Source organism: Pinus tabuliformis, chromosome 1_2 (genome assembly GCF_031772625.1).
Source record: "Pinus tabuliformis cultivar Carrire ecotype Pingquan chromosome 1_2, CPIR1, whole genome shotgun sequence".
NCBI classification, from domain to species: domain Eukaryota; kingdom Viridiplantae; phylum Streptophyta; class Pinopsida; order Pinales; family Pinaceae; genus Pinus; species Pinus tabuliformis.
In genome coordinates, this window is record NC_142298.1 from 848,007,148 (window position 1) to 848,079,236 (window position 72,089).

A 72,089-nucleotide genomic window follows, 5' to 3' on the forward strand; every position below is an offset into this window, starting at 1 on the left:
CAGGATCATCACCAAGCGGATTAGTGTTCTAAGAGGTATGCCCTCTTAATTGATTCTAGCTTAAGGGGATTTTCCATAGATTTTTTTTTTGTGACTAGACCCGCTCTCTCGTGCTAGAGGAATTGTTTGTGTCTGCACTGAGAATTTACTTGCACCACAGGCCTGCTTCCTAGCAACTACAGTCTCTTTCAGGCAGTTTTGTGCTAACGACCACAAGATCTAAGCCACTTTTTCAGGGCTAGGATCTAGACCTCTTCCCAGAACTTAATGAAGCACTTTTAAAAGAAAAATATCATAATGACAAATATTTTAACTCAAAACTTATTTAGGGACTTGCCCTAGCCCATCCTAACCATGATAGTCATTCCTTCAAACACATGATGAACATGCAACCTACATGTCATGAATGCATATCCGAACATAGAGATCTGAAACTTATCTGATTTTTATCGAGAAGGACTAAGTCTCTATCGCAATAGTTGCAATAACATCTATTAGGTCATGCATTCAATAGCCATTCCTTTATCAATAAAACATGATAAGAGCCATAACTTGGATTTGCCATAAAACCATGCTTATAACCAGCATAGAACCAGATGAATAATAATGATAGAAAAACCATTAAAACTACATAATGACAAGTACATTTACTCATAAAATACAATGAGGAACTTATCTCTTATTGACATATGCAAAAGCCAACCAAGTTAAGGACTTCTACATACCACCTAAACATAGATTGGGCAAACCAAATCTTTCTTTCTGCCAATCACCCCCATGCCATATTCCAAGCATGAATGTGGGATATCATGGGATGAAGCAATACATAAAAAATCAATGGGATCTAGAGGTTAAATCACCTCCACCCTCACACTACCATGATCTCACCTAAACTGGTCCCGAGATCACAAAACCAAACTGAGCTTGGATGCCTCAGAATTCCCTCACCATTCCTTGAGTGATTTTCCTGTCTCCACCCATTTGTTGAGGGATTCTCAAATAAAACCATCTCCACCCCTAACCCTTGGGATTTTCCTGATACCACCTCACCCGGATCCAAAACCTTCTAGCAATCCAATGCTCAAATAAGAATAAATCCCATCACACCTTGCTATCCAGAAATGGGAAGGCAAGGTTGAAACCAATGTTGAAACCTAGAAAAACCCATTCCAATGATAGCAATGAACCAAATACACACATGCATAAACCATGCATGCCAAAACCAGTTAGGAAATCATACATGCAACCTGTCACCTACAAGTATTCCCGTTGAAACTACTTGATCAAACCTTTCCTTGATTGATACTTTCTCTCCTTTCTTTCCTTGTCCTTCCTTTGCTTGCTTGCTTGCCTTCTCCTCTTGGTGATATTCTCCTCTCTGAAACCAATTCTAAAACTCAACTAAAAAAAAGGCCCCAAATTGATGCTTTGATGTCTTTTTATTATTGATGTCTCAAATTTCTTCATTTTTCCTCTATTTTCATTCAATTTCCTCCTCACATGAAACCTGTGACCTTTCACCTTCCTTTTCTCCTAATTTCCTTTATTTTCATAAAATACAATGCCAATAATGCATTTTTGCCTTTTCAAATCCTTTACCATTGCCTTTGCCAATTTACCCTTAGCCTTAATAAACAACAAGTGATTCCCATTGGGATGATTTTCCCAACATTCAGCTTGGAATACATGTCCCGTGACCTTGGTCTTATTTTTCCTTTATTAACTTTATTACATGTACTTTTAACCTGGGGTTGTATTGTAGCCAGCAACAACCCCCCTTCTCATTTAGTGTTATTCATAATACTAAATGTGTGGGGACCCTTAGTTATAAAATCTAGGAAAATCAAAGTAGTGCTTAAATTTCCTTTCTGCAAATAAAGTTACCATCATAAGCTTAGGAAGCTCCTTGGAAACTCTTAAAATCTAAGTTTATGATAAGGTAAAAATCTTTAATTAGGAAAATCACATCGCAAAAAGATAGCGGGATGCCACCTTACAAGCACAGTTCCAACATTTGCGAGATCGCGATAATGAACAAATATTGTGTCGCATTCAGCATAAATTACATGAAACACTTCAAAATATGCCACTATGTGATGACACCTATCGCAAGATCGCATCTCGCAATAAACAGGTTAACGAAATTTGTCATACATAACACTTCTACGATCTGCGATATTGCGATATCACGATTTCACGATAAAGCGATGTTGCGACGTCATGCCAGATCAATGTTGCGATGTTGTGTTTTTGCGATTCTACGATTTTGCGATGTTGCGAAGCAAATCGCAAAATCACTCCATCGCAGATCTTTCGGGCACGTTATTCAAGAAAAGTATTTTCCATAAGCTGACACATGGTTATGCGCTTTAAATGCTAATAAAGGAGTTAGTTGTTAGTTATTAATGGAATATGAGTGCATGCTTTTCAAAGAATCATTTCACGTAAGGTGGTGTATTTGGTATGTCTATGGCATTTAAAACTCTCCCATCACCCTTCCTTGTCATTCATTTCTACTTCACATGTGAATTGCAGGAATGGAGAACAGAGGAAGATACAAAGCAATACACAGGTTGAAATGGGAAAGAAAAGCAAAGCCCCGAGCTCCGAAGAAAAGGAAATGGTGCCTTTGTATACAAACACGGCTTGTAATAGAGACGCGGGAATAGCTACGTGGGAAGGCATGCAGAATCTGCTCGAAGAGGAGAATCTAAGAGTAATGGAAGTTACTGCTATTGCAGGCTCACAGAGTCCTTCTGAAGCATCCCTAACAGAGCTAGCTTGCTCATTCTTACATCGGATAACAGCAAGGCCAAAAATCCTCCCATACACGGAAGTGGTCAAGTGGATACTAGATAATGCAGAAATAAAAAATAGATAGTTCAAAATTCATGGTCAAGGACTCATCAATCATTCGCTGCGCGGGATTTAAAGCTCATGTATCATCTACCAGAGCCACAGGCAACTTATAACAAGCAATTTATCGAGAAATTTGTAAAGGAAAATCAGGACCTGGCAGAAACCACCAAAGACTGGTCCAGGAGAGACGAACCGGTGAAGAAAGATAAACATGGTATGTACAGTATTGGTTCTCTTACCTCCCCATATTGCTTTGCTGCTGCCATGCTCTGTAGAATATTTGGAATGCCAGATATCAACAAATTTTCATCCGAATGGCTACCATTATTGGATGCTGCCACAAATGCCACTATTGTAGATTGGGCCAAAATTTTATCTGATAACCTAGTCATGGCCATTATCAGTTACTGGTCCAAAAGAGCTGTGGCTTAGAGAATTTATCCTCCTTTTTACCTATCTGCATATATAATGGATTCAATATGTTATGTTTCTAAGTTTCCTGTTATGGGTTGGAAGTGGACAACTCAAGACCCCTTACCCATCCATGTCTATCATAAAGAGTTGTGGGACTCTCAGTTCACTCCATACTTCTACCAGATTTGTCATGGAATTATGCTGCCCTTGTATAGAATGTTGTATGATAAAGACCCCCCGAGGTGCTCGCCTGAAGCAGAGGTAGACATCCTCCCTGTCTCAAGATGGTTCAGGGAGGAATTGTTTACTTATGTCAGGGTATTTGGAAGTTCTGCACCCCCTCATGTCCTACCTTTGTATATCCCTGATAAACTCTTAGCTCAAGAGATTTCCTATCAAACCTGTGGGGAAGGTGGTCTAACTAAAGATTTAAAGGAAAAAAAGAAGGCTATATGGCCACAGTTTCATGTAGCCTGTGGGGCCTTTTCACTATTTGATGTAGGCCACGCATTCACAAAAGTAAAGAATATGACGTGTTTATAGCTATTCAAATTTTCAGGAAGACCATTTGACCCTAATGAGGTTGCCTAGAATTTCACAACTGCAGTCAAGATAAAGGTGTTCTCTGGAGAAAAGTATTTATTTGATGATATATTCCAACAGAAAAGCACACTTGAAGAAATTATGCACGCAGCCCAATTGCAATTATCTCCAAAAGAATTCCAAAAGTTCAAAATATACAGAGAAAGAAGGTTAGCCAATATTCCTCTAGAGAAACTACGCCTACCTTCAAGAGAACTAACTCCAAGTGTTAGTATTAGTGGGAGTTCAAGCACTAATGGATCTAAATCCAAGTCTGAAAAAGAAATGTCTGAACACTCTAAAAGATCCGGAAATGAACAGGATAAGAGCGAAGGGTCAGTAAAGGATACTGCCCAGTCAATGGAACTTCTACATCAGCAGGTTATTGCCTCCCCGCAAAGAGATCCTCCCCCTCTCATCATTCAAGCACCGCCAGTCATAACCGAATTAGACAAAGAATGGGAAACCTTCAACGACTTGATCAATCTTGAAGGACAAGCCATAAAAACACCTGTGAGCAATGCACAGGTAGCAAAAGAAGTAGTCACAAGAACAGTCAGCGATGTCTCAGATATGGAGCATATTCCTGTTGCCCCATCCTCTGAGCTTATACTCAAAATAGAAGAAATCCCCCCTCTGGATATATTTTATAGCCCACAGCACAAAGCAGTGGTAAGAAGACAGAGGAAGAAAAGGAAATTGGAAAACACGCTCTCTCAAGACGCAGAACAATTAGACGTCTTGTGGAAAGATCCCACTAGCAATCCTACTGAAAATCTCACCAAACTATCTCAGATCGCAGGAGCATACGCCTCTGTGACTATTGATAAAGCATCTGAGGTACAACAGTTGTTAAAAGAAAGGGAAGACCAGATACAAGTACTGCAACAATAGTTTCAACAAGCTAACACCAATAATGAAGCACAGAAACAACTTGAGAGGTTGCAGCAAGACTTCCAGCAAATGCAGATAGGATATCAGAAAAGTTTGGATGAGAAAGGAAAGCAGTTACAGGATTTATAGGAGATGCACAAAGACAACCCTAAGCTTACAGAATTTATTACGGAGTCCATTTCCTTGAATGAACAATTACTACAGCAGCAAGAAGCGTTGGGCCAAAAGATATCACAGTGGAGTTATTATTGTGAAATTAGTGATAAAACCACTAATCAAGTGGTAGATTTACGAAGTGACTATGATCTAATTGATAAACAGGTGACTGAATATTTGGCTTGGCAAGAAAAAGACGAGGGAAAAAGAGCAGGTGCACCAAGGATAAATGAAAACCATAAAGAAATTCTCTTTAACAAATGGGACGAGCAAATCAGGGAGGCAGAACAAGCGGCAGAAGGAGCAGCCACGGCAGCAAGCAGTCTTATTGATTGTGTAAATGAAAATTTGCACAGGGCAAATTTGATTGCAGAGACCACTCCAGGATATTTACCAAACGCACAGCGACAAGAGGCAGATTGGAAACAGAGAGCGCAAGAAAAGGCAAAAGCAATTCAAGGGCTAAGCAAGTTAAACTCGGATTATTACTGGGCATACTTGGTGAAGCCACATAGCCAGTGGATGACTATTAAGTGTATCATAAATGCGGCCGAAAAATTGGCACCAGCTCTTGTCGGTTCTGTTTTCTCAACTCAGCTAAAAGCGGAAGTCAGGCAGCCGACTCTCCTTAAACAGATGGTGCATTCGTGCGATTTCAAAGACCAAATACAGAAGTAGTTTAATTTTAAGTTCAATTTTAGCTTTAATTTTGTTTTATTTTCCTAAAAAGAGGACGGTCATTTAAAACGCATCCTGAATTTTTGTAAATAAGTTATTTTTAGATTTAGTTAGTAGTATTTAAACCCTTCTCATGCATTTAGAGAAGGGTCCAGAAATTTGTCAAAAACTTGTCCTCAGAACATGCACTTTTGCACCCTCCGAGGAGGTTTTGATGAATGAATGGAACAGGATTTGTTGATGTTTGCATTTAATATATGCTATTGATGTTGCACTTCTCTACTCTTAGTGGATGTTAGATCAAGGAGAGATAAATCATTGTCACTTGAAGCTCATGAGTAGGACTAGTTATAAATGGTACTTTTGTCTCTTAACCATTTCTGCTTATGTGTTAAAGCGATATGCAGTTTTAGTTGTTTATATATTATTGCATGAATGCCTGAGTTATCATTTCGCACTTTTGTACGGTGATAGCTATTTATTTATGCTTAATGTATGAATAGCTCATTATGCGATATTTTTTTCACAACTGTTTCGTCTAACTTTTTATACGAAGTGTTTCATCCTTATTGATTTCTTTTCTCATAATAGCTGAATGATCTTTATTACCAGTTGTTATTTGAAATCTATTTAGATCGCATAATGGAAGAATTACACCCAGGGTTATTATAGACTTAGATGTTGTTGCTTATTAGAATACAATAGCATAGCATTAGATTAAAGTTAGAATTAGAATATCTTAATTAGGAACTGTTAGATCAGGAACATCAAATTCTACACACACACACTCATAAATTAGGAAACTAGTCCCATATCCCCAATCGGACCCGCTATACCAAATGGATAAGGAGCTGCCAACCAAGGTCCGTACCGGGTGGGTAGCCCCCTTGTTGTAGACCCGATTTTCGGGGCTTCAACATAATTGGCGCTAGAAGGAGGGCCTGAAACATGTTGTCTGTTGGGGTTTGTTTTCAATTTTAACATTTGAATTACGATGGCCTCTCTTAAACTTCCAATTTGGAGTTGCATCCATGTACGTGCATCTTCCAACACTCCACCCGAAGTGGTAAGACTCTTGTCTCAGGTAAAATTCAATGGTAAGAGAAATTCTTCTGCTTTTAATCATGCCCTTCAATTTATTCAAAATGTTTCAAATTCTAATTTTCAAGGAATTGATGAAGGCATTTTATGCAGAATTTTTACTCTCACATTTGTAGCAGAAGCTAGAAACTGGTGTAGAACCCTTCCGGTTGCCTCAATTCACAGCTGGGATCAATTTGTCACGGTTTTCGTTTGTAAATTTGACTGCTATGATTATGATCAGGTATATGATGAAATTGAGTATCTACGAAAAGAAGATGAGTCTGTTAGAGATTTTAATATTCGATTTCATCTGAATTGTTTGAAATTTGATGTTGAAAATGAACCCATAAGTGAAGAATCACTAGATTGTGTTGATCATAATTATTCTCTACCTCCTATTCCCGATCCATATGAAATTAGTCCAAGCTTTGTTCAATTCCCTTCTAACATAAATGAGAAATCCAATTTGGATGTGCAAATAAATTGTGATGAAGAGGTTTCCCAAAGCTTAGAGGATATTTCTGATCAAATACAAGAAGACAAAAGCAACAATTTTGGAAGAAAGGTCGCCTTGGAATCTGAAAGCAACTTTGAGGCAAATTCAGAAAATATGATCGCAACTCAACAAATGCAAATGCCAAGGTTAGAACAGCAAAGTAATCTTCTTCCAAAAAACATGAGCACACAAAGGTATGATCTAAAACCTGAAATCTATGATGAACATAATGCACAAGAATTCTCAAAAAGAGATATTTTTAAATGCATTATTTCAGAGTCACATTTTTCTCTTTATCCTGATATTTTTAATGATGGTAATTTTTCCCCTCTCAGTATTAATGATATTTTAGAAAATACAGAGGCTGATCTAAATGAATCACCATTAAGTTTTTTTCAAGATAGAGAAGCAATTATAGAACATTCTTTTGCCATTAATGAACATGAAAGGCTTGTCCCTCCTTGTTTGAATATACTGGATGAAACTGAAGGGAAATATAGAGAATCTTGTGAAGTCATTTATGATAATTACTTTGAAATTGAAGATGTTGATTTATCTCGAGAGAATCATCAGAAACTTCAAATAACATCTGAGAATGAGAGGTATTTTAATTCAGAAATCATTTCAACCGATCCTCATTCTAAAGCAGCAAATCATCTGCATGATTTCACTATCCAAGAAAGTATTCTAGTCTATGATTCATATCATGATCAAGCTTTCACGCCTGTTCATAATCATAATTTTCTTTCTAATTCACAAGATGGAATTTGAAATTACTCGAATTCCATAATTCTGGCCAATCCTTGTGAAAGAGAAAATATTTCAAAACGATCCCAATTGTGCTATAACACTAGTTGTACAGATAGTCATTTCATTCTATTCCGTTTGCACCCATTTTGTATAAAATCAGATTTAGTTTTAGATTTTAATTTTCAGACTTTTGATATATTACGCTGGCATACTGAGCACCTTACTATCAGACATTCAAGTGATGTATTACCCTGTTGGAAAGTTGAAGTTTTTCAAAAGAATGTAGAGCTGTTTCAATTTCAATTTCAATCAATGTCAATGTTTTATCAAAAGCTTCTATCCTATCCAAGACAATATCAACAAAAGGATGTATTTTTAGAAATCTGCCAGCAATTCAATTTAATTGATAATTTTCCTTTGAAAGATTTCCATCCATTCTTCATTGATCCATTCAAAGAAATATATTTGGAAACTTTTCTTTCACCAAAAATTGTCAAAAGCTTAACTTTCACACATAACATTAATAATATGTTACAGGCTGTTAAATCCAAAAATTCATATCTTCAATCTGGCCTGTCATCTCTTTCCTTGAACGTTTATCAATCCGTAATAGAAATCCATCCAGATTTCTATGATCCAATAGGTATTCAATTGGAAAGAAAATTTCATAAGAAGGAGATTTCAAGTAAAATTCTAACAATAGTTGTACATTCTAATTCCACATTTAATGTTCTCAGTTCAGCAAGAACTTTATTTCTAATACTAATATTTGAAATGTATATATGTGCAGGAATAAAAATGAGAGAATGGTTACACTGGAAATATGACTATACCTAGTCAATTTCATGTATATAGTTAAAATAGGAGTAGAATTAATTTAGTTAGTTTGTTATGTTGATAGTTTATTTTTAACAGTCTGCAGGTAAAAATAAAGGAAGTAATTAGCCCTCTTCATATCATATAAATATCCAAGGGAATAGTTACCTCTCATCTTCTTTAAATATATCTTCCATAATAAAATCTGCTGTCGTTAGTTACATTAGGCATTTACAAATGAGATACCAATTCTCTTTCAGATTTTGATTTTTCGCTTGTATAAATAGCAAATCTTTTGGAAAATTGATCTTTATTATTGAAAGATATAGTTAAAAACTCTAGCCTAGATATGATACTAGTTTCAACTTCATAAAGTTTGATGAAAACAACCTTTAGTGAAGAAATTGTTTTATGTCAGTACAATGAAAGGTATCAATAAAAAAATAAAGATTCTTTGTAGAACAGCTATTTCCAAAAACTCTACTATTGTTGTCCAGAGCCATCTTAAGGAAACAATGACTTCCTCCCTGCTAAGGAAATCACAACTTTCAGAGGAACAACCCAAGGATACACTTCATCTTGAAGAATAAGAGGTCTCATCACGAGCTGGCTTATCATAATCACAGATATTATAACTTGCTGACTTTGCCAAATACTACACACCACAACAGGGCAATGACTCAAGATTGTTGCAATCAAAAGGAAAGGGGTCTCATCACGAGCCAGCTTGTTCAGCAAAGTTATAAATCAAGTGAATGACTGTGTCATAAATTGGCTATCAAACCAAGACATTGTTGTTTAAGAGTAAAAAGAAAATCAAAGCAATAAGTGTGGATGTGGATTCTTCTGTGAGAGTTGTAGGTTACTTTAAGTAGGATACAGGATCATTGCTGGGTAACAGGTAACCCTGTCGAGGCTATAAACGCCTGCTGGCAGCAGAGGCTCTACCTACGACAAATGAGCATATTTAAAACTGGTTTATAGAGAAGACTTTGTTTTATCTTTACAGACCAAGTAATGACTAATGTAAATACAAGGACTAGCTTGAGGGAGAAAATAATCAAAGTTGAAAATAGTTGAAACAAAATGTCATTGACAGGTTAGAGCATAATGTACTTTATCTTTCCATAATAAAGTTTAACTTTCTGGAAAATTTTCTGTTTTGGAAGTTTAGAAAATTCAATAGAAAAACAGAGATAACTGGTTCTTCCAAGTGAATCGCCAATTGTTGTAGCCAGCAACAACCCCCCTTCTCATTTAGTGTTATTCGTAATACTAAATGTGTGGGGACCCTTAGTTATAAAATCCAGGAAAATCAAAGTAGTGCTTAAATTTCCTTTCCGCAAATAAAGTTACCATCATAAGCTTAGGAAGCTCCTTGGAAACTCTTAAAATCTAAGTTTATGATAAGGTAAAAATCTTTAATTAGGAAAATCGCATCGCAAAAAGATAGCGGGATGCCACCTTACAAGCACAATTCCAACATTTGCGAGATCGCGATAATGAACAAATATCGCGTCGCATTCAGCATAACTTACATGAAACACTTCAAAATCTGCCGATATGCGATGACGCCGATCGCAAGATCGCATCTCGCAAGAAACAGGTTAACGAAATTTGTCATACATAACACTCCTGCGATCTGCGATATTGCGATATCACGATTTCGCGATAAAGCGATGTTGCGACGTCATGCCAGATCAACGCTGCGATGTTGTGTTTTTGTGATTCTGCGATTTTGCGATGTTGCGATCTGCGATGTTGCGAAGCAAATCGCAAAATCGCTCCATCGCAGATCTTTCGGGCACATTATTCAAGAAAAGTATTTTCCATAAGCTAACACATTGTTATGCGCTTTAAATGCTAATAAAGGAGTTAGTTGTCAGTTATTAATGGAATATGAGTGCGTGCTTTTCAAAGAATCATTTCACCTAAGGTGGTGTATTTGGTATGTCTGCAGCATTTAAAACCCTCCCATCACCCTTCCTGGTCATTCATTTCTACTTCACTTGTGAATTGCAGGAATGGAGAACAAAGGACGATACAAAGCAATACGCAGGTTGAAATGGGAAAGAAAAGCAAAGCCCTGAGCTCTGAGGAAAAGGAAATGGCGCCTTTGTATACAGACACGGCTTGTAACAGAGATGCGGGAATAGCTACGTGGGAAGGCATGTATAATCTGCTCGAAGAGGAGAATCCCATAGTAATGGAAATTACTGCTATTGCAGGGTCACAGAGTCCTGAAGCATCCCTAACAGAGCTAGCTTGCTCATTCTTACATCGGATAGCAGCAAGGCCAAAAATCCTCCCATACACGGACATGGTCAAGTGGATACTGGATAGCGCAAAAATCAGAAATAGAAAATTTAAAATTCATGGTCAAGGACTCATCGGTTCATTTGCTGCACAGGATTTAAAGCTCATGTATCATCTTCCAGAGCCACAGGCAACTTATAACAAGCAATTTATGGAGAAATTTGTAAAGGAAAATCAAGACCTGGCAGAAACCACCAAAGACTGGTCCAGGAGAGACGAACCGCTGAAGAAAGATAAACACGGTATGTACAGTATTGGTTCCCTTACCTCCCCATATTGCTTTGTTGCTGTCATGCTCTGTAGAATATTTGGCATGCCAGATATTAACAAATTTTCATCTGAATGGCTACCATTATTGGATGCTGCCATAAATGCCACTATTGTAGACTGGGCCAAAATTTTATCTGATAACCTAGTCACGGCTATTGTTAGTTACCGGTCTAAAAGAGCTGCGGCTTAGAGAATTTATCCTCCTTTTTACCTATCTGCATATATAATGGATTCAATATGTTATGTTTCTAAGTTTCCTGTTATGGGTTGGAAGTGGACAACTCAAGACCCCTTACCCATCCATGTCTATCATAAAGAGTTGTGGGACTCTCAGTTCACTCCATACTTCTACCAGATTTGTCATGGAATTATGCTGCCCTTGTACAGAATGTTGTATGATAAAGACCCCCTGAGGTGCTCGCCTGAAGCAGAGGTAGACATCCTCCCTATCGCAAGATGGTTCGGGGAGGAATTGTTTACTTATGTCAGGGTATTTGGAAGTTCTGCACCCCCTCATGTCCTACCTTTGTATATCCCTGATAAACTCTTAGCTCGAGAGATTGCCTATCAAACCTATGGGGAAGGTGGTCTAACTAAAGATTTAAAGGACAAAAAGAAGGCTATATGGCCATAGTTTCTTGTAGCCCGTGGGGCCTTTTCGTTATTTGATGTAGGCCACGCATTCACAAAACTAAAGAATATGACGTGTTTACAACTATTCAAATTTTCAGGAAGACCATTTGACCCTAATGAGGTTGCCCAGAATTTCACAACTGCAGTCAAGATAAAGGTGTTCTCTGGAGAAAAGGATTTATTTGATGATATATTCCAACAGAAAAGCACACTTGAAGAAATTCTGCACGCAGCCCAATTGCAATTATCTCTAGAAGAATTCCAAAAGTTCAAAATATACAGAGAAAGAAGGTTAGCCAGTATTCCTCTAGAGAAACTATGCCTACCCTCAAGAGAACCAACTCCAAGTGTTAGTCTTAGTGGGAGTTCAAGCACTAACGAATCTAAATCCAAGTCTGAAAAAGAAATTTATGAACACTCTAAAAGATCTGGAAATGAACAGGATAAGAGCGAAGGGTCAGTAAAGGATACTGCCCAGTCAATGGAACTTCTACATCATCAGGTTATTACCTCCCCGCAAAGAGATCCTCCCCCTCTCATCATTCAAGCACCGCCAGTCATAACCAAATTAGACAAAGAATGGGAAACCTTCAACGACTTGATCAATCTTGAAGGACAAGCCATAAAAACACCTGTGAGCAATGCACAGGTAGCAAAAGAAGTAGTCACAAGAACAGTCAACGATGTCTCAGATATGGAGCATATTCTTGTTGCCCCATCCTCTGAGCTTATACTCAAAATAGAAGAAATCCCCCCTCTTAATATATTTTATAGCCCATAGCACAAAGAAGTGGTAAGAAGATAGAGGAAGAAAAGGAAATTGAAAAACACGCTCTCTCAAGACGCAAAACAATTAGACGTCTTGTGGAAAGATCCCACTAGCAATCCTACTGAAAATATCACCAAACTATCTCAGATCGCAGGAGCATATGCCTCTGCGACTATTAATAAAGCATCTGAGGTACAATAGTTGTTAAAAGAAAGGGAAGACCGGATACAAGTACTGCAACAACAATTGCAACAAGCTAACACCAATAATGAAGCACAGAAACAGCTTGAGAGGTTGCAGCAGGACTTCCAGCAAATGCAGATAGGATATCAGAAAAGTTTGGATGAGAAAGGAAAGTAGTTACAGGATTTACAAGAGATGTACAAAGACAACCCTAAGCTTACAGAATTTATTACAGAGTCCATTTCCTTGAATTAACAATTACTACAGCAGCAAGAAGCGTTGGGACAAAAGATATCACAGTGGAGTTATTATTGTGAAATTAGTGATAAAACCATTAATCAAGTGGTAGATTTACGAAGTGACTATGATCTAATTGATAAACGGGTGACTGAATATTTTGCTTGCAAGAAAAAGACGATGGAAAAAGAGCAGGTGCACCAAGGATAAATGAAAACCATAAAGAAATGCTCTTTAACAAATGGGACAAGCAAATCAGGGAGGCAGAACAAGCGGCAGAAGGAGCAGCCACGGCAGCAAGTAGTCTTATTGATTGTGTAAATGAAAATTTTCACAGGGAAAATTTGATCACAGAGACCACTCCAGGATATTTACCAAACGCACAGCAACTAGAGGCAGATTGGAAACAGAGAGCGCAAGAAAAGGCAAAAGCAATTCAAGGGCTAAGCAAGTTAAACTGGGATTATTACTGGGCATACTTGGTGAAGCCACATAGCCAGTGGATGACTGTTAAGTGTATCATAAATGCGGCTGAAAAATGGCACCAGCTCTTGTCGATTCCGTTTTCTCAGCTCAGCTAAAAGAGGAAGTTAGCCAGCCGACTCTCCTTAAACAGATGCTGCATACATGTGATTTCAAAGACCAAATACATAAGTAGTTTAATTTTAGGTTCAATTTTAGCTTTAATTTTGTTTTATTTTCCTGAAAAGAGGACGGTCATTTAAACCGCATCCTGAATTTTTGTAAATAAGTTATTTTTAGATTTAGTTAGTAGTATTTAAACCCTTCTCATGCATTTAGAGAAGGGTCCAGAAATTTGTCAAAAACTTGTCCTCAGAACATGCACTTTCGTACCCTCCGAGGAGGTTTTGATGAATGAATGGAACATGATTTGTTGATGTTTGCATTTAATATCTGCTACTTATGTTTCACTTCTGTACTCTTAGTGGATGTTAGATCAAGGAGAGATAAATCATTGTCACTTGAAGCTCATGAGTAGGACTAGTTATAAATGGTACTTTTATCTCTTAACTATTTCTGCTTATGTGTTAAAGTGATATGCAGTTTTAGTTGTTTATAGATTACTGCATGAATGCCTGAGTTATCATTTGGCACTTTTGTACGGTGATAGCTATTTATTTATGCTTAATGTATGAATAGCTCATTATGCGATATGTCTTCCACAACTGTTTTGTCTAACTTTTTATAAGAAGTGGTTCATCCTTATTGATTTCTTTTCTCATAATAGCTGAATGATCTTTATTACCAGTTGTTATTTGAAATCTTTTTAGATCGCATAATAGAAGAATTACACCCCGGGTTATTATAGACTTAGATGTTGTTGCTTATTAGAATACAATAGCATAGCATTAGATTAAAGTTAGAATTAGAATATCTTAATTAGGAACTGTTAGATCAGGAACATCAAATTCTACACACACACACTGATAAATTGGGAAACTAGTCCCATATCCCCATTCGGACCCGCTATACCAAACGGATAAGGAGCTGCCAACCAAGGTCCGGACCGGGCGGGTATCCCCCTTGTTGTAGACCTGGTTTTCGGGGCTTCAACATGTTGTTATAGGCAATCCTCAATTTGCGGGTATAAAACTACATTTTTTTACTATTGTTATTTTTGTTCAAATTTTGGGCACATGGAAAAGGATTATAGGGAATATATCAAGAATATTTATGAGGACTCCAATCATTTTCCCAGAAGTAAATTTAGAGGGAGATACTCCAATGTGATTACCAATAGAAATTATGCTCCATCATTAATGTACGAAACAAAATGCTTCAAATGCCATAATGTTGAACATATAACTCAGGATTTCAAATTGAAGTGGGTTCCTAAAAAATTTGAAGAATTGACAACCAAGCAAGGAAAAAGCGTCACAAGGGTTTGGAGTAGGAAGCGGGTTGCAGTAGAAGAAGAACATTTTTAAGGCATCAATCCTTGTTGTTGATCAATTTAAGGGAATCATAAGAAGATCATGCATATTGTTAGGGGGAGCATAAGTCAAACAACATGATAGCATAAAGGATAGTGAAAGTAGCTCTATGACAATAAGACTAGCGCAATACCAGGGGGAGCAACACAATGACAGGGGGAGCGCCATATGAAGAAGTTTCCATTAATGTCAAAGGGGGACAGAATGTTGAAAGGGGGAGAAATTTGCATAAAGTTGTCATTGATGACAATAAGAGGGAAACCTAGGTACATTGTTGAAGCATGCCCTAGATGAAACCCTAGGTGCATACCCTAAGATCTTAAGTGCAAACCCTAAGTGTATTGATGGAACTTTAATTGATGTCCTAAGTATACCCTAGCTAATATGTGCTTGAAAAATCCCAAATGAAGCAACAATTTGAATATGCATGATGGAAGGTGCCCATAAAACCCTAAGTATAATGTATTGATAAACCCAAACCCTAAAAGAATGATGAAGCCCTATGATGTCAATATGATGATGCTAAAATATCCATGAGATACTAGCTCTATCTAAATGATGGATCGCTCTAGGTTATTAATTACCTAGTCTAATGATGAGCAATAAAGAAATCATTAAACAACTTAATAACTATGTTGTCCTTATCTTGTTCTTAAGAGATGCCCTAATCCTAATTATCCTAAGACCATGCCATGTGAAGGAACCCTAATCTAGAAAACCACACGTAATTCCAATACGCTATCACAAATCCTAGGAACTGTCATAAAATAAAATTTATCTTTTCCATTAGACACTTCATCTTGAAGTGAGTCTTATACCAGCTCGTAGAAGAATTTCACCTCTTTCCAATGAATATTCATACACCTCCTAACTCCTTGTCATTGCATAGATTTTAATTTTTTAAATATGAGTATGTTAAAAAATCCAAAATATTGTTAGGTGACTTGAGCAGGCTCACTAGCACATGTCAGCTCCATAACCAAAGAACGTGTCTCTTCAAAATATGGAAAAAACACTATAAATATAGCCTAAAAATCATCCATTTCAACAGATATTTTTGGTCAAGTTCATTAAGAAATTTAATTAAGCACAGAGTCAAAAATTTGGGCCAAGGGAAGAGTTTTGAAGTGGTTTTCATTGGGTTTTTCTATTTGGAGAAAAACTGAGATTGAATGTGCAACAGATTTTAGTCCTGTGGCAACAAATTTTTTGGACCTGTGACACAATTGCAGAAATCTCAGTAGCCTCAGACCTGTAACAACTGTGGAGAAAATAAATTTTGAACTTGCACATTTTCTGTGACATACCTGCAATTTGGATCTGCAATCTTCCTGTAACAGACTTGATTCTCCTGCAATTCTTGACCAAGTGTAGTTAGGATTTGTTCTTAAACATTTCATACCTATGATAAATTATAAGCAAACTTGTATACCTATAGCATAAGGACAGTGAATTATGGCATCAACGGGACTTGTAACATCTGAAGCACTTGGTTGATAGTTTGTTTTTTTTAAGAGCAGCCTTTTGGACATTGTGTTGGAGCAGCCTAGTGACGAACTTAAAGTTTTGAGGATAGTTTTTTTGGCTCACTTGATGACACTATTTGGAGTAGACTTGAAGTGGTCTATTAGGCATCTGTTGAAGTAATCTAGTGATAGATTTCTTAAAATTTGTGCCTTAAAGAATCCTTGAAGAAGACCTTACAAATTATCCTGATTCTTTTGTAGCAGCTGGCGTGGGTCCTCAGTAAAGGAAAATAATCTTTGAATTTTGTTGGAGCTTCTTAAGAGCATTGAAGTGAAGCATATTAAGGTTAACACTTAAATCATATTGTGGAAGAATCTTGAAGTAAATCATCTTTAAGGGCAACTTTGAAAACCTATTGCAAACCTTGAAGCAGTCCTTTGTTACAGATCTCTTGCGGAAGACTAGTGAAGACTGGAGCTGAAACCAGACCTTGAAGCAATCTTTGGGAACATTTTTGGAACAAGTCAAAAACATCTTGTGAGCAGACTTGAAGCAATTTTTTCCAAAGACATCTTGTAGCAGCAATATTGATAGTATCATATGAGCAATGTGTAGAAAACTTATTGTGCAGATTTTAGAGCAGTCTTTGAAGCATATTGATTGGACCCTTTTGGAGTAGCTTATTGAAGATTCTTGGATACCTTTGGAGCATGATTGAAACCCTCATGAAGCGACCTTGAAGGAAGTTGCTTGGGCATCATGAAGAGTTGTGAAGACACATTTCGTGGTTGATAAATTTTTCATTGATGAGCTAAGCAAGGGTATTGTTAAAGGAAAACTTGAAGATACTATTAGGGCTTGTTGTAAAAGATATTGGGAGCCTTGAAGAACTGTTGAATGCATATTGAAGATCTGAAGCAGAGGGTTGGAGCCCTAGAGGATTCGAATCCTCAAGAAGACCAAGTTGGTGCTTGGCAAAGTACAGATTGGTACATGGTAGATTGAAGATTGGAATCTTCATCTAGGGTTGGAGCCATGAAGCAATATTGTACTTGATTAGTTGTAAAGAAAATTGGAGTCCTTTTCAATCTTATTAATAAAATTATTTGTTTTTATTGTTCATTTTGTGTTCTCGTTTATAAATAATTTTAGTTAGCATAAAAAAATAACAATTGTAAACGAAATATTGATTCAATCTCCCTCTTAGTATTTCTAACATCTTTTATTTAATTAAAAATTCCAATATCAATATTTAATATAAAATATAAATTTATATTTTAAAAACCAATCTAAAAATTATAAGAATTAAACTTTCTTCGACCATATGTCTGGGTTCAATAACCAATTATCTTTTCATTCATGATTAGCATGAATATAACCATACCGATAGATTGGTATTGATGATATTGGTTGGGTCGAGCTGGATTTGAACCAGCGTAGGCATATTGCCAACGGATTTACAGTCCGTCCTCATTAACCACTCGGGCATCGACCCAGGAACAAGACAGTAATTGAAAATTATTTAGGATACCTAACGAATGGATCATGGTACCCCAGGGGAAGTTGAATCCCCGTTGCCTCCTTGAAAGAGAGATGTCCTGATCCACTAGACGATAGGGGCCACCAATCTATTCTTAATAATATGAAAGTGATCGGGAAGTTGTCAATAATATTACAAGAATTCTTGAGTTACATAATTTTTAATTAAATTATATTTTAGAAAATAAAATTTCAATTTCAATATTTAATATAAATTATAAATTTATATATAAAAAAAAGTCTAAAAATTATAAAAATTGGGCCTTTTTGAACCATCATTATGAGTTACTTATTTTTTATTAAATTGTATTCTAGAAAATGATTATGGGAAATTAATAATAAATCAAATTACAACATACACACCCATATAATTTATTTATTAAATTATAAATTTTATTGGATTTGTGTGTGAAATTTAATTCTAGATTTATTAAATATAATAATATTAACTTATTTTGTGGAGATTTATTTATTTAAATCAATTTAACATAAATATGTGGTTAAGTAGTTTTCCCATAAGAGAGATAGTCAAACACATTTTTCCGAACATAAAACTTAATTTTATTAAATAAAAATTTAATAATATTTAACCTCATTTATAAAATTCGATTTTTATTTTTATTTTTTATAAATTTAATGTTAATTTATTGAATGTACTGTGAGGTCAAATCCAATTATAAATCTTAAGTTTTCTTTTTTTGTTTTTCATAAAATTAATGTTCACTAATGGAATATATGAGTATAATTTGTGTAGTCTAATTTATAGAGAAAATAGACTGAATAGATTTTTTTAGCGAAATTCACTAGAATCCATTTAAAATACATTTTTGAATGCATAAATGGATTCAACACCTTAAAAAACCCAATCCGTGGGATAATTGAATTATGCAGATTAAACAATTTAAACTCAAGTTTATAAAAATCTCTATCGGATTTTGATTAAAATTAATCAGAAAAAAATGCCCTGAAAAAAAGGTCATTTCATCTATAAGTTAGACTAAGCCATTATAATTTATTGAATATATAGTTAGGTCAAGACTCTCAAGTGAGTGTTAATTGATTTTAGTTGAAATGGTAGTCAAACCCATTTATAAAACTTGATTTTCTTTTTTTTTGAATTTTCATAAATATAATGTTAATTTATTAAATATAAGCATAGTCTAATTTATAGAGGAAATGACATTTTTCGCCATTTTTCTCTGATAAATTTTAATCTTGAGTTCAAATTGTTTAATCTGCATAATCTGAAAGCCGAGGATTCAAAAATATATTTTAAATAACAAATATTCTATAAGTTGTATTGCCGAATTTTGGTGACTTACGGTGAAAAAAAATATTTTGTCTATAAATTAGATTATTTCTTCTGTAAACTAGACTGGCCTTAAATATATTATTAAGTCACACATGAAAAAGTGTTAATTGATTTTAGTTGGAAAGGTGGAGAGGAAAAGACTTGTTTTATAAAAATTTGATATCTGTTTTTAGAAAAATGTTAAATATACAATTATAATTTATTGAATCTATCATTAGGTCACATCAAATGAGTCTTAATTGATTCTAGTTGGAAAAAATAGTCAAACCCATTTATAAACCTTGATTTCCCTTTCTTTTGGATTTTTCATAAATATAATGTTAATTTATAAATATACCGTTAGGTCACGACTCACAAGTTAACGTTAATTGATTCTAGTTGGAAGGGTAGAGAGGAGAACACTTGTTTTATAAGAATTTGATATCAATATAATGATATACCATTATAATTTATTGAATATAGCGTTGCGTACAACTCTCAATTGAGTGTTAATTGATTTTAGTTGGAAAGCTAGTCAAACTCATTTATAAACATTGATTTCCCATTATTTTGGATTTGTTAATTTATTAAATTGATTCTAGTTGGAAAGGTAGAAAGGAGAATACTTGTTTTATAAGAATTTGATATCAATATAATATTAATTTATTTAATATACCGTTATAATTTATTAAATATATCATTACGTAACAACTCTCAACTGAGTGTTAATTGATTTTAGTTGGAAAGGTAATCAAATCCATTTATAAATATTGATTTCCTTTTATTTTGGATTTGTTAATTTATTAAATATATCGTTAGGTCAACGACTCACAAGTGAGCGTTCATTGATTCTAGTTGGAATAGTTGGAAGGGGAGAGATGAGAAAACTTGTTTTCTAAGAATTTGATATCTAATTTTGGAAAAAGACGTTATATTTATTTTCATAAATTTAATGTTAATTTATTGAATATACGGTTAGGTCACAATTTTCAAGTAAGTGTTAATTGATTTTAGTTGGAAAAGTAGTCAAACCCATTTATAAACTTTGATTTCCCTTTTTTTCTGAATTTTTCATAAATATAATGTTAATTTATTTAATATACCATTAGGTCACGACTCACAAGTGTGTTATTGTAGTTTGATTCTAGTTGGAAGGGGAGAGGAGAAAACTTGTTTTATAAGACTTTGATAACCAATTTTGCAAAAAGACGTTATATTTGCTTTCATAAATTTAATGTTAATTTATCAAATATATTATTAGATCACAACTCTCAAGTGAGTATTAATTGATTTTAGTTACAAATGTAGTCAAACCCATTTGTAAACCTTGATTTCCCCTTTTTCCTGGAATTTTCATAAATATAATGTTAATTTATTTAATATATCGTTAGGTCACGACTCACAAGTGTGTTATTCTAGTTTGATTTTAGTTGGAAGGGGAGAGAGAAGAAGACTTGTTTTATAAGAATTTGATATCCAATTTTGGAAAAAGACGTTATATTTATTTCCATAAATTTAATGTTAATTTATTGAATATATGGTTAAATTACAACTCTCAAATAAGTGTTAATTGATTTTAGCCGGAAAAGTGGTCAACCCCATATTTCCCTTTTTCCCTGAATTTTTCATAAATATAATGTAAATTTATTTAATATACCGTTAGATCACACTCATTTATAAACTTTGATTTCCCTTTTTTTCCTGGATTTTTCATAAATATAATGTTAATTTATTTAATATACCGTTAGGTCACGACTCACAAGAGGAAGACTTGTTTTATAAGAATTTGACTTGTTTTATTCTAATGGGAAAAGTAAAGAAAATAAAACTTGTTTTATTAGAATTTGATATCTAATTTTGGAAAAAAATATTATATATAAAATTATGTGTAATTTGTCCACTTATTAACGGGCTAACTATTTTTTTCCCTATAAATTAAAAATACGTTTTTACAAGACTAATATTATTTTCAGAATGGTATATGTATCATATGCAAATTAAAAACTTCACCAAATTCTCTATTAACCATTAGAAATGGATTTTTCAGAATAAAAACAGTACTGATAAGCGATTGTTGAGACTATGGTCAAGAAAGATCAGATAAATTCTGAATTAGCAATTACAGATAGATTTTTAAGAACGGAATTCGGACTAAAACGAAACCAGATTGTTGAGGCTATGTTCAATAAAAATGATGTAAGTACTATCTTTCTTCTACTCTATTTTGTTTCCACTTCTGTATTTGTTGATGTTAATTATCAATTACATTTATGTGATTTGTGATTTATGGATCTGATTTACAACCAGTTTTCATGATTCTCTCGAATATAATCTGAGGTAAGTTTAATAGTACTAACTACCAATATGGATCAACCTCTGCATCTAGCAGAGGTGATTAACAAAAAAAAGGATAACACTAACATGGGAGTCAAGAGGTCAATCCTCTACCAGCAATTATAAATAAGTTTTTAAGGCTCTGATTTGGGCTGAAAAGAGATTGTTGAGATGATGTTCAATAAAAATGAGGTAAGTTTTGGGGGTTGGCTTTCGCGCACCCAGTCACGTTTCAATTCCTGCGGGAGGGAGCTGCGCGCTGCTGCTGCAACATTTGATCGATGATGACGCATGTGTGCGCACTGCTGCTGTAGCATTTGATTGATGATGACGCATGTGTTTTGATGTTGACGTATTCTGCTCATTTTGGCCATAAATATTGTAAATCTGCTCATTTCGTCGATATATAATGTATTATGATTCTTCAATGAGAATCTCCTCCACTGCAAAAAAAAAAAAAAAAATAGGTAAGTAGTTCCCCTAGATTTACTCTATTTTCTTTCCAATTTCAGTGTGATTTGTGATTTTTCAAATATGATTAAATGTAAGTTCTAATAATACTAACTACTTTGGATTGACATTTGCCTTCAGGGGAGGTGTTTAACAATAATGATTGGATCTGAAACAGATCAACATTTGCATCTAACAAAGGTGCTGAGGTGTTTAACTATAATGATCGGATCTGATATGGATCAACATCTGCATCTAACAAAGGTGCTTAACAAAAGGTAGGGTACGTCTATAGCTGGAATAGTCAATATTTTATATAAAAAGAAGCAAGAAGTGTATGGGATTTTTGAAACTTTGCACTGAAAAGAGATTGTTGACAGTATGTTCAATAAAAATAAGGTAAGTAATCTCCTTTGCTTTCTGTCCATATTATTTACCAATTACATTTATGTGATTTACCAACAATCTTTATGAATTCTCTCCAATGCAATTAAATGAAGTATACAGAATACAGACACAGACATCATACAGTATGTTGTGCACTTTGACTCTGTCGGCAATAGCGGCCTTCAATCCCTTGGTCATTATCAGGTCGGGCGAGCATCGTAGGGTCCGATCTATAGCGCATTCAGGGTAGGGATTTGTAATTTGGAGCATCTGTTAAATTTGACCGTTTCTGTAATTCTAACATTTATTTTGATTATTTTATTACGAAGTGTTAATGGGTGGAGAAATTTTTTTGACTGTATTTGATGGGCAAATCACTTTCCGGCATCAAATTCTATCTATGAGAGTATCTATATAGATTTTTTAAATTTTGTGTGGAAAAGTTTTTGGATGTATTTGAAAAGCAAATCACCTTTCAACATCAAATTCCATCTATCGATATATCTGTATAGACTTTTTGATTCCCTGTTAGGGTAAATTTTTTTTTGACTGTATTTAACGAGCAAATCACTTTTGTATCAAATTCCATCTTAGAAGCATCTATATAGACTTTTAGATTACCTCTTTGGGTAAAAAGATTACTGTATTTGACCAACATTTTTTTCCATGTATTTGACTAGCAAATCACCCTTGGGCATCAAATTCCATCCCTGGGTACATCTGTATAGACTTTTCGATTAAGTCTTGGGAAAGCTATGGTTCATATTCAGGGCATGTGCTATGACCTGCAGTTCATCGTCGAGCTGGTGGGAATCGAGGTCAATCCTGTCGAATGCCAAGAATATAGGAGAAACGGAGGTCTGTGCTCACGAGGGGTCGAGACTCTTTGGCGAGATCTTCGTTGGAGAGAAGCAGAATGTGCGGATGAGCCGAGTCGCAGGGCGAAGAGTTCGTGAGGCTGCCAGAGGGTTTCTGTACGTAGCCACAGGTTATCAGGATGCACTAGGTGCCACTGACAACTGATTTTTCAGTGACATGAAGCTGTTCTTGCAAACTGTTTGACCAAAGTTCGCCGGCTGCGCGCACTCTGAGCAAGGTACTGACCTCAGGGAGACCTGTCAAATTTAGTGAGGTAAGCAACTTTGGTAACTGACCTCTTCTTGTTTGTTGTTTTTTAATAAATAATGATATTGAAAGGCCTGGAAGGGATTTTGGAGGAAAGGACTGATCGTGTATGTTATGACTGGTAGAATCTGCAGTGATCTCTTTCATCTTTGTGATTTATGTGAAAATCAGTAGGACATATCAGAGTGAACATTTAGAAATATCTAATATGTTATTTTTCAGTTATACTAAAATAAATATATATATATATATATATATATCTATATATAGATCACTTATTTTGTCTATTACAAAATTATTGGTTCATCTCTTGATTTGAAACAAAAAGAAAAAACATAATCTTGCTATGCTTCCAGATCTATGCTTCCATATCTTTGTGAAGAGTCATTGGAATATTCAGAGAAAGGGATCTATCCTGACAATATACTTTGACTCCCTATAAACATGAGAAATAGTTAATTAGCACTTTAGCACTCTTATACGTTTCATCAAGTTAATGAGTCTGGGTGTTTCAAAAGATCTCATCTTCACCCAATCTATGACCACTTTTGAGTCTTCACAAACATCCATAGATATTATGGACAAGCACCTAGCACAGAACAATTATTTGAGCCAATGTCATTGCTCCAACAGAAATGATATGATATACTTGGCTCTAAAACAATATATGCTCCACTACCACATGTCTAGTTACTTGATGCCCCGTCAAAGAAGCCTATAGGATATTTGAACCAAATATATATAGGAAGAATATGTGTCGAGGAAGCCTTATAGGGAATAGATTCTATTTCATTAAAATAGGAAACTATCTTCAGATTGGTGCATTGAATGTGTGTAGGAACATCATCAAATATTAGAGCATTTTGGCATCTCCAAATGCCCCAAAAAACATAAAAAGGAAGTGTGTGATAATCCATATATGTTGTGCTCCATTCTAAAAGACATGCCTCAATAGAATTATGATTCCAATCGGAAGCCAAATGTAAATTGTTCAACATAACAATCCAAATAGAGATGGGCAAGAAATACATAGATGTTCCACACTCTCAAGCCCCGATTTGCACATGTAGCATCTCCTAGGACCACATAGGCCTCTCTTACATAAATTATCCCAAGTAAGAATCCTATTTCGCCAGGCTAACCATACAAAGTATTTGAGCTTATAAGGAAGATTCCATTTCCATTTTTTGTGAAACCAACTTCGGTCTGCAATAGAGTGATGAATTGGAGATATATAGTTATATGCCTCCTTAACTGAGATCTCGCCTTGGAGTGTCTTACTTCCCCATGAGAAAACATCATCAAAATCCAAAAGAGAGATGTTTGCATTATGTGAATTTTGAATATATTTCTTCCACTCGCCAACCAAATCTCGAGCAATGTCCAATTATCCTGCCCATACCCATGCAGGGGTCATTGCATCATGTGGAGAATATATGCGGAAATCTCCAAATACCCTAAAAAACATAAAAAAGGAAGAGTGCGATAATCCATATATGTTGTGCTCCATTCCAAAAGAAATGTCTCGATAGAATTATGATTCCAATCGGAAGCCAAATGTAAATTGTTCAACACAACAATCCAAATAGACATTGTGAATGGACAAGAAAGAAATAGTTGTTCTACACTTTCAAGCCCTGATTTACACATATAGCATCTCCTAGGACCACATAGGCCTCTCTTGCATAAATTATCCCAAGTAAGAATCCTAATTGGCCACACTAACCATAAAAAGTATTTGAGCTTGTAAGCAAGATTCCATTTCCAAATTTTGTGAAACCAACTTCGGTCTGGAATAGAGTGATGAATTGGAGACATATAGTTATATGCCTCCTTAACCGAGACCTCGCCTTGGAGTGTCTTACCCTAAAAATAGTTAATTAGCACTTTAGCACTCTTATATGTTTCATTGAGTTAATGAGTCAGGGTGTTTCAAAAGATCTCATCTTCACTCAATCTATGACCACTTTTGAGTATCCATAAACATCCATAGATATTATGGACAACCACTTAGCACAGAATGAGAGCCCCAATAGTGCAATAATCTTAGCTCGATTATTTGATCCAATGTCATTGCTCCACTACCACATATCTAGTTACTTGATGCCCCGTCAAAGAAACCTACATGATATTTAAAGAAAATATCTACTAGAAGAATATGTGTCAAGGAAGCCTTATAGGGAATAGACCCTATTTCATTAAAATACGAAACTATCTTCATATTGGTGCACTAAATGTGTGTAAGAACACCATCAAATATTAGAGCATTTTGGCATCTCCAAATGCAACCCCAAAAAACATAAAAAGGAAGTGTGTGATAATCCATATATGTTGTGCTCCATTCCAAAAGACATGCCTCAATAGAATTATGATTCCAATCGAAAGCCAAATGTAAATTGTTCAACACAACAATTCAAATAGAGATCGTGAATGGGCAAGAAATAAATAGATGTTCCACACTCTCAAGCCCTGATTTGGACATGTAGCATCTCCCAGGACCACATAGGCCTCTCTTACATAAATTATCCCAAGTAAGAATCCTATTTCGCCAGGCTAACCATACAAAGTATTTGAGCTTATAAGGAAGATTCCATTTCCATTTTTTGTGATACCAACTTCAGTCTGCAATAGAGTGATGAATTGGAGATATATAGTTATATGCCTCCTTAATTGAGATCTCGCCTTGGAGTGTCTTACCTCCCCATGAGAAAACATCATCAAAATCCAAAAGAGTGATGTCTGCATTATGTGAATTTTGAATATATTTCTCCCACTCGCCAACCAAATCTCGAGCAATGTCCAATTATCCTGCCCATACCCATGCAGGGGTCATTGCACCATGTGGAGCATATATGCGGGAATCTCCAAATACCCTAAAAAACATAAAAAGGAAGAGAATGATAATCCATATTTGTTGTCCTCCATTCCAAAAGAAATGTCTCAATAGAATTATGATTCCAATCAGAAGCCAAATGTAAATCGTTCAACACAACAATCCAAATAGACATTGTGAATGGAAAAGAAAGAAATAGTTGTTCTACACTCTCAAGCCTTGATTTGCACATATAGCATCTCCTAGGACCACATAGGCCTTTCTTGCATAAATTATCCCAAGTAAGAATCCTATTTCACCAGGCTAACCATACAAAGTATTTGAGCTTATAAGGAAGATTCGATTTCCATTTTTTGTGAAACCAACTTCGGTCTGGAATAGAGTGATGAATTGGAGATATATAGTTATATGCCTCCTTAACCGAGATCTCACCTTGGAGTGTCTTACCCTGAAAATAGTTAATTAGCACTTTAGCACTCTTATATGTTTCATTGAGTTAGTGAGTCAGGGTGTTTCAAAAGATCTCATCTTCACCCAATCTATGACCACTTTTGAGTCTCCATAAACATCCATAGATATTATGGACAACCACCTAGCACAGAATAAGAGCCCCAATAGTGCAATAATCTCAGCTCGATTATTTGATCCAATGCCATTGCTCCAACAAAAATGATATGATATACTTGTCTCTAAAACAATATATGCTCCGCTACCACATGTCTAGTTACTTAATGCCCCATCAAAGAAACCTACATGATATTTGGATCAAATATCTACTGGAAGAATATGTTTCAAGGAAGCCTTATAGGGAATAGACCATATTCCATTAAAATATGAAACTATCTTCAAATTGGTGCACTAAATGCATGTAGGAACGTCATCAAATATTAGAGCATTTTGGCATCTCCAAATGCAGCCCCAAAAAACATAAAAAGGAAGTGTGTGATAATCCATATATGTTGTGCTCCATTCCAAAAGACATGCCTCATTAGAATTATGATTCCAATCAGAATCCAAATGTAAATTGTTCAACACAACAATTCAAATAGAGATCATGAATGGGCAAGAAATAAATAGATGTTCCACACTCTCAAGCCCTGATTTGGACATGTAGCATCTCCCAGGACCACATAGGCCTCTCTTACATAAATTATGCCAAGTAAGAATCCTATTTTGCCACGCTAACCATACAAAGTATTTGAGCTTATAAGGAAGATTCCATTTCCATTTTTTGTGAAACCAACTTCGGTCTGCAATAGAGTGATGAATTGGAGATATATAGTTATGCCTCCTTAATTGAGATCTCACCTTGGAGTGTCTTACCTCCCCATGAGAAAACATCATCAAAATCCAAAAGAGAGGTGTCCGCATTATGTGAATTTTTAATATATTTCTCCCACTCGCCAACCAAATCTTGAGCAATGTCCAATTACCCTGCCCATACCCATGCAAGGGTCATTGCATCATGTGGAGCATATATGCGGGAATCTCCAAATACCCTAAAAAACATAAAAAGGAAGAGAACGATAATCCATATATGTTGTGCTCCATTCCAAAAGAAATGTCTCAATAGAATTATGATTCCAATCGGAAGCCAAATGTAAATTGTTCAACACAACAATCCAAATAGACATTGTGAATGTACAAGAAAGAAATAGTTGTTCTACACTCTCAAGCCCTGATTTGCACATATAGCATCTCCCACGACCACATAGGCCTCTCCTCCATAAATTATCCCAAGTAAGAATCCTATTTCGCCAGGCTAACCATACAAAGTATTTAAGCTTATAAAGAAGATTCCATTTCCATTTTTTGTGAAACCAACTTCGGACTACAATAGAGTGATGAATTGGAGATATATAGTTATATGCCTCCTTAATTGAGATCTCGCCTTGGAGTGTCTTACCTCCCCATGAGAAAACATCATCAAAATGCAAAAGAGAGATGTTTGCATTATGTGAATTGAATATATTTCTCTCACTCACCAACCAAATCTCGAGCAATGTCCAATTATCATGCCCATACCCATGCAAGGGTCATTGCATCATGTGGAGCATATATGCGAGAATCTCCAAATACCCTAAAAAACATAAAAAAGGAAGAGTGTGATAATCCATATATGTTGTGCTCCATTCCAAAAGAAATGTCTCAACAGAATTATGATTCCAATCAAAAGCCAGATGTAAATTGTTCAACACAACAATCCAAATATACATTGTGAATGGACAAGAAAGAAATAGTTGTTCTACACTCTCAAGCCTTGATTTGCACATATAGCATCTCCCAAGACCACATATGCCTCTCTTGCATAAATTATCCCAAGTAAGAATCCTAATTCACCACACTAACGAGACAAAGTATTTGAGCTTGTAAGCAAGATTCCATTTCCAAATTTTGTGAAACCAACTTTGGTCTGGAATAGAGTGATGAATTGGAGATATATATTTATATGCCTCCTTAACTGAGATCTCGCCTTGGAGTGTCTTACCCTGAAAATAGTTAGTTAGCACTTTAGCACTCTTATATGTTTCATCGAGTTAATGAGTCAGGGTGTTTCAAAATATCTCATCTTCACCCAATCTATGACCACTTTTGAGTCTCCATAAACATCCACAGATATTATGGACAACCACCTAGCACAAAATAAGAGCCCCACTAGTGCAATAATCTCAGCTCGATTATTTGAGCCAATGCCATTGCTCCAACAGAAATGATATGATATACTTGGCTCTAAAACAATATATGCTCCACTACCACGTCTAGTTATTTTCCCCGTCAAAGAAACCTACGGGATATTTGGACCAAATATCTACTGGAAGAATATGTGTCAAGGAATCCTTATAGGGAATAGACCCTATTTCATTAAAATATGAAACTATCTTCAAATTGGTGCACTAAATGTATGTAGGAACAGTGATAAATGTAGCATTTAAAGAACCAGTAATAGTGCACTGAATGCATGACTCCTCTTCCATTACAAGGAGATCATGTCCCATAATGTCCTAGAAATATAGAAATAATTATACATTCCACCCATCAGGTCTAGGGCTCTTGTCCTTTGCCATTGACTTGAAGGCATTAATCAATTCATCATACGTGATAGGTCTCCCAATCTCTTCACTTTAGGATACAATTGGATGGATCCCAATTGATTTTCAATATTATATCAGAATTTAAATGGTCTCTTGTTTCAAAAGGTGTAAGGTTTAATTGGAATTTGACATTGGATAGTACCCCTTCATTGTTATTATGCATTCCATCCATGTGAAGAGTTAACTCTATATGAGAGTTCAATGATTTTATTAACGAGGAATATAAATTCTCAATAATTTATTGGTATTAAGATTTAGTGTCAAGATAAAACTTGTATTGAAATTAAACTTTAGTAAATTGTAATTAGAGAGATTGTTTTCTAACCTCAATCTATATATAAAGATTTTTTTAACAAACAAAAAAAAACTTCTATTTTATGAGCACAGTTGTTACATTTGATCATCATTTCAAAAAGGGGCATATTCTACATAGATTTCCTGTCTTTCTACTTCTACTAGCCCCATAAAAATAAAGTTGTGATTATCTTTAACTCTTATGCTATGACTCATACACACTTAAATAGGCCAAAAAACAAACAAAATGAGACAACATTTACATGCTACAATAACTATAACTTTGATCTTGGAGAATCATCTTATGTCCTTAGCTCCACTTTCTCCCGTATTGGAGATTCATCTTCTATCCTTGGCTTCTCCCATTGTGGGGTCACAGTTTTCTTCAAATTTGGAACTACTTGAGCAATTGTTGATGTTTCATTACTTGAGGAGGCTACTTCCAATAATCTCATCTTTGTTTCCATCAGTAGACCTATTTGATATAGGAGGCTATTGAGATAGTCTTCATTCCATAACATAATGGACCTCTAATCTATGAGTAAATCCATTACTCTTAAAAGGTTGACAACCGTGTGAATGCGTTTCCACTCTAGGTGCATATTCTTTCTTGGAGAAAAAATATTTCTTCCCTCAAATGTAGTATTTCATTCAAATATTTTGGGCATCTACATAGGTGTGTGTGTGTGTATTTCTAAAATATGTTTTAGGAGCACAGGTGTTACATTTAATCCATCATTTCAGAAAGAAAGGGGCTTATTCTACATAGATTTCTAATCTTTCTACTTCTACTAGCCCCATAAAAATAAAGTTGTGGTTTTTTGTACTCTTATACTATGACTCATACACACTTAAATAAGCCAAAAACCAAACAAAATGAGAAAACATTTACATGCTAGAATAGCTATAACTTTGATCTTGGAGAATCATCTTATGTCCTTAGTTCCACTTGCTCTCATCTTGGAGATTCATCTTCTATCCTTATCTCCTCTTGTTATGGGGTCATTGTTTTCTTCAAATTTGGAACTACTTGAACAATTGTTATGTTTCGTTACTTGAGGAGGCTAGTTCTAGAAATCACATTTATGTTGCCATTTGTAGACCTTTTATTTGATATAAGAGGCTATTGATATAGTCCTCATTCCATAGCATAATGGACCTCTAATCTATGAGTAAATCCATTACTCTTGAAAGGTGGGCAATCATGTGAATGTGTTTCCTCTCTTGGTGCATATTCTTTCTTGGAGAAAATTTATTTCCTCCCTCAAATGTAGTATTTCATTCAAATATTTTGGCCATCTACATAGGTGAAGTCAAGTGTATGTGTGTGTGTGTATTTATAAAATATGTTTTATTAATGCAGGTGTCGCATTTAATCCATTATTTCAAAAAGAAAGGGCCCCATTCTACATAGATTTATAGTCTTTTTATTTCTACTAGCCTAATAAACCCAAAATTGTGAATGCGTTTTACTCTTGTGCTATGACTCCTGTTCTTAAATACACCAAAAAAAACCAAATGAGACAACCTTTTCATGGTAAAATAGTATGGTAACTCTAATCTTGGAGAATATTCTTCAATCATTGGCTCATGTTGTATGATCTTAGAGATTCATCTTCTATGTTTGGCTCCTCGAGTCAATGTTTTCTTCAAATGTGGAACTACTTGAGCAATTGTTGATGTTTCATTACTTGAGGAGGGCGGTTCAAGGGATCTCATCTATTTTTTATTTGAGGCTATTGAGTTAGTATTCATTCTGTCATATAATAGACCTCTTATTTATGATGTTTCATTACATAAGGAGGTTGGTTCAAGGAAGCTCATCTATTTCTTATAGGAGGCTATTGAGCTAGTCTTCATTCTATCATATAACAGACCTCTAATTTATTAATTAAATTATTTTTTATCTTACTAAGATGATAATAATAGTAGGAATTGTTTCTAGATGTTTCCTTAATTAACAATAATAAATAAATAGACTATTAATTTATTGGATAAAAAGTTGATTTAATTATTTTTTAGACTACATTTTCATCTCTACTATAAGTATTGGATCTGTTGATCTCGCTCTCCATCTTTGTCCTAATGATGAACCTCATCACTCTCCATCTTTGTCCTAATGATGAACCTCATCACTCTCCATCTTTGTCCTGATGATGAACCTCAGTGGGGCTTTGAAACATGTTGACCCTAAATTAGCTATGTGGTTTATTCAGAAAAGTTTTCTTGAAATTCATAACTATTGAAAGGTTGACAAGATTGTGCATATTTATAACTTTGATTTTGAAGAATCATCTTATGCCCTTAGCTCCACCTTCTCTCATCTTGGAGATTCATCTTCTATCCTTGGCTACTCCTATTGTGGAGTCACTGTTTTCTTTAAATTTGGAACTACTTGAGCAATTGTTGATGTTTCATTACTTGAGGAGGCTACTTCCAGGAATCTCATCTATGTTTCATTACTTGAGGAGGTTGGTTAAAGGGATCTCATCTATTTGTTATTGGAGGCTATTGAGTTATTCTTCATTCTATACAATAGACCTCTTATTTATGATGTTTCATTACTTGAGGAGGTTGGTTCAAGGGATCCTATATATTTGTTATAGGAGGCTATTGAGCTAGTCTTCTTTCTATCATATAATAAACCTCTAATTTATCAATTAAATTATTATTTTTATCTTACTAAGATGATAAAAATAGTGGGAACTATTTCTAGATGTTTCCTTGATTAAAAATAATAAATAAATAGACTATTAATTTATTGGATATAAAATTGTTTTAATTATTTTTTAACCTTTGCATCTCTACTATTAGTATAAGTACTGGATTTGTTGATCTCCCTCTCCATCTTTGTCTTGATGATGAACATGGCTCTCCATCTTTGTCCTAATGATGAACCTCATTGCTCCATGTTTGCTCTCCATATTTTTCCATCTTTGCCATAATGAATATGTACACAATCTTTTCAATTTCAAAATGGAATGAATTATGGTTAGAAACATAGAGTAAAATGTAAAAAACAAGTAAAAAAAATTAATATCCATTAAAAAATTATTTTTTCGAGAAATGTTTATGTTGTTTATTTTATTATATCTATTAAGTTGTTTATGTTTTTCATAGATGATTACAAGATTAACCTTTGGCTTGAGAAACTGAGTAACTGTGACCTAGTGGCATTCAAGTGACTGTGGCCTAGTGGCATTCCTAGCGGCATTCAAGTGATCAAAATCACCCTGAGATTGCACTTGGCCTGGACCACACCATCCCTTAAGATCACTGGATTTTTGCCCATAACACTAGTGACCTTCACATCACGGTGACTTAATAGTACACCCCATCATTTTCCTTCACATCACAGTGACTTCATAGTACATCTATTCTGCGCCCGAGGGACTTAGTTAATACATTTTTAATCAAATACATTTTTGGAGTGTTAATGTGGTAATTATGAGGGCAAGCATTGATAATTAATTATACTTATATTTTGATGGAGTGTTAATGTGGTAATTATGAGATAGGGACCTCGATGCTTTGTCCCAACAATTTGTTATAGAACTAGGAAGTCGATGATGGATAGGCTTGTTATAAAACTAGGAAGTTAATGATGGATAGGCACCTCGATGCTTTGTCCCAACAATTTATTTGTTGTGCTCTTTCAACAAGCCCTCATGTTTACATCACCAACGATGACTTTGAGTTGCAACACAATATCTTAAGCTTGGGGGACTTATCCTTCTCCTTTGGATTTCCCTATGTCTTTGGTGGCTTTCTTAAACAATGAGGGACTATCCCAGCATTCGACAAGACAAAGATTCAACCCTCCTCGCACAATTTATTAACCACCTTCCATCAACAACTCTTATAGCTCTCAACCCCACACTAGTTGAACATTCAATGTGTCTTGTTGCCTCTCACAACTATGACATGCCAGTGTGCATGTTGTTGCAAGAGGGAGAAAGCAAAACAATGTGCAGCTCCAAGTCAAGGTTGAGTCCTCATCACATGGCTTTTTTCATGAGCAATCTGTCCCAATATGGGCAAAATTTTCCAAGGTAAGAAGTCAAAGTAGCTTTGAGGGTTCTAGACATATCCAAGAAAGGTAATAAGTCTTGCATTCAAAAGCCATGTTAGGAGTAGCTTTAATACCCACAAAGGAAATTCATGTGGATGCCAAAATCATTACCTCCATAAAATGCTAAAGGACATGAAGCTAGACATAGAAGGAAGGCTAGCAAGATTGCAAATAAGAAGGTTGAGGAGCATCCCATTACTTTGAACGCTTCCTTGTTCTCAAGACCAATGCCCTCTTTGATCATGTTGTTTAGTTTATGGATTTAGAACAAGACCAGTGCCCTCGTTGATCTTGTTGTTGATCTTGTTGTTTAGTTTATGGATTTCTAGGCTAGATCTCTAGAGGTGTTTACACCCATCATAGTGACCAAGTTTAGTTTATTTAGCTTATGATCTCACATTAAGTTTGGTTTATTTATAGTTTATTTAGCTTATTATCTGTTGTTCAAGTTTAGTTTATTTAGCTTATTATCGGTTTAAACTTAATTTATTTAGCTTGTTATTTTAGAAACTAGCAATGTTGCCTTTTTTGATGAGTATTATTGTTGGTTTTACTAGCTATGAGCAATGATCATATTAATTTGTGAGCATTTCTTGTAATATTCATTTAGATTTTATTATTTTAGACCTATATATTTATTTGTAAAAAATAAATTACATTAATTTGGTGATTATTATATATATATTTAAAAAAATTAATTTTAATTTAGATTAATTTATTTTTTATATATATATATATATAAATAAATTAATTTTACTTTAGATTAATATATATTTTTAGAAAAAATATTTTTTCTAACTGGCAGAAAGAAACCTATAGTCACACGACAATCACAACATTACCTAAGTCACACGAGAATAACAACATCTATAGCACAATCAACATCACAAAAAACGTTTATTTGTTAATAAACCTGGTCAAAATGGTCAACATGGCACTTGGTCAAAGTGCACGTTGTCAAAATATAAAAGAAAATATATATATATAGATGACTGCTGGTTTACCTGTTTACCTGCTTGCTACAGATACAGATCAAAATATTTATTGTTTTAGACGCGCGCGGATATTTTTTATGTTATATTTATTATAGAAATACAGATCATATATTTTATTGTTTTAAATACGAGCAGATAATTTTTATATTATAGATCAGATACGAGCAGAAATACAGATCATATATTCACTGCCCACTTTCTCTTGCTTCCAGAGGACTCAGGGTTAACAATGTAACTAGCTATGGCTTCAAATCAACATTTGATGAAGATGGTGGTGTCGTCCCATGTACTACTTTCCATCCCGATTTTTTATTATCTTTCTTGTGCCCATTACAAGCTTTTTTTATTCTCTCTTTTTTTTCTTCTTGTGCCCATTATAAGCTTTTTTTATTCTCTTTTTTTTCTTCTTGTGCCCATTACAAGCTTTTTTTATTCCAACTTCTGTTGGTTCCCCTCCAAACCCCAATACACATTTTTGTATTCCTGGTATATTATACTAAACTTCTGGTCAATTATATCCTCGTGCTTTGCTCCAGGTTCAATTTTTCAACTTCGTTATTTAACTGTTATTAGCCTTCTTCCTCCCAAGTTAGTGTTTCAATCTTAATGTTTGTTGTATTATTATTGCCGGCTCTATCACGCAATAATTTCACACACGGAATGCACCTATTTGCATATTTGATTCAAATCCCGCAAGACTTAATACCCCTGACAAATTTGCAACCTCCCTTTTAGTCCATCTTTACCTACTGTCTAATTGGAATTAAGTGCAGGCCTGACATCATCCACATTTATGTGTCTTCAATGAGATAAAGATCAGGAAACACACGGCAGCGAGTAAAATCCAAGATCTGACCAATTGGAATGGAGTCAGAGCCTGAATTTATTTCTCAGGAAACAGCCCCTGTTTCTAGAAAACGCAACATCTCAACGCATTCTGCGTCTTAAATGAGACAAATTTGGAACACCATTCACATTTATGTAGATCCGAAACCACACAACTTCTTTAAAACAGGTATTTTAATATGAATAAAAATAGTTTCTTTACAGTAACAAAATAACAATTTCATCAATGGGAAATATGTGAAGTTAAATTTCATATTCAGAAGCAATTGCAGAAACAAAGGGCAGACTGCCCTTAACCATGCTTTTCATCTATAGAAAAACTTGACTGCAACAAATTATTTACCCAGCACAGCATAAGCACATGCTGGCCTGGAAAGAATGACATATATGCACCAAATATTCCATGAGAGAGTTTATGATACTCGATGCAAGAACAAGTGGTGTTGAGACCAAAACTTGCTAAAGAGATGTATATACAGAGTATAACCTAAAAAAATAAACCTGGCTGCGAAAGCTCACGAGCAGTGAGATTCTTCCATAAAACCCTTATCCACCTGCTTTCCCAACCTTGGCAAAATGGGAGGAGCTCGCATTCACTTCAGAAATTATTATATGCAGTGGCGGGACAACGCGCCAGAAAGCTCATCCTCAATGAACAAAACTCTGTTCGTAGAAATGGCCGGCTTCACGGAAATTGTACGCTCTGCATCATAAGCTTTAGCGCTGGATGACTTGTTGCTTTCCAGAAAGAGCACTCTGCTTAATTCAGCCAGATCTTTATCATTTAACAGAGGATTTCGATGCTTCTCTACACGTTTCGGAGCCTTAGGCGTTACAGGCAATCTCACTGGACTATCATTTACGGAAGAAGAATGTGCAGGGCTTATACTTTGAAATAACGAACGTTTATGTCGCCGCCCCTGCTCCGGGGTTTTAAAAGCGAAATGCGTTTCCTTTGCAACTTTAACCTGCAACAATAAAACAATTTTATTTAGAAGCTGAAAAAAAACCGAGAAATTCTAAAGAACGCGAGAAAAAAAAATTAGAGAGCGCGGAAGACAATGTCTTTTACATCCTAGAATGCAGAATTACGAAAATGTTAAATAAACAGGAGAGGGCTCTTACAGCTTCTTTGAAATCCTTTGAAACGTAATACAACGGCTCTAGTTCGTGGTGCCCAAAGTTACAAACTACCTCTACCTGTAAAATAATTTTAGAAGGAAATTAGTAGCCGCTCTGAAAATTAAAGGCCAGGGAAACTCCGCTAAGAGACATTGATAGAATTACAATTAAATTTCTTGCTAAAGATTTGAAATTGTCTTTTAACAACGAAAAACCAGAAGCCCTAACACAGTCGTGATGAGACAGGGCACTGGCAATTATCTGGGATAATGGCGTGAGCAAATAGAAAAGCAATTTCAGGAAAATGCAGACATACATACCAAGACATCTAAAGGCAAAGACGGCAGGTTCTTTCCGGGCGAATTCTCATTTTTATTAGCAGCGAGTACAGGGGAGGGTTTCACCGGAGTAACACAAACTTCCTCCTCGTCAGGCTTCCGGCGCAAGACTCTCCCAGTTCCAGAACGATCTTCCGAAAAGCCAAATTTAACCCGACTGTCATCGATAGCACATTCTTCTTTCTGCCAATCCTCCACTGCCGACATCGCATTCCTCTTTCTTCCCATCTTGCTTCCGAGTGTCAAACACTCCCCTGATTCCTTCATGTCAGGGGCACTGACCTGAGCAGCCTTGTTCTTGTATTGACGCACCTTACTATCCTCTTTGCAACACATTTTCGACAGAAGCCCCTTCTCCCTTTACTCCAGAATCACACGAATTATTGCGATACAAAGAAACGAACGAACAATGGAATGAATCCTAAAGGTGCGGTCACGGTGCTTATAACCCCCGCCGTCCTACTCAGAAACACAATTCTATAACGCTCCAGAGGCTTCGAACCCGTATTCAAATCAAGAAACCGATGAAAATCTGTGTCTCACTTCTTTGCCCGGCCTTCCTACACAAGCGCTACTTATATGCCTTTTGAATACCACGAGCCGGGAAAGAAGGGCTCTCTTTGCGTAAAAGATGGACTTTACCTGTACGTTAATAGTGGATTCCACGAGGGCGGCGAGATTAAAGAAATCATTTTCTTTCAAGTCTCCGCCCATTCTTTTTACAGTATTGCTCGCCCCCATTTCTTCCACAGTAACCGCGTCTGGGCCGAGTGCGGTCACCTTCCCGGATCGTGCGGCCACCATTGGCCGTTAGCCGACTCGAATGGACCTTCCACGTGTCGAATAGAATCTACAGTGGCGGTGACTTGAACACGTGTCCGATTATGATTAGTCGTAGGGTGCTTCCTGGGCGGTTCAAGAACTCCCTGGAATGTCGTGTATATCGGCTGGCTGGTACCTGTAGTGATTACCTCGAGTGTGGTGAAAAACCCCTTGGTGACGTGTCATGAGTGCAAGTTGTTGGGTAGTGGGAAAAATTTTCGAACACACGAGGGGGTAAAACTGGGGTTGGCGTTAATACCAATATCCGGACACGTAGGGTAAGAGAGTGGAGTAAATAACTGGAAACTTCTTGAAGAAGGAAGAAACAGTCGGTGACATGGCCTTACGTAGCCACAAATTACTCCAAAATTAGATGGCCAGTTTACCATAAATCCCTCCAACTTTAGGGGGGCAGTTACCAACTACCGTCGGCTGGATGGGATCTTACCAATTAAATGTGAAAGGAGATCAAAACAAATTCTCACTCTGGTGTTTAATCATCTGCACTTATGTTAACTGGACCATAAAAGAACTAATCATTGAAGGGGTTAAGGCGTAACTAAAGCAATAAAGGCAGGCTTGCTTTAATCATTTATTTAATGCATACATGGACAACTATGTCGAGAAAATCTAGGAAATATTAAAAATAAATTAATGTAAATATAAAATTGGGCTATTTAAATATGTAAAAATGGGATTTTTGACCATATCAAGGAAGGATTTCAATATTAATATGGTTAATAATAAAAATGAAAATATTTTTGACTATATCAAGGAAAGATTTAAATATTAATATGGTTAATAATAAAAATGAAAATGAAAATAATAATAATAATAATAAAAATGTAAAATAATTTTGAATATGTTAAGGAAGGGTTTTACTATTAATATTGCTATTAAAAATAATTTTCAATATGTGAAGGAAGGGTTTTACTATTAATATTGTCATTAAAAATAATTTTGAATATATTAAGGAAGGGTTTTATTATTAATACTGTTATTTAAAATTTAAAAAAAGATTTATGAAGAAAATATATTTTAAAAAATAAATATTTAACAAGAATTGGTATGAAATAAGTTAAAAGTAATGGGAATGAGGTTTAGTTAGAAAGAATGTATAGGCAAGGAGAGTTGATGGTTATTATACCATGGATATTATTAACTTGTAAATAGGCTTTGTTACAATACCATGGGCAAATACCATGGCTTCTCAATACCACGTGCCCAAAAACCATAACTTATTTCATAATAAAAATATTTTATTTTATTTATTTTTATATATTTTTTTTAATTGAAACTAAAAGGAAAAATGTTATAATTACTTTTGAGATATATCTAAATAAGAATGTATAGGCAAGGAGAGTTGATGGTTATTATACCATGGATATTATTAACTTGTAAATAGGCTTTGTTACAGTACCATGGGCAAATACCATGGCTTCTCAATACCACATGCCCAAAAACCATAACTTATTTCACAATAAAAATATTTTATTTTAATTTTTATATATATATATTTTTAATTGAAGCTAAAAGGAAAAATGTTATAATTACTTTTGAGATATATCTAAATCCTCTATCCTCACGACTACTAAAAATATTCCCATAGAAATTAAATTAAGGTTTTAATAAAATTGAAAATGAGAATACTTTCATATTTAAAGATGTGGAATTTATATAATATAAATAATATTAGTAAGAACCAACATAGATCCATCTTAACTAAGGATCCAAGTGATGACAACAAGCAAAGTGAAGGGGAGAGAGGGGGGGCGAGAGGGAGGGAGATAGTGACAAAGTTGGAGGGCAGAGAGAGAGAGAGAGAGTTGGAGGGGGAGAGAGAGGGAGGAAAGAACAAAGGAGAGATGGAGAGAGAGTGAGGGAGGGGAGAGGAGGGAGAGAGAGAGAGAGAGAGAGAGAGAGAGAGAGAGAGAGAGAAGGAGACAATGATATGGAGGGGAGAGGGAGGGAGATAGTGATAGAGTTGGAGACAGAGAGATAGGGAGATAGTGATAGAGTTGGGGAGAGAGAGAGAGAGAGAGATTGATGGGGGGAGACAGAGGGAGGTGGGAGAGAAAGGGAGAGAGAGGACTCAAGAGAGAGAAGGAGATAGAGATGGAGTTGTAGGGGGGAGAGAGGGAAGGAAGAAGAAAGACATAGAAGGAGAAAGGTGGAGAGAGAGAGGGTGTGACAAGGGAGCAATGGAGAGAGAGTGAGGGAGAGAGGAGAGTGTGAGGAAAAGAGAGAGAGAGAGAAGGAGAGAAGGGGAAGAGAGAGAGAGAAGGAGAGAAGGGGAAGAGAGAGAGGCAGAGAGGAAGAGGGAGGGAGGGAGCGATAGACATTGATAGATATGGAAAGAGAGTGTGTATGTTTGGGGGTGAGATAGAGAGAGCGAATAAGAAAGAGACACATAGACAAATATAGATATTATATAGTTTTATATAACCAACCTAGATACATCTTAACCTCGGATCTATCAAGCGTTGAGATGGATCAAATCTCTTGAGGTGCAAACCTTTCCTCAAGTTTTACGCTAAAAAAAGAGGTTTTCACCTTCAGAGATTGGATCCCTCTTTGCACTTGATAGATCTGAGGTTAAAATGGATTATTAATAATGGTGTAACTTGTGATGAAATGTTTTATATTTGAATATTTCATTATACTTAAAGGATTAAAAAACCTATAATAATGATAAAACAAATTAAAAGATAGTTATTTGAAAAATGATTAAATATGTAGTTTTGATGGTGTTGGACCCACCAACATGTCAAGGGGATCTCCCCGGTAAAAAGTCCCAATTAGACCCCAGACCGTTTGGCGTAGGAGTCCCAGCAGTGGGTCGTAAGTTAATGCCTTAACTGTGATGTCGCAGAGAGATGAGTAAGATAACTCTGCCAGTAGCAAGAGTGTGACTGATGCAGAGAGTCAAGGAATGTGTACGAGAGGTTCCAACACTTCGAAGGGAAAGGAAGGTGAAGGTGAGTTCCAGGTTGAAAGGGATCAATCCCAACTCGGCTAAGAACACACCACACAAAGGACATGCACAGCTTCTAGCGGAGAAGTCCACTCGGATGCGACAGTCACAACAAGGTAAGATAACACGAACAACACTCATGAATTAGTCCAAGAAGAGTGTGATGGTTGATATAGCAAGGTTCATGAGAAAGTTCTGTCTGATGTCTGGCAAAGCAGTCGACATAGACGATGACAACATAAACAACATATGCAACACATTAACAACAAGATTCATATAATTGCATACAAATCATTTCATAGACAAGTACGTAAGTTAAACAACATATATCATTAAGGCAATAGGAACAATCCAACTACAATAACAACATATGCATGAAAATGTGTTGGCTCTTATTATTAAAGAAGTGTAAGTCACAATCATACAATACACTATGTAAACCTGCTAGCCCCATCAATGGAACATCACAGCCACATCTACTTGGTCCTCCGAAGAGATGTACTAGCTCTGTGTAGCGGAGAAGCCAAGGTGCATTACAATACTGTCCAAGCCTTCTTCAAGATAGTCTTAGTAGAAGCTTGGCTAACCAAAAGCCCTTACAATGAGTTATGAGGGACTATTTGTAGCAAAGGGTGTGGTGACCCTTGACATTCCCCTTCGTGACAGTTCAACTACCCTCATGACTCTTCACCTACTCTATGACTGTTACATCCAATTATGGACACTTGATTTACACTTTACATGACTCAACATTACAATGCACATGTACTCATGTGAGACAACATGGCTTGAGAAAGCCTTGCAAGACATCACTGACACTCGGTCCACTGTGATGAGACCAACTCTCTGACATGTTTGTGATGGCGAAACTGGTGAGCTAAAGCCAAGCTTGGTCGTCCGTGATGGTGTGCATGTACCTCATGGTGACATCTTGCTGAAGCGAACTCTTGCCTCCGTTGAAACCGGTGCATTGGTTCGGACCCTTCATCCAACTCGTCTACTAACATGCACATGGTCTTGGGTATGGTTGAACTGAAACACACTAATGCATAGTTTCCATGTTGATCTTCAAGTGTGTGCTGGTGGTCACGCGCATCAACTTGCCGAAGTGCATGTTCAGCCCTAGTTGGACTTGCTTCTTGTCTTCGCCTTGGTGAGTGTGCTAAATGGGTTGGATTGCATGCATGCACTCAACAACATGCATGCTGTCAGATCCTTTGCATGCGATCAACAACACTTCTCACCATGTTGGCTCTATGTGAGCTGTTGGGATTGATCCTTAACTTGTACTAGCGTAGTTTCATCCGTGAGTGCATATTGTGCCCACTTTTGTTCCTATTCCAAATGCAACTCATTGGACTGTCTGTGCAGCTTCATGTTCTTCTTGAGTTGCTGCTTCAGCACATGCAACTCCTTCTTTGTTCCATCTTCTGCCTTCGCGCGATCTTCATGTTACGTCATCACTTCATAGCTTGAGTCTCCAAAGTTGCTTTCATTATCAGTGGATCTGCTTGATCTTGAAACTTTGCTCCGCCTCTATGTTGTCAACAACCTTCCTCTTGCATTCTCTACATTCGCTACATTCGGTATGATGGCTTCAGCTATTGTTCATGATGTTGCTCGATGTGATGCTGCTGCTTGATGTCCTTGTCCATGAACAACTTGATGTCTTCATGAGTAGGCACGCTCATAGACACTTGATCGACTGCATCCCCAAGCGTGCTCTGAACGATGTCTTCGTCTCTACTCTCCTCGACACCATTGTACCTGTACTGCTAAGAGGCAGATGAACACCTGCGTTACCTGGAGACATGGCAACACTTATAGCAATCTATCAGTCAAAAACTAGAATGAACATGAGAACTGACTTGCAACATACTTGGGTGAATGATCATGAAGGTTGCATAATTTCAGTCGGGAGGTTGGGAGATTGACTGCCAATACTGCACAAGGCACAATCTGGGCTACTAAGAGACTAACTGACTGTTGGAACTGCGCAATGCATAGCCTAGTTTGGCTGCTGACTGTTGGGAATGCGCATTTCATAATTCCAGCTGGGAAGGACTATTGGCTGAGCGACAAATTTATGCAATTTCTTGAGCCAAGCAGCCACTATCCTCCAAAAATGCGCAAAACAGTCCTGGAGGCCAGCGTCGGGTAGGAATGAGCAAATTTGGAGAGGAAGGTGAGCCTTCCTTTCCCAAATTGCACAATGCAGCCTTGGTGAATGCAGAGCCCAGGCCAAGGTTGGCACGACTCGTCGACGGGTAACTGAAAGCAAGTAAGTTAGTGAATGCATGGCGACACTAAGTGATAACAGAAGTGATAAACAATGCATGCAAAACATGAATGGAAGATTCAGAAAACATATCAACATGCATGTGGGTGAGGTCGTTCGCTAATTGGGCGAACGTCCGTGCAAAACAGTTTCATGCAAGCAACATTGAGATAGAAATGAAAATTGAAACATAGCTAGGACAAGCTAGAATACATAAATGATAGCAGGCTTTCAAAGAAATCAAACAAACAACACTCACACAAGCGAATACACAAAAAGCGACAGAAATGCAGCACAAGGCATGGGAAGCGAGCTTATCCCAAAAAAGCTGAGCTGAATGTGCTGACTGCTCTTAGATGTGATGTGGGATGTCAGAGATACAAGGTTGATGTGAGGAATGAGCTCTGTAGTGTCCGGTTGATGAGTTTTGATAACATCGAGGTTGTGACGCGCATGCCACAAATATAGGGGAAGCGACACTTGGAGGGAGGTTTTTGAATTGTTCCTTGCATGTAACCTCCAACTACTAAACATAGATCCCTGAAACAAGGGATGCCTTTGCATGCTACCTTAGGAGAAATAACCCATGCATGCAAGTCTGTTTTGCTCAATCCCAGAGGGAATCGATCAACTCAGTTGCACATGCAAGGGACTACTTGACTATTGGAGAAAAATGCGCATTTTTGGCTGGGAGCTGGGCTGGCTGACCAGGAAATTTGCATAATTTCTGGGTTCAGTAGTTGACTGTTGCCCAGATTTGCGCAAATCCTGGGCTGAATAGCCTGCTGCTGGGAAAATTTGCACAAATCTTGTTGGGAGAGTTGGCTGGCAAGATTGCGCAATCCTGGAGCCCAGCAGGCTGTAAGAGAGGATTGCACAATTTCTGGAGGGAAGGCTGGTTTCCCTCCAAAAATGCGCAATTTTCAAGGGGAAGCTGCTCAGCCTGCAGTTGGACCAAGTTCGGGTGAGCAGCCTGTGAAGGGAAAATATTAAACTGTGATCGACAGGTTGCCTGTGAGTAAGAAAGAAATTGAAGCTTGAGGACTTGATGAAGCAAGAAAGCTGCTGTGAAGGTTGGTAGGGAGGCTCCAAAACAGGCTAAGGCAAAATTTTGGAGGGTGGTTGTAGTCACTGCAACACTTGGCGACACACTGGTAGAACTCCAACTCTCTCAATGGACCTTGTTCATGAAAAGAAAGTCTAACACCTCCGGAAGTATTGTTCAACTCTCAACTCGTCTTGGATTCACACTAGCTTGATTGTAAGTTGTAGCATCTACCAGAATCTTGGTCAATTGACACACATTCCAAGCCAAGACAACATAGTTGTTTCGATTGGGGTTGAGGGGTATATAAGTGCGCAAGCAGTATAGTTGTCAGAGTCTAAGTTTCATTTCTGGTGTTGCTCCACTACCAACAAGCCTGGACAGTACCCGGTTGGAGTCACATAGGAACACAAGCATGGCTCCGCTGGTAGCGAGCCTAGTAAGTACCCTGGCGGAGTTACTTGCATCACCTCCTTGTGTAGGAAGCCTTTCTCTTCTTTCACCTTATTCATTTTACATTTGAATTTTTTGACTTTTCATTTTTTTCATTTTTCACTTTTCATTTTCACTGTGCATATCACTTATTCATTTTAGAGGTGGATGAGGGATCTCGACTTATTGAGAGCAGAAGAGGTTGTTCCAACAGAGAAGTAGTTTAATGTATCTCTGACATGCCTATCAAGATTTCCCCCCCTCATGTTATTCTACTGGACTGAGCTGAAAAGGGTTAACCCAAAAAAATAATCGACTAGAGAAGGTGACACTAGTTAGCGTGCAAGTGTTGTGCTTACACCAAGGTTCACTTTGAACAATACGTATTTTCCTTTGACGTATCATGGACTAATAGTAACAAGTTCATCATACTGAGGCAAGATGATAGATAACCAAGTAGCGGTAGCTGTACAAACTCTCTTGTACTTTACCCAGCTCATTTCATGAGTCACACATGCTTTCATGTGAACTGACCTACGAATGAAACAAACGAATGAACTAACAACAAAGCAAAGCAAAAATGAGAGCAAAGCAAGCAAACAATCAAGCAATCGAAGCATGAAAGAAAACAAGCATGCAAGCAAATAGCTAAAAGCAAACACTAATCCTACTCCTACACTAATGGTGCATGGGCCTGATCATGTGAAGTGATACTTCCAATGCAGCCACTGGTGCATTGGTAGACCCATGTAGGTGAAGGCTTGGTCCGCGAGTAATCCAGTTGTGCGGACGAGAAAACAAGAAAGATATAATAGTGAAGACTAGTGAAGACAACCACACTTCATGTTTCAAAGTGCCCACGGGACATAAGTGAGTGCATGTGCATGATGGGTAGTCTGTGAACTTATCGTGGTGCTGTATGACACTACGGGTAACTTTGAAGAAAAAGAACACTCTTGAATGTGACATGCAAGCAAACGAAAGAAACAAAGATAACTTGTGTCGCGCACCAATGCTTGCAATGTAATATTCCTCCAATGCATGGGCAATGGGATCGTGTAGTTCAAGTGGAGGAAGTGTGATCTATGTGTGAGATGGATCTTCAATGTATACAGATGAGTGATGAGGAGGCTTGGGTGATTGAACAGTTTCATGATCGGAAGTGAGACTAACCCCAAGAGAGCAAGGACCTGACATAACCATCAGCTCTGGCTGAAGTGCTTCGACAGTCTTGGGTGTCTCATCTTCGTCATCAGGTAGATCATCATAAAGTGGTGACTTCGAAAGATCAACTGTGATAGATTTGTGATCATGATAAAAAATAGAAGCAAATGGATCATGAATGCCACGATAAAAAAAATCAATGAATTCTTCAGCATCCTCATGATCAGATGAATCAAATAGAGGGGTAGATGAAAAGCGAATGAAATCATCCTTTGTATTTCCGGAAAAGATAGATGAAGGATCAAGTGGATCTTCAATGAATAACTTATCCTCTCTGTTGTCGAATGATGGACTAGCATCCGGTGAGTCCTGTGAGTGATCAAAAATGGGTACATTCGTGGACAAAGACACACATGCAAAATCATGGATGGTAGGTTCACCAAAGAGGCTAGGAAAGAACAGAGGGGGCTCAGACGGAAGGGAGTCATCCTCTGCTGAGTGTTGATGTTCAAGCTCCCACTCATACTCTCCATGAATGATAGCGCATGTTGGTTGTGCAACACCAACTCCGTCAATGGGTTGTTCCTTGTTCACAACAAGTGAAGAGTTTGGAATGGATGAACACAAGACAACATCATCTGGAGGAACACTTGAGTGTGAAGATGGAGGTCGAAAAAAAGAATGCATGTGAGAACTCGAAGGACTCATAACCAAATCTGTGCGAAAATTGAGTGGAGTGATGTTGGGAGGGTGTGAAGGTTGAACAAGTGTATAAACATGATCCTCAGCATCATTGGGCGATGGTGGAACTATTGAATGAGAGGGCTTGATCCATCAGCAAAGAAGGCTGAGCGAGGCTTGACATCAAGATTCCTCTTGGGACGGACAAATTTCTTAAGTCAGTACTTGAACTGGTCCCAAAGATAAGCAAACTTCATCTGGCTCCTCAGAGCTTGAAATTGAAAGTTACGGAAGCGCTGCCAAAAATCAATGACGGATTAATGCGGAGCCCTCCATTACTGTAACAGTTTCTGTTCAAGATGGTCTGGATCAAAATGATAGAACGTGTCTTCAATAAGATCACATAAGTGCTCAAATGAGTGCACGGTGTCAGCCGATAGGCTGAGCACCCAATGAAATGGAGATTTGCGAAGTGTGAATGCAAGCAGCAAACTAGCCTGTTTGTCAGTAAACTCATCTTCCTCATGAATCATGGAAAGAAATTTATGTAAGTGCTTAGGCTAGGCCACTTCACCTTCACCATCATACGTGTGAGTGGACAAGAGATTGAAAAGTTTCCCCGAGATGGAGACATCTTCACGATTTGAAAAACACCTCGGGGGAAGAAGAATGCAAGACTCCATGAAAGATATGCAAAGGTTCAAAACTGGATGAGAGGACACTACTTGTCATCAGGCCCTCCTTCTAGCGCCAGAAATGTTGACGGTGTTGGACCCACCAACATGTCAAGGGGATCTCCCCGGTAAGAAGTCCCAATTAGACCTCAGACCATTTGGTGTAGGAGTCCCAACAGTGGATTGTAAGGTAATGCTTTGACTGCGATGTCGCAGAGAGACAAGTAAGATAACTTTGTCAGTAGCAAGGGTGTGACTGATGCAGAGAGTCAAGGAATGTGTACAAGAGGTTCCAACACTTCAAAGGGAGAGGAAGGTGAAGGTGAGTTCCAAGTTGAAATGGATCAATCCCAACTCAGCTAGGAACACACCACACAAAGGACATGCACAACTTCCGGCAGAGCAGTGCACTCGGATGTGATAGTCACAACAACAAGGTAAGATAACATGAACAACAAACATGGATTAGTTCGAGATGAGTGAGATGGTTGATATAGCAAGGTTCATGAGAAAGGTCTATTTGATGTTCGACAAAGCAGTGGACACGGATGGTGACAACATTAACAACATATGCAACACATTAACAATAAGATTCATATAATTGCATACAAATTAGTTCATATATAAGTACGTAAGTTAAACAACATATATCATTAAGGCAACTGAAACAATCCAAGTAAAATAACAACATATGCATGAAAATGTGCTGGCTCTTATTATTAATGAAGTGTAAGTCACAATCATACAATACACCATGTAAACCTGCTAGCCCCATTAGTGGAACGTTACAGCCACATCTGCCTTCTCCTCCAAAGATATGTACTAGCTTTGTGCAGTGGAGAAGCTAAGGCGCATTACAATACTATCCAAGCCTTCTTCAAGATAGTCTTAGTAGAAGCTTCGCTGACCAAAAGCCCTTACAATGAGTTATGATGGACTACTTATAGCAAGGGGTGGGATGACCCTTGACATTCCCCTTTGTGACAGTTCAACTACCCTCATGACTCTTCACCTACTCTATGACTGTTACATCCAACTGTGGACACTTGACTTACACTTAACATGAATCAACATTACAATGCACATTTACTCATGTGAGACAACATGGCTTGAGAAAGCCTTGCAAGACATCACTGGCACTCGGTCCATTATGGTGAGAACAAATCTTTGACATGTTTGTGATGACGAAGCTAGTGAGATGAAGCCAGGCTTGGTTGTCCATGATGGTGTGCATGTACCTCATGGTGACATCTTGCTGAAGCGAACTCTTGCTTATGTTGCAACCAGTGCATTGGTTCGGCCCCTTCATCCAACTCGTCTGCTAACATGCACATGGTCTTCTTAGGTACGGTTGAACTGGCAACACACTGATGCATAGTGTCTGTGCAACACACTGATGCATAGTGTCTGTGTTGATGCATAGTGTCTATGCACATCAACTTGCCGAAGTTCATGTTCAACCCCAGTTGGAATTGCTTCTTGTCTTTGCCTTGGTGAGTGTGCTGAATGGGTTGGATTGCATGCGTATGCTCAACAACATGCATGTTGTTGGATCCTTTGCATGCGATCAGCAACACTGCTCACCATGTTTGCTTTGTGTCAACTACTAGGATTGATCCTTAACTTGTATTGGCGCAGTTTCATCCGTGAGTGTTGTTGGGTGCAGGAATTGCAATTAAGCAAGCTCCTTCAACACTTAATTATCAACCCGGGGGTTTCGTAAACTTAGAGACAAAGCACAGGTAATGCTAGAAGTGGTATGAACTTTTCCTATTCCTATTCTTACTTCTCAATTGAAACTTTGTAGAATTAAAGAATGTAAAAGAATGCATTTCGAAGAAACCAAATAAAGGAAATTTCACACTATTGTAAACTATCTTAATCAGTGAAGTGAAACTCTATGTCTATCCTCAATACATGTGTTGGCAGTTTAACAAGTGGGCCCTTGAAAAGATCTTCCTTCTCATTGATTTTCCTTCTCACACTAAGAGGTTGTTCCTGTACTCTTGCAATCTTCTTTCACTAGTGTAGGTACAAAACTTATGTGAGAAGTATAACTTGTAATTATACTTAAGACTTATATTTTCTATAGGGGCTCTAAGCTTCAAGACTTGGAGCACTCTTGTTCCTGTAGCAAGACACTGGTCCTCATACCAGAACAAAGTTTCCTACACCAAATATTCGAAGTTGCTTTTGGGAAGATAAAAGAGCATGTTAACTATGAAAGGAATTGCAAGTGCGAGTAGAATCTGAAATAATATTGCACATGATGAGAATGCTTTAATCGACTGAGTCTTACAAATAGAAAGAAACTCTTAAGATAAAAAGAATCTTCGAAAGTAAAGCAAACTTTCTTCAGTCAAAGGAGTTTTGCATGTAAACAAATATAACTTGAAACGGTTCACTGTAATATTCCAGATTACTTCTAGTCTTTTTCCTTCAATTGTGAAGTGCAAATACAAATCGAGATATGCAACAACATTCTCTTTTATTTCCTGAAGTTATCTTTGATCTTTATGGATTCGACTTTCAGTATTAGAGACAAACACTTGCTTTGTAGAAATAGATTAAATCATGTAAAAGGAAAAGAATGAAACATTCCCTATAAACGAACTAGTAAACTAGAGTGAAAGTTCTTGCATGCATTAGTGCAGGAAGGATCTCATCTGCATGATCCAAGTGAAAGAAAACCAACAAAGAAATTATATGAAACAATTTAATTTAACTTCCACACAATGGATCTGTTCACACTTGACTATTTAATGGAATAAATCAGAATTCATAGGCAAGCACAAAATTCAAGATTCAAATCACACTACTGTAAATGAATAAAGTTAACACATCTTTTAAGATAACAAGTAAGAGGGTAAACAAGCTAGGTTCGTTGGGCCCTAGCCAACTAACTCATTTCCCGTTTTAGGAAACGAAATATAGCACGTTATCGATACATCAATGAAGAATTACACACAGAATGAAAAAGGCATGGTACAACTCCTTACATTAATTTCGATAAGCAAATTTACATGAGAGTTCAAGTCCAACCCATAATGAGGGCGACAAAAAAATTACAACTTAAGCCGATGGCTATAATAGAGTGCGAACTATTCGTGGCCATAGACTGATCTTCAGCCATATCCCTGATTGTCCTCCGCTTTAATTTCAACTCCAGATAACTGCAACTGAACTGGATGACGTGGGCCAAGATGCCTGTGTGGAGTGATCGACTGTTACGGAGATCACGAAACGGATAGTTGCTGGCGGTGCAAGAATCTTCATGCACTAGATCAAGCTAACATAACGATTAATACTTTAGCTTTATCAAATACTTTAGGAAAGTAAATATAAGTTACAATAAATATTTAATGGCACAAACTCTACTTAAAATGATTAATTAAGCACTTAATAAACCTTAAACATGAAATATGAAGTTTATGTAGGAATATACAATATTCTTGGACTAGTGCAGGAACGAGGAGGTTTATGTAGAAAAACAGAAGTTAATGGTTGTGGTTTTGTGATAGGAAGGGGATAAAAATGGGGAATTTTTGCCTACCAACAAGTGCATGTTGTGCCCATAGCTGTTTTGTTCCCGATGCAACTCATTGGATTGTCTGTGCAACTTCATGTTCTTCCTGGGTTGCTACTTCAGCACATGCAACTCCTTCTTTGTTCCATCTTCTTCCTTCACACGATCTTCATGTCGCGCCGTCACTTCATAGCCTAAGCCTCCAAAGTTTCTTTCATTATCAGTGGATCTGCTTGATCTTGCAACTTTCTCCTCATCTATGTTGTTAACAACCTTCCTCTTCAATTTGTCACGTTCGCTTCATTCGTTGCATTCACTACATTCGGTATGTTGCCTTCAGCTGTTGTTCATGATGCTTCTTGCTGTGATGCTGCTGCTTGATGTCCTTGTCCACAAACAACTTGATGTCTTCGTGAGTAGGCAAGCTCATAGACACTTGATCGACTGCATCCCTAAGCATGCTCTGAACAATGTCTTCGTCTCTGCTCTCCTGGAAGCCATTGTACTTATACTGCTGAGACGTAGATGGACACATGTGATACTTGGAGACATGGTAACACTCATAGCAAGCAATCTGTTAGTCGAAAACTAGAATGAACATGAGAAATGACTTGCAACATACCTAGGTGAATGATCATGAAGGTTGTGCAATTTCAGCCGGGCAGTTGGGAGATCCACTGCCAAGACTGCACAAGGCACAGTCCGAGCTATTGAGAGACTGAATGACCGCTGTAACTGCACAATGCATAGTCCATTCTGGTTGCTGACTGCTAGGATTGTGCATTGTGTAATTCCATTTGGCAAGGACTGTTGGCCCAGGGATAGATTTGTGCAATTTCTTGAGCCAAGCAGCCATTGTCCTCCAGAAATGTGCAAAACAGTCTTGGAGGCCAGTGTTGGGTAGGAATGTGCAAATATGGAGAGGAAGGTGAGCCTTCATTTCCCAGATTGTGCAATGCAGCCTTGGTGAAAGCAGAGCCTGTGCCAAGGTTGGTCCGACTCGCCGATAGGCAACTGAAAGCAAGTAAGTCAGTGAATGCATGTCGACACTAAGTGATAGCAGAAGTGATAAACAATGCATGCAAAACATGAATGGAAGATTCAACAAACAGATCAACATTCATGTGGGTGAGGCCATTCGCTGGTTGGGTGAATGTCTGTGCAAAACGGTTTCATGCATGCAACAACAGTGAGATAGTAACGAAAATTGAAACAGACCTAGGACAAGCTAGAATAAATGTAAACGATATCAAGTGTTCAAAGAAATCAAACAAACAACACTCACACAAGTGAATACACAAAAAGAAACAGAAATGCAACACAAGGCTTGGGAAGCGAGTTTACCCTAAAACAACTGAGTTGAATGTGCCAACTGCTCCTAGATGTGATGTGGGATGTCAGAGCTACAAGGTTGATGTGAGGAATGAGCTCTGCAACGTCTGGTTGATGAGTTTTGATAACATCGAGGTTGTGACACACATGCCACAAATCTAGGGGAAGCGACACTTAGAGGGAGGTTTCTAAATTGTTCCTTGCATGTAACCTCCAACTGCTAAACATAGATCCCTGAAACAAGGGATGCCTTTGCATGCTGCCTTGGGAGAAATAACCCATGCATGCAAGTCTGTTTTGCTCAGTCCTGGAGGGAATCGGTCAACTTAGTTGCACATGCAAGGGACTGCTTGACTGCTGGATAAAAATGCGCATTTCTGGCTGGGAGTTGGGTTGGCTGCCCAGGAAATTTGCGTTATTTCTGGGCTGAGCAGCTGACTGATGCCTAGATTTGCGCAAATCCTGGGTTGAACAGCCTACTGCTGGGAAAATTTGCGCAAATCCTACTGGGAGGGTTGGCTGGCAGGATTGCGCAATCCTGGAGCTCAACAGATTAGAGAGGATTGCGCAATTTTTGGAGAGAAGGCTGGTTGGCCTCCAAAAATGTGCAATTTTCAAGGGGAAGCTACTCAACCTACAGCTGGACCAAGTTTGGGTGAGCAGCTTGTGAAGGGAAAAGATCAAACTATGATTGACAGGTTGCCTTTGAGCAAAAAAGACACTGAAGCTTGAAGACTTGACAAAGCAAGGCAAGTTGCTGTGAAGGTTGGTATGGAGGCTCCAAAACAGGCTAAGGCAAAATTTTGGAGGGTGGTTGTAGCCACTACAACATGTATACACTAGAAATTAAGATTATTATTAAATATATATATAGATGTTGGAAATTACGATAATTATTGAATATATAAATGTACATTTGAAATTAAGATAATTATTAATTATATAGATACAGGTTGGAAAGTAAGATTATAAAGATAGATATGAGAAAAATATATATTAAAATTAATCTATTTAAATAGAAAACTATTAAAATTTAAGATTACAAAATATAATAAAATTATATTTATTTAATATACTAAAGGTGATTAAGATTAGAATAACTAGCTTAGATCCATCTTAATTTTGAATCTACCAGATGGATCAAATACCTTTTTTCTCTGAAAGAATTTCGCACTTCAATAGATTTGATCCCTCTATATGTTTGGTAGATATGGAGTTAAGATAGATCTAAATTGGTTTAATTATTAATAATTAATAATTAACAATTATAATTATAATTTTATTTTATTGTCTTATTATTTTTATTTTTATCTATTTTGACATAGTAAAAATGTTTTAATTAATAATTATAATTTGTTAATTTTATTTATTTTTTAATTGTATTTTATTTTTGTTTTTATTTTTTGTAATTTGACGAAGTCAAAATATTTACATAACTTTACAACATCTCTTCCATATTAAATGAGAGAGAAGTTCTCAACATTACAATAAGTAAAATTACTTAATATAAATAAAAACCTTAAAATAATAATAAAAAAAATTAAAATAGAATTAAAATAAAAATAAAAATAAAATAATTAATTTTTAAATTTAAATATTATTATAAAGCTAGGATATTTCCCAAATATAATATTTATGAAATTTAAAATAATATTATAAAGCTAGGATATTTCCCAAATATAAAAGTAAAATAGAAGACAAAAATTAAGATTTAAATAATGAAAATCAACGTTTATCATATGGAAATCACTAAGCTTAAGGGAGTAGAAATCTTAGGCTTGAAGTAATTTAAAGTAATAATAATGCATTGCGGAGACAATTTTTAAATGAGAAGTCATAAATTACCAAATAAATTGAAATAAAGAAAATTAGGGAAATTAAAATAGGTAAAAATAATAAAAGAAATAAGAATAAGATTAATAGTTGTGATGTAACATGGTTTTTGCCTTTATCGCTAATTAATTGTTTCTCCTTGCACAAAGTTTTTTGCAGAGTGAAAATTCTCCGCACATGCTTCATCTAAACGACTACTTTTGCAGAGCTCCGCACATGCATATGTTCTCTGCATAGGCTTCCTCTACACAACTTCTTCCGCACACACTCCATCTGCACAATTACCTCTATACTCAATAACACCTCTTAGTTAGTGATTGACATTCGAAGCTATTATTAATTGATGTGGGTCCTAGATGTTGTGGGGAGGAAGCATTCCTTGTGAAATACATTCTTAAATAATAGATAAAAAGAGATTTGTATGTTTATTATTTTAATAAAAACATGTTATATATAACAATATTATATTTAACATTATTAAATAACCATTGTTACAATTATGTCTAAGTTGGGTTGTAATGCTTTCAAATATGTGCGGAGGGATGGTGTGTGGAGCAAGGAACATAAGCCTCCGCACTTTGACAAGGCACGATAGAAGTCCCAAGGGTAGGCGTTTACATGCTCATTGAAGTTTTGATACATGCATGATTTGTTTTTATACCAATGTAATTATAATACGTGAATGTGATTCTCTTTTTCCAACTAGAGAAACAGAGGCAAAATGTCGATTGGCCAATATGGTTTCTCACCTCTCAAATTCGAATTGTTTTGAAAGTCTTGGATCGTTCTCCTGCATATAGCCACACAAGGAAACATACGCCCCCGGGGCCTAATATGCGAAGAACTTGCAATCATATCAGTTCTCGCATTATTGAGAAGAATTTTTGTTTATGGTTATCTTTGTGAAAATAGGCACATGTGCGGAAGTGTGGAGGAAGCTTTCAACCTTTCATTGTGTGGATCTTCATTCCGCACTAAAAGATTTTATTGCTAATATTTTAGTATTAGATAATCCATATCTACCATTCGTAATAACCTTAAGGGAAGCAGTGGACCCATATGATATTTTTGGTAATATTTTAATTATAAATAATGCATATCTTGGTATTCCAAATATCTCTAGTTAATTGAGCAAGGTTGTGCGGAGTGCAAACAAAATTTTGTACAATGAAAGCTCTCTGCACAATGAAATCTTTTCGCATAAAACTCTTCGAATAAGCATTGTAAGTTTTGTTGATGGTTATTTTTGTGAATTTAGGCATATGTGTGCGAGTTTGGAGGAAGCCCATCCCGCGGAGGAAACTTTCAAGCTTTCATTGTGCAGGATTCTACGCTCTACACTAAAGGCTTCACTAATTAATTGATTAAATGTTGTGCTCTCATAATGAAAGATGCACTTTTATGTAACTGGAAAATGTGAAATATCATTAGATTACGAATTAAAGTCTTAAATTTCCTTCTGCATCTTATGTTTTCTCGCAAATACCACGCATAGCTAAATCTGTAAAAAAAATTAAATGAAAAATAGCTTAAGATTATTTCTCCCTTTGCACCCCAATGTCTTCAATTTTCTTGATTGTTTTGTAGTCAGCATTAATGTCATTATTAGCAAGTGTGGCAGAAGTTGAAGTTTATGAAGCACAAAAATTTCTGCATAAGCATTGTAAGCTTTGTTTATATTTATCTTTGTGAAATTAGGCACATGTGCTGAACTATGGAGGAAGTCTATTGTGCGGAGGAACCTTTCATTGTGCTTTAATTAATTAAAGGTTGTGTTGTCATAATGAATGGTGTATTTTATTGTAATGGACAATTGTGAAATATCATTAGATTGTGAACTAAAGTTATAAAGTTCCTTATCCACTTTCATTTTCTCGCACATATCCCACATAAGTAAATTTGTAAATGTTTCAAATATAAAATAATTTAAGATTAGTTTTCCCTCTGCATTAGATTGATGGTATATTTAGATTGCTAGAGCGACTTTGCAAGCATAGAGTCAGGGATTAGAGCCATAAGTTACGAATTTTATTAGCAAGTGTAGCACATGTTGAAGTTTATGGAGCGGGATCTAAACTTTGTACAATGAAAGCTCTATGTACAATGAATCTGTTTACACAAAACTTTATGCATGGTAAAATCTTTCTACCGAAGTGCAGAGAATAATTATTTTCTTGTGTTGTCATACAATGCATTGTAGATTTTTTCTTGGAACACATGCATGAGTGCGTAACTTTGTTTGAGTGTGGAGAGTGAGTGCGGAAAAGTTCAAAGCTAACATACGATGTTGCACAATCAACTTCTTCGCAATTCATAGCCAATATATAATATCAAACTTAATATCACATATTGTACTCATTAGTTGAGCAACTTAACATTAATGTTTATAACATGTTTTATTATTTAATTATTGTAATGATAACAGGTAACTTAAAAACTGTTAGAAGCATTTAGTACTAAAGCATGTGAAAAAGGACAAGTGTATTATATGAAAAAACTATATCGAGACTGTAATGTTTACGAAGATGCGAAAACTTGCAAATCGCACTTAGCATTGAAGAATTAATTAATGCTTAGTAGTCCTATTAATATCTTTCAGCAAATCAATACACAATCACGTTATCCCTTAAGTGCTTAATGACATCTACTTTGATGCATTGTGTAATGATTACTAGTGTCAAGCATATTTATAAAAATTGTATCTATGGATATTATAAAACACTTCCTTCAATATTATTCAGTGAATTGAAGAATACATAATTCTTTTAAAAGAGTAGTTTTGGTTAGAGATGCTACTAGTGTTGGTGTTGGTGATCGGTAATTTGTATCTATATGTGACTAATCATAAAGGTTAGTTGTAAGCAAACGATATGTGGAGGAAGTATAGTTTACAGATTAGACACTAGGTTGGAGGCCAAGTGATAGTTATGCGAATGGACCTGATTCCTTTTCTTCAATGGTAGATTCAATCTATTTCAATGGATATTTTTTGACGAAATTGTAGAAATTCCTTGTAGATTCAAACTGCTTATCTAATTTTCTAAAACAAAAGACTTTAATCTACTCTACTCATCAACAGAAACAATTAATCGATCGAGAAATCACTAAGCATACAAGAGAAAGAATTCAATCAACACGTTAGACAATTATTTCCCGGGGAAAGCTACAACTAAAAACCCCTGCTATCTGTATATTTCATTAGTCAGAAAATATGAGAAGATTACAATGTTTTTCTCAAGGCTCCCAAGAAACCTTTGCATTATCTCTATCTTTCTCACTTCTTTCTAAACAAGCCTAGGCCAATACTTAACCAATTTTTTGCTTGCCCAAGTCCCTATTTCCTTGCGTTGTTTCCTTGGGAATTAGCCCCTATTAATTAGAGAAATTCCTCAATTGGAATTGCACAATCCATCATAGGAATTCAATGACTGCATGCACCACCTGTACAATTTGGATGGTTATACAATTAAAAGTACACTGTGAAACTCCAATCTCAACTTGGTAGCTCTCAGATCTGACATGCATGAGTTATTTATGACTGAATCATTAGTTAACTGATTGAACACATGAAGAAACACTCCAATGTTAGACCTCCTACTAGTTCCTCCATCAGTTGGAAAAAGTTTAACTGACTTTAACTTAGTTAGACTGAATTAATTAATTACAACTCAAAATAAACTCAATTAGGGCTCCTATAAAGTAAGATATGCTCTATATGACTCAAGTTAGACCCTCAACTCGAATTAACTGGGCCAACTAAGTAAAATTAACTTATTTAACTCGTACAAGTTGTCTTGCGATGTGGAATTACAATTTTTCTCCTAATTTAATTCAAGGTAAAATTAAATCAAGATTTTTCTTGTTGCTTTTTCAACACTCCCTCTTAACAATAAATGGATTATCAGATACCCCAATCCCGCCTCTATGGAAATTGAATTTCCTCTTGACAGTGCCTTAGTCAAGATGTCTATATCATGTTCCTCTGTAGGAATGTACTCTAGCAACATGATTCTCCTCTACAAATAATCTCTGAGATGGTGGTACCAGATGTCAATATGTTTGGACTAATCATGAAAAACTGGATTCTCAGAGAGTTTCATACAACTCTGGTTGTCACTGTAATTCACTATAGGATCCATCTGTTGAACAAATAACCCAACAACGATCTTCCTCATCTAGATAGCCTCACAAGTTTCTTGACTAGCAACCATGTACTCTGCTTCTATTGAACTGAGTGCCACTAATCTCTTCTTCCTGCTGTACCAAGAAAGTTTTTCCTGCAACATGATTCTCCTCTACACACAATCTCTGAGACGGTGATACCAGATGTCGATATGTTTGGACTAATCATGAAAAACTGGATTCTCAGAGAGTTTGATACAACTCTGATTCTCACAACAAATCATTGTAGGATCCATCTACTAGCCAAATAACCCAACAAGGATCTTCCTCATCCAGATAGCCTCACAAGATGCTTGACTAGAAACCATGTACTCTATTTCTGCTGAATTGAGTGCAACTAATCTCTGCTTCTTGCTGTACCAAGAAACTATTGTTGACCCAATACTGAAGACTCCCCTTGATGTGCTCTTCTTGTCTGATGGACTACCTGCCTAATCTGCATCTATGAAGCCTTGAAGCTTCACTCCCTCTATTCATTTGTACTAAAGACCAAACTGAGTGGTGCCTTTGAGGTATCTCAACACATTTTTAGTTGCCTTCCATTACAACTTAGTTGGCTTAACCATTGCTTGAATAAGATGGTTAATTGCAAAACACATGTCCAATCATGTATTCACCAAATACATAAGTGAACCCACAAACTACCTGTAAATAGTAGCCCCCACTACTTCACCTGAAGTAGCATCTTCCTTCCTCCAATTGCCTACTAGAGGATTCTCCATAATTTTGTTGCTCTCCATGTGGAACTTCTTCAGTATCTCATTGGCATACTTTCCCTGAGAGACAAACAGTTCCCCATCTCCTTGCCAAACTTCCATAAAAAGGAAATAATGTAGGAGTCTTAGGTCCTTCATCTCGAATTCTCTTGCAAGATCCTCTTTGCAAGATTTGACCAGCTTCTCATCACCCGTTAGAATTAAATCATCGACATATAATAATATAATCAATAATTTACCTTCAACCACAATATGGTAATTTTTTGCATTTGCTTCACTTTGTTAGAAAATTAGAAAGACAGAAATATTTTTGTATACTTGATAATTACTTGTGATGTTCTTGACTTCTTATTGGGTTTTCTTTATATCTTCTAACATGTACATTACAAGATGACTCAAATACATTTAATGAAGACCAAACCTAGTTACATTTTCCAATGCTCCCTCTTAACTAGGGATGTATTCGTCATATAGAAGTACAAGGAAGATCTCAACTATATTAACCATGAAGAATTTTAGGCACCACAATGCCATGAACTAGATTCCTGACCAGGGAAATCTATCCATTGGTATCTCAAAAATTTAGGCATTGCAATGCCATGGACTAGATTCCTGACCAGGAAAATCTATCCAGGTGGGACTAAGATGGACTCAAGCTTTCAACTTCTTTAGGTACCATTAGGCTTACTTGCTAACCATCAACCCAAAGATCTAGGTTTGTATCCAAAAACAAAGCTCTATCATCAACACCAAATTTTTCAACTTCGGGACCTAGACATCAACACAAAGTGCTAGCCAGATGTCCTCCCAAGAAATGATTCACTCACAAGGCCTCAATAATCCTAGATCCAATAAATCAAGGATAACCAAACAAACCAATTGGTAACGAGCAAGCTATCAACACCATCAAGAGATTCACTTGTACAAACACAACCCCAATCAATAATATACTTTAATATGCACATAATCAAATATAAACCTTCGGGGTCTTCCAGACAAATTGATGTTGCTTCTCAAATTTTCATAGTAGGACTATAAACCAAATCTCTAACAGAATATTCCTTAATGATACACTTTCCTTTCCTACTCCTCATGCAGCAACATATCCTCTGAAATTCACTCTTCAATCAAAACCAAGCTATGCCCTCCCTCTCAACTAGGGAGCATCTCTTTATCCATAATTTGTCTTAATCTCAGGGAGATCGACTTATTCCTCTTGTCATTGGTGAATCTTTTGTGGCTTTTAACTATTTTCATTAGATTTATCATCATCCCTGTCATGCTTATCACATCAATGAACATCTTCACCATATTGAAGATGTATACCTAAACAAATTAGATAGAAAATACAACCAAATCTATAGAAGCATAAAGTTAGCCATATTAGAATTACTAATCATTTCAACCTTACATATAGCAGATGCCCAAACATAAACAAGGGACACATTCTATTCAACATCTTGCCAGGGACTTTGTCATAAACCCTAGACAATTTTCATTCCATATAGGGTTTCAATGTTTCTTTCAAAGGTGTGACATATCTTATTACAACACATAGCAAACCCTAGAAACAATTAAAAAAACATAGATCTACAAGGAATCTAACAAATTTCAGAATTCATATGTTAGACTTTCCACTAGGGATTCATACAAATCCTAGATTTCATACAAAAGAATTAATCAAAACCAATCACAACTTAGTCATTAACATGGCCAACTTCTACTAGGGTTAGTTGCAATCCCTAGATTTTCAATCAAAAATCAAACCCAACTAAAACTCATATTTCAACAATCTTACACAAATCTCAAATCATCATATTGTCATCATACATAAGATATTTTTACTTCTACTAAGGTTCAACTCCAAAACCCTAGAATTTCAGAAATAGTATCATCTTAGAAAGACAAACTTTGACTAGGGCTTAGTTCCAAATCCTGGGGTTCATGACCACTGACAAATAGGTTAACTCATACATCTAGGACGTCACCATCATGCATATGCATTTCATATAATGTGTTATTCAAACCTAACTTCACAAAGATCAATAAGAGTTAGACATACAACAAACTTGATTAGACTAAGGTTTGATAAGACAAACACACACATACCAAGGAAATCATTTCTATGACATTATAAGGGTCTTGCTTACACATTCCACCAAACCCTAATGAGTTAGGGTATCACTGTAGAAACATAGCAAACCCAACATTAATAATATTTCAAGGGTTCAGGACTTTATCATTCAACCCTAACAAGAAAAATCCCAAACATGACATCATCAATAAAACTTCAAATAACATTTTCCAATATCTGTAACATTTTAGGGTTTCATACATTCACATTAGCATACCATTAAGTTAGGGTTTTCCATAGAACTTGTCTAGGGTTCTATAAAATCAGTTAAGTATAGGAGCGGGGTAGATTTATCAAGTGATGAATCACCCAAAATAAGAATCAATATGATTCACTAAAGCTAGTCACAACAATGTTAGTAATAAATGTCAAATGAATAACCACTTATTATAAATAAATCAATGTTTTAAAGCATACCTTTGTTCCTTGACAAACCTTGTCTTGAAAGGTCCTCTTTCATACTCCTTGAGAATATACCAGATGTTTTCCTAATCAAGACAATAGAGGGAGAATGATGAATAGTATTTAATATAATCACAACTAAATGAGTACATGATACAAAAAATTGAAAGGAAATGAGATACTTGTCTTTGGGAATTGTTGGGGGATCCCTGTAAAGCTTAAGGGACACCTATAAGCTTACAAAAACAAAAAATGTATTTTTCCAAAAACATGTTCAAAACCTATAAATTTCAAAACATCAAAAAATATAAAATAAGATATCTAAGGCTACAAGAAAAGGACTCGGGTTGTTTGGATTTAGATTTCTTTGGGTCTTCCTCTTCAACAACATTGGCTTGATCTCTTTCTCTCTTCTTGTTTCTTGGAATTTCCAAACAGTCACTCCTGTAGTGACCCTTCTTATGACATTGATAGCATTCTACCTTGGACATGTCAACTTTCTCCTTGGTCCTTTCGATTTCTTTCCTTTATGTTGAGCAATGTAGGCATTTGAAACATCTTCAGAATTAGCAACTAATGAGATCCTCAATTCTTCCTAACTGCAGGCAATCCATAGTTCTTCAAAAGTGGGAGCTTCCTTCCAACTGTTAATTCATGCAACAAATGCACGCCAAGTAGGTGGTAATCCTAATAGGGAAGTGATCACGAGTTCTTTGTCTGGAACAATTTCATCAATTGCCAAAAGATCATCTCTGATTCTCGCTATTTTCACAAAGAAGGAGGCCATTGTATCTTCTTTAGTCATCTTTGTGGTCCTTAGTTCATTTTTCAAGCTTGCCACTTGACCAATGTTCTTAATAGTGAATAACTTTAACAAGGCTTCATGCATTTCCTGAACATGATTGATGTTGGCTATAAATGGGACAAGGTTGTCCTTTATACCTTCTACCATTAGAGTCATGGCCACCAATTCTAATTCTTTGAACTTTACTTTGTCAGCGTCACTGGAGTCATCTGTAGGCTTCTTAACTTTTCCTTTGACCATGATCCGGATTTAAACAGGAACACAAAAAATTATAGATATAACCATAAATACAAAGATACAATAGAAATAACACTTCATTTCATTAATATCAAATACTGAAATATGCTTACAAACAAAATGGAAATATGACTAGCTCGGGCGATGGTAGCTTATCTCTAAGAAGAGATGTGGTGGCTACATGCCTTTGAACTACGTTACAATGAGGATCAAGGGCCTTTTTATTATTTAACAATAAGAGCAAACCCTAAACAACCAAAACCGTAACCCAAGGAGATGTAACACCAAGAGTTTATGGGCCTCGTTGGGGTGAGTTGGATAGCCAACTTCCCCGGGTCACGACTTGGTCATATTATCTCTGTTTGACGTGCATGATAACCCATTGGAAAGATATCTCCGAGGACTATGACAAAAAAAAACAATTATAAACACAAAACAGTTGGCGGTAGATTGCCAAAAAAATGACGTTTAGGGCCTCAAAATGGATCCGGAAGTTTAGGACTCGAAAAACCGCTAAAAATAGTAAATTGTGCTACAATTAAGGAAACTGAAAACTTGAAAGAAACAATGGTGGGGGTCCATGCGGAATTGGTGGGTGGCCACCAATATCCACATGGATCATTCCTCCCCCCTTAGGAATCAATGGTCCCCATTGCATTGAGTTCCTGCATGAGATTAGGAAACTTTTGCTGAACTTGGTCCTTGCTGAGCCACTTGCCCTAGTGAAGGAGTTGGCATGCTTTGACAACTCAATATAGTTGGATCTTCTACTGGCGAGTGTTCTTGATCTGCGTGTCCATGATCTAATCAGTTGTGGCTTGCTCCATGCAATTTGGATTTAAATCTGTAGGTGTGATTTGTTCTACAATGTTTGATGTGTCCAACAATTGTGGGAATTATGGTCGAAGGTGGTCCACATTGAAAACTAGGTGCAGGCTAAGGAATGGGGGAATGCTGAGCTCAAATGCACTTTCTCCCACAGCTTTGGTAATGGTGTAAGGACCATATCAGAGTGTTTTGAGTTTACGATAGGATCCGGTAAGGCGTTCCTTATACAAATGCAACCAGACTTTGTCGCCCACCCAAAACTTATGTGGCACCCAATGTTGATCATGTCACTGCTTGTACTTGGCATTTGATTTCTCTAGAATGTCATGGACTTGATGGTAGATATGTTGGATGTGCTCAATGAAGCTGTTTGCCTTATTGGTTTCCGACTGGACATAAGCCGAATTTGCCTGAGTATCTGCAAATGGTATGACCACATCAATAGGGCATACTGGTCGGAATCCCAAGCCCACTTGAAAAGGGTTGTGGCTAATCAAGCTATGGAGAGCCCGTTTATAGCTGTGATGGACATAGGGAAGGCTCTCATCCCATGTGCGTGGATGCTTTGAATTGTACATGCATAGAATGTGTACGATCATCTTGTTGACGACCTTTGTTTGGGCATCAGTTTGGGGATGGAAAGCTATGGACTTAGTGATCTTGGTGTCTAGCATCGACCAGAGACTGGACCAAAATGTACTGAGGAACCTGCTAGCCCGATCTGAGATGATAAACTATGGGATCCCAAAGTGTACCCACACTCGTTCAAAGAAGAGTTTAGCAGTGGATTCTGCTGTGATATTCTTCTTACAGGCCGCTAGAATGACCATCTTCGAGAATCTGTCATCGACCACAAAAACATAGTCGTTGCCATGCTTAGTAGAAGGAAGGCCCAACATGTAATCCATGGAGATGGATTCCCAAGGTTGACTAGGGGTAGGCAGCAAAGTATAGAGGCCTTGCTTCTAGATGGTCGGTTTGCCAATGGCGTAGGCAGTGCAGGATATGATGTACTTCCCGACATCCTGTCAAATATTCGGCCAGTAAAAATACTTTTGTGGTACTACCACTATTTTCTCGACCCTAAATTCCTAGTGGCCCGACTGTAGTGCGCTTCCCAAATCATCTTGGCTCGCTGCTTGAAGGAACACAAAGGTGTCCCAGGTGGCATAACAAGGCATCTTGGAGGTGAAAATATGGAACTTACTGATCCTCCAAGAGCATGTGTGGCCGAACTCTGGGTCACTTTTGTAGAGAAGTGGCCAATCAAAATTCTCGTGCCCACAAGAGTTGAGCACGGTGGTTAACGCCATGATCGATGGTCGGTGGAGGCAGTCTGCAACATTATTGGTGCTATCCTTCTTATCCTTGATATTCAAATGGAACTGTTGTAGGTATGTGGACCACTTTTGCTCGTGATCATTCTGCAACTTCTCTTGCATCTCTATGAACTACAGGGGTCGGTGGTTTGTGTGGATGACTGTTTCCTTCTCCAAAATGTAATGCTTCCATTGTTAGCAAGCTTTCACAATGGAATACATCTCTTTGTCATAAGTGGGATGCTTCCGAACTGTGTCTGAAAGTGTCTCACTATGATATGCCACTGGATGCCCCTGTTGAGTAAGGACTGCCCCAATAGCATAGTTAGAGGCATCTGTCTCGATCTCAAATGGCTATTGCAAGTCTGGTAAAGTGAGAACTGGTGCAGAGTAGAGGTGATGTTTCAACTCTGCGAATGCCTTCTGTTGAGATTCAGACCAAAATAATTTTGCTTTCGCTCCTCCCTTGGTGACTTGACTCAAGGGCCAAGTGATATGAGAGAATCCCAATACGAACCTGTGGTAGAAATTGGCAAGACCCAAAAAGCTATGGAGCTCTATCAGAGTGGTTGGGGCTGGCCAATCCCGAATGACTTGGATCTTGGCTGGATCCACATGCACCCCTCGTTCATCAATAATGTATCCCAGATACTGAACCTAGGTCATGCCAAAAGTGCATTTCTCCAAATTGGCACACAACTTGTGTTGCCGCAGTGTTTGGAGAACCTGTCGGATGTGGTGGAGGTGCTCTTCCCAACTCTAGCTGAAGATCAGGATGTCATCCAAGTATACCACTACAAATGAGTTGGTGAATGGCCACAAGATGTCATCCATCAGCCTCATGAAGGTTGCAGGAGCATTCGTCAACCCAAAAGGCATAACCAACCATTCGAAAAGGCCCTCCTTGGATTTGAAGGTAGTCTTCCACACATCGGAGGGTTCAATTGGTACCTAGTGATAGCCAGACTTCAAGTTGATCTTGCTGAAATATTTTTCCCCTTTTAGTTGGTCCAGAAGGTCATCAATTCGTGGGATCGGGTACCCATTCTAGACAATGATCTTGTTCAGCGCCCGGTAGTCAATACAGAGTCTCCAAGTCCCATCCTTATTCTATACCAACACGATCGGGCTCCCACAGGGTGATGAACTCAGATGGATGTGACCTTTCTACAACAGCTCCTGAATATGCCTCTTGATTTCGTCATTCTCCAGAAGGAAGCACTGATAGATTGGTCCATTGGGCAGCGACGCACCTAGGGTCAGAGCAATGGAGTGCTTGACCTGACAGTGCAGAGGCACCCTTGTGTGGGAGGTGAAGATGTCCTCGTACTCCTCCATGACCTTGTCCATCTGTTGTTGTTGCGCGGAGGGGCCTTGTCTGGAGGTTGTGGCCACCATCTTCTTCTTTCCCTAAGGGCGTATCATTAGGAAAAAAAATTTCTTAGTTTTGGAAATGAGCTTACTGCATTGTTTTACAGTAACCAAAGAGATGATGGTAGGCGGTGCTACCTTTGGTGTCCTGTACAACTTATTTCCCAAAGTAACAATAACAGCATGAGGCCTTGGCTCATATACAACATGTTGCTTCCATAATTATGGTTGGCCTTAGAAATAATACATCACAAACATCAAGGGGAGAAACGTCACATAATAACTCATCCATGAAGGGATTGATGTTGTATGGAAGGCATCACTGCTGGCTCACGCGAAGATCTCGTCCTTGGTGAAGCCACCCGATGGTGTACGATTGTGGATGTGCTGTGGTCAGTAAGCCCAGCCGCTTCACAACCTCTACCAAAATGAGGTTCTTTTGTCTCCCGCTGTTGACAATGAACTGTAGTGGGGAACCCTTTACCCACATCTGGGAGTGGAAGAGGCGCTCCTCCTCTAGATCTTCGAGTTCCTCCTTTAGGATCTTCGTGGTGGCAATGGTAGCGTTGGGCTCCACATCAAAAATTAGCTTCCCTTTGTCATTCCCCTTGTCGGGTTTTGACTTAGAGTCATAACATGCATATGATTTAGAAGCCTTTAGCTCGGCCACAAGTGACTACTTGGCCCAACAGTCACTTGTGTTGTGAGTGGAGCTCTTATGGAACTCACACCACCTTCAAGTGTCCTTCTTTGGCTTCGCGGCATTGTTCTTTGCTTGCGGCTTTGGCGGGTTGTCCTGGGAAACCTCGCCTTGGATTTGTCTTTTGTTGTGCGGTTTGGGGGCACCATTCTGTTGCTTCGGATTCATAGATCCAAAGTATCGCTTCTTTTGTTTAAACTTTTGCTTGATCTTGACTACATATCGGTATGTTGTGCTGAGCGAGGAGATGTCCAGGAATTCCATCTCGTCCTGGATGTACCTGTGCAGGCAGTTGAGGTATTTGAGAACTAAATGCTTCTTAGAATCCTTGATACCCAACTTCATGCGAAGGGTATGAAAAACATTGGTAAAATCCAGCACATCTTGGTCCCTTCCCTATTGCAGCGTTGTCCACTTTATGTATTTATCCTCATAGATCCTAACAGGGTAGTACTGCTCCTTGATGGCATCCCGGAACGAGTTCCAAGTGGGTGCGGCTGAAAATAGTGAGTTCGTACTTTCATCCTTCTACTCACAGTAGGTTTCCGACCAGTCCTTGACATGGGGGGTTGATTTGAGAAGTGAAAAGGTGATCTTTTCCTGGCTGGAAAAATCATGAACGGAAAAATATCCTTCTAGTAGATTTAACCATTTATCTACAACGTCTGCATCTATCTAACCCTCAAATATGGGAATGTCAAAGTTAACTTGTACCTTAAAGGGTGTGGTGCTGATCCAGAATGTTTTCGCTTGTAGATGTATAGAAAAGAATTTCATATAAAATTGTAGCTTAACACATAAATGTGCACATTTGAAAAGAAGAAGAAAATACACAAAAAGGCACAAAATAGAACACCAAGGCTTGATAATGGAGTTCGTCCAATTTTGAATACATCTCTGGGCCCAACTCAACAATGGGGAGGCCTTTCTTATTAAATGGCATGAATAAACAGAATTACATTCATCAATCTGTCCATAAAGAGGCTTATACCTCCAATCTTCCTGATGGCTATGAATACTGGAGATGGAATGGTATGCAGCACCAAATCTTCTCGCAGCTGTAGAAGAGGGCTAGAGTGTGTAACTGTTCACAACAGGTCAATAATCGCTCTCAGCCTCTACGAAATAGCGCATTGTAGCCATAAAAATGCCTCCCTCCATGCTCTACCATTGATCCCTTTTTATAATGGTTTCTCAGACAAAATCCCATGTAAAACGGGGCTTGTCTAGTTAATAAGAGAGGTTGGTAGAGGAGAAGTATCAGTGGGCGCAACTGTCCCCTAAAATGGTCTCTTATTGTTTAAAACGATAACACTTCAACAATATTGCATACACTAAGAAATTCGCCAAAACCCGTTTACCCGGATTTCAAATATTATTGAATCAGGCATAGAACCTGTATTGGGTCCATGTTGAAGTCACAGATTGGCATATCGCTATGTACCTGTCCCGGTCCTCAGGAATGACTGACTGCCGATATCAGTGTCGGACGATCGCATCGGTCCCACTCATATGTAATGTTCCGATGCCTCGATAACGGTTCCGCCGATCGATGTATCGCCGATCCAACTGCCCTATCGCTAATATAAGCATATATATATATATATATATATATATATATGTATATAAAACCGTCGATTGTGATTGCTTCCAATCCGCTGATCTGATTTGATCGGAGATCGGCGATCAGGGGTTCCATGGTCCGTTTTTTAAGTCTGCCCTCATGCGACCTCTGATTGCGATTTGCCTTTAAGGCTTTAGGACCCATTTCTAAAGGAAATTCCTCATTTTCTTAAGGATTGAGGAGCCCTTCGTTTTGCAATAACTTCATCATTCGGAATCAGATTGAAGAACTGTTTGTGTTGTTGGAATTAGGAAGACGAGATCTACATTTTGGTCTTGAGTAGACTTCATTCCGATCATTTTGATTTCTGAGTTTCCATACCATTGTATTTGAAGATCCACCTGGATCAATCCTCCCCATTGAGGAACTTTTGGACTGCCAAAAGCTTTTCATTAGTCAATTGGCAAGTGAGGGTACTATGCCCTCATTTTCTCTTTCTCCAGCCATCTAGCCTTACTGCGATGCATTCCCCTGAATCCAACTCGAAGGTACTCTACATCTCCTCACTGTGAAGTCCTTGTTCTTCTGTCGAGGATGATGTCTTCGGGCAACTCATCAAGATATTCAGGTGCAAAATCATCGACGGTAGGTACTATTCCCACCTCATCAGTGTCCATGATCAAAGGAGGTTCATACATCTTCAAGTTCTCCAAATTCACTACTGAGTACATTTGCATATAAACCTGCAAGTCAAGACGAAAGGAATTGTTCCCAATCTTCTCCAATACAGTGAATGGTCCATATCGGATTGGCCGAAACTTCTTTCCTTCTCCCTTCATCCTGTCTTTGCTGATGTGGAACTACACCTTGTCGCCCACTTGGAATTGATGGTCAACTCGGTGTTTATCATGTTGAGCCTTGTAATGGGATTGACTCTTTTACAACTGTTCTTGCACTACTTGGTGAATCATTTGGATTTGTTGAATGAACAATTGAACTTTGTCTTTATCATTACGTCCACTAGAGCCATCCTCCCTTCCAAAGACCATGTCTAAAGGGTCCTTTGGCAGGTAACCAAAGCATGTCTCGAATGGTGAACACTGTGTCGATGAATGCACTGCTCGGTTATAGGAATGTTGTATATAGGGGAGATGTTCATCCCACAACTTGGGATGCTTCCCACAATAGCCTCGTAATAGATGTACCACGATATGGTTAACAACCTCTGTCTGCCGGTCAGTTTGCGAGTGAAATGCCGTGCTCCTTTTTAGTTTGGTGTCCATCATCCTCCACAAGCTGGTCCAGAACTCTCCAAGGAAGCAAGAGTTTTGATCCAACACAATTGATGTGGGTAATCCAAAGTCAACACAAACATACTGAAAGAAGAGAGAAGCAGTCTGCTCTGCAGTAATCTACTTTTTACAAGGCATAAGAATACACATTTTGCTAAACCAGTCAACGACGTCATACAAATAGTCGTGACCCTTCCTAGACAAAGATAGACCTCCTACAAAGTCCATTGACACACTTTCCCATGGACGACTCAAAATAGGGAGTGGTGTGTAGAGTCCAAGTTTTCTATTAGAGGGATTTGAAACAGAACACATCACACAACCCTTTACATAACGACTCACAATGTTTTTCATATGAGGCCAAAAGCAAAATCTTTATACATGACTTAAAGTCTTCTCGACACCAAAGTGTCCAAACACAAGAGAGGTGTGGGCCTCTCGAATTACATGCACTCTTTCTCCTGTGGGAATACACAATTTACCAAGGTGATACAACAATTTCCCCTGCAAGTGATAGTTGTCCACTTGTGAACCATAGGTTAGTTTTGCATAAACCTCCTTAAAGTCATCATCGTTAGCATATTGTTCAACATAAATTTCAAAAGACAATGAAGCATTATGCAAAATAATAGAAGCAGAAATAGGAGGGCGAGATAGCATATCGATCACTTTATTGCTAGTGCCCTTCTTATACTTTATTACCAAATTAAATTGTTGAATAAAGCCCATCCACTTGAAATGACGAGTTTGCTGCAACTTGGTTTGTGACTGTAGGTACTGCAAGGGTTGATGATTTGTATGGATGATGGTCTCCTTGCCGATCAGGTAGTGTTTACACTTTTTCACACTCTGCACCAAGGAATAAAGCTCCTTGTCATATGTGGGATGGTTTATCACAGCTTGAGAAAACTTCTCAGAATGGTAACAAGTAGGTTTCTTTTGCTGCATCAGTACAGCTCCAATGGCATAACCGTTGGCATCGGTTTCGATCTCAAATGGCTGTTGGAGATTGGGTAAGGCTAAGACTGGCGCAGTGCTAATTTTTTCCTTCAATGTTTTGAAGGACTTCTACTGTCTTCCTCCCCATTGGAAGACCTGTTTCACACTCGTCAATTTGTGCAAAGGTGCTGCAATAATAGAGAAATTAGCAATAAATCTCCTCCAATACTGAATTGCACCTAGAAAAATACGAACCTCAGTTATGCTAGTAGGCTTAGGCCAATTTACAATTGCTTCAACTTTAGTGGGATCAATTTTTAACTGACCATGACCAAAAATATGACCTAGGTGACACAAAGAGGTTTTCTTGAACTCACACTTTGACAATTTTACAAAGAGTTTTTCTTTCTTCAGCACATTAAGCACTTTCTTTACATGACTCATATGTTCAAACCAACTCTTGTTGAAAACTAATATATCATCTAAATATACAAGAACAAACTTATCAATGAAAGGTTGAAATATATGATTCATAACCCACATAAAGGTGGTTGGAGCATTGCAAAGCCCGAATGGCATTACTATCCATTCAAAAAGCCCCTACTTGGTTTTGAAAGCAGTTTTCCACATGTCCTGCTCTGCAATTTGGACCTGGTGATAGCCACTGCGTAGATCCAATTTTGTGAAATATACAACACTTTTTAACTAATCCAATAAATCATCTATGCGTGGGAGGGGATAACGATTTTTTACTTATATTTTGTTGAGCGTGCGGTAGTCCACGCACATCCTCTAGCTGCAGTCCTTCTTTGTCACTAGAACAATCGGTGACCCGCATGGAGAGGAGCTTGGCCTGATCACGCCTTGGTCCAACAATTCCTGCACTTGACACTTGATCTCCTCCATTTTGATTGCTGACATTCTATACATGCCGATATTCGATAGAGGGGCGTCATGCAATAGGTGGATCTCATGTTGGATCTCCCTCTATGGAGGTAATCCCCGCGGTTCCTGAAACAATGCATTATAGTCAGTAATTAACTCCATCAATTCTTATTTATGCTTACCATCGCAGCCTTGGAACAGGTCTGCAAATTCAGCCTCCTTTTGCTTGACAACCATAAGCATGCATGCCTTGCTGGAGTTCACCCGCCGTTTCATCTGTCCAGCACTTATGAGGCTGGCGTTAATCTTGTTTTGATGAACTTGCACTATGTACTCTATCCCATCCTTAGTGATGTGGTATTTATTTTCATGGAAAAAAAAACATCTTTTCTGTCATACAGGTATGGGCTCCCCAATACCATGCCACAGATGTCCAATAGTATAACATCCATATCTACTTCATCTACTAGCTTAGAAGCAATCACAAATTTTACCTTGCACTGTTGGGTTACATTCAATTTAGCTTTATCATGTATCCATCCCAGCGGGTAAGGCTTTGGGTGCGGTTTTGTTTCCAAGCCTAGCTTCTTTACCAGAGATTCTGCAATTAAATTTGCTTGGGACCCTGTATCAAACAAAGTTTCTACTTTGGTATGGTTTACTACTACTCTGGTATGA

The 72,089-nt window shown here is 37.2% G+C and overlaps 1 protein-coding gene and 1 non-coding gene across 2 annotated transcripts; both read right to left on the bottom strand.

The window, feature by feature from the left end:
* Positions 1-17,969: 17,969 nt before the first annotated feature.
* On the bottom strand, positions 17,970-18,053 carry TRNAY-GUA (transfer RNA tyrosine (anticodon GUA)). Its single transcript has one exon. It is a non-coding gene; the product is annotated as a tRNA-Tyr (tRNA).
* Positions 18,054-36,043: 17,990 nt separating this feature from the next.
* LOC149208604 (F-box protein At4g05010-like) lies at positions 36,044-37,839 on the bottom strand. The gene is made up of 3 exons (XM_089396124.1): positions 37,259-37,839; positions 36,942-37,016; positions 36,044-36,784 (listed from the first exon to the last, which is right to left on the bottom strand). Exons 1-3 carry the CDS (start codon positions 37,610-37,612, stop codon positions 36,425-36,427), a joined length of 789 nt encoding a protein of 262 aa, XP_089252250.1. The 5' UTR covers positions 37,613-37,839; the 3' UTR covers positions 36,044-36,424.
* Positions 37,840-72,089: the final 34,250 nt, after the last annotated feature.

What these genes read in the sequence shown, in the direction of transcription:
- LOC149208604 (XM_089396124.1), bottom strand. Translation starts at nt 37,612, where the DNA reads ATGTGTTGCAAAGAGGATAGTAAGGTGCGTCAATACAAGAACAAGGCT. An exon ending in CTTTGCCTTTAGATGTCTTG is followed by an intron (nt 37,017 to 37,258) that starts GTATGTATGTCT and finishes ATTATTTTACAG; the next exon opens with GTAGAGGTAGTTTGTAACTT. An exon ending in CAAAGGATTTCAAAGAAGCT is followed by an intron (nt 36,785 to 36,941) that starts GTAAGAGCCCTC and finishes TTATTGTTGCAG; the next exon opens with GTTAAAGTTGCAAAGGAAAC.